Source organism: Perissodus microlepis, chromosome 13 (genome assembly GCF_051167445.1).
Source record: "Perissodus microlepis isolate ML-2025 ecotype Zambia chromosome 13, ASM5116744v1, whole genome shotgun sequence".
Lineage (NCBI taxonomy): Eukaryota > Metazoa > Chordata > Actinopteri > Cichliformes > Cichlidae > Perissodus > Perissodus microlepis.
The window spans coordinates 21,412,185-21,484,273 of record NC_140473.1 but is presented as its reverse complement, the minus strand read 5'-3'; the positions used below and the strand labels follow the sequence as shown (position 1 = coordinate 21,484,273).

Sequence of the window (72,089 nt, the reverse complement as noted above, 5' to 3'; positions counted from 1 at the left end):
CAAGCAGTTTACTGAAGTATAATGCAGCTCTATAAAATGGGTACATTTAAAGTGGTGATTATAGTACAAATGGATCTGTATTGATTTTTTGTAGAATATTACATTACTCTGTTTGTTAAATGATGCAGTGGCTAAAGAAAGTACACTTCACTTCAACTGTGTGGTACAAAAACATCAGCTTTTAAGATTTTTAGCTGTAACATTTATTTTTGTGTCAAGATGAAATTTCCAGTTAGAAAGTCTCGAATCTGACAGTGAGATGTGCTTTTAAAGAAGGTAACAAAGTATAATATCAAAATCGCCCCCCCCTCCCGCCCCCAAAAAACCCCAAACAAGAAAACAAACAAACAAAAAATACAAATGAATCAAAACAAAAAAAAAGCACAAAAATAATATTACACTTAAACCAAGCAGGCTCCAAACAGGTAAATGATACATAACACAGTTTACAGCTATCTACTGGGCAGCACAGTGGTGCAATGATTGGCAGGAAGCTCCACCAGCTGCCACCAGTCTTTCTCCACGGATTTGCGTGTTCTCCTTGTGTATGGGTTTTCCCTGAATATTCCAATTTCCCCTCACAGTCACAGCCTAACCCTAGGCTGGTGTTGGAGAGGGTTAAGTTGAGAGCAACACTAGTGTTTCAAACTGAAAACATTTCTTTCTGGACTTGTGCACACTGATATAGTTTCCCTAAATTGTTTCCTCAAAGCTGATGAATCATATTTGCCACTGTCTGCTGCAAAAGGATACATATGCATTTTGAGGAATTTATAACAACTATTTGCTGAAAGCATAAAGACATTAGCATCATCATACCATTCTTTAAATAAACAAATACTTAAATAAGGATTTTTAAAATTTCCTTTTAATGATGGAACAGCCCTTTCTTGGCCATAAAACTGTTTACCAGTCAGCTATTAAATAACTTTTTAGCCTCTGAAAATGTGCAAAAATGGCTTTAAATAAAAAACAGGTAATACAATACTTTTGTTTAACTTGTTGCAATGATGCAATACTTCCATCATCGTTTGCTGGAAATCCAAAATGTTCATGTCGTCATGGGCTAGATCTGTCACCCAGCATTCTGTGCTTATATTGTATTGCTGATTTCCTATGTTAAAATAATATCAAATTTATGTGTTATTCTTAATTTAAGAGTGTAGTTGAGTTATTTCGTATTTTTTATTACTTATGAGATAATTTTATGTTCTAGTATTAGGCCTGTGCAACCAAAATCTCATATCCCAATATAAGACATTTATCGCCCCAAAAACAATATGTACCACAAAAATTGTTCATTTTCTGCTAATTCTGTGAATCTCGGGCAGCTCGACTTGCGTGAAGTGTTTTCAGCTGGGCGTCGTGTACCTGGAGTCGAGTGTTTTGACCGATGCATGAAACGATACACTTTTAGACATAAGTTGTAACGGCTGCCATTTTCTTTGTATTTATTACACGACATGCTGCTGGAAAAGCCTGTTCTAACATAATAAGGTTTATTTTTTAGCACCTGACGGCTCTTTTTTGCTTCTCATCCATAAACTCTCTCCATACTCTTTCACATGATTCTTGCATAGGTGGTACAAGGGCCGTATTTGAGTCTGAGGTGGGGACCGGTTTCCTGCATAATTTGCATAGTACAGTTTTCTGGTCCATGCCAGACTTTTCATAATGAAACCATTTCCATGCTACAGATGTGGCCCCTCGTTTAGGAATAAGGTCCTCGATTTGTTGTGACTGGTCTTTCTGTTTGGAGCTTCCTCGTTCTGCCTCATCCTCGCTGGCCGTGCTGGTATTCCCTGTGTCTGCATCCACGTGGTGACTGTAAGTGCCCATTTATAGTTACTTCATGTTTTTATTTGATGTAACTTGTTTGTTACATATTCTGAAATTTGATGCTTGAGAATAATGTGTTTTGTCATCATTTCAGTTTATTTTGAAAAATCTCAACATGATCTTCAGCTTTATTGTGAAAGGTTTATGTGGAAATAAGCAGACGGCGGAGCCACACGCTGGGTTTACAACAACGTGTAAAAATAGTCACTTGTCCATCCGTAGTGTAGTTATTTTAAATATAAGAGAAAGAGAGAAGTTTAAGAAATTAATATAGCCACTACAGTGACCATCAAAATGATGAAAAAATATTGCCGTAAGCAGTTTATTTTGCGACACCACGAAACAAATGATAGCTTAATATGAAACGATAGATGTTTTCATATCGTCATCCGATATATAATCTAGTAATAATACAAATCTAGTATTATTATTAGTTTGTCTGGTTGACGTTTCTTCTATGCCTCCTTGTCTATGTGGGTTCTCCTTGTTCCGTGTCACCCCAGTACGCCATGTGTTTCACGTCTGTGTGTTCCATGTTGTCAAGCTCATATTGTCATGTCTACGTGCCATTATGTTTCCTGTTTTATTTTGGAAAGTCTCGCGGTCCATGTTCAGTGTGTTTACTTTTGCTTCCCCTGTGTCTTTCAGGTTCATTTGTGTCAGCTGTGTTTCCAGGTGTTTCTACCTCCTTCATTACCCTTCTGTGTATTTAAGTCCTCTGTTCAGTGTCTGTGCATCTGTTTTCCAACTTTCAGGTACTTCATGATTCTGTTCATGCTCATGTTTCATGTTCATGTTTTTCTCATAGTTTCTCGCACTCCTGAACGTCATTCGGGGCTCCTGCCCTGAATGACGTTCAGGAGGAGTTCATGTCCTTTCGTCATAGTCATCACAGTCTAGTTTTCCCATTTATGTTTTTTGGCCAAAAAACGACACGCCTTTTGTTAAAGTGCAGCTCCATCTCTTATGTACGTCTGTACTTGAGTTCGCATCATAAACACAAAGGCTTCGCAGCTGTGACACATGTGCAGAAGTTAAATTGCAAAAACTAAATTCTAAACATTTCTTAGTCACTGCCCTACTTTTGAAAGAGGGAAATTAGTTAGTTTTTATTAGCTATAACATGGCTCCCCAGCCATGTCTTTATTTTTCCAAATCACAATCTTTCCCTAACAATTAAAATAGTCTTGCTGGCAGGCACAAATGATGAAAAGTAAGATGGTTAAAAACTTAAAATATTGTAACTGAACTTAATAAATAGTTGTAAAATCACGACATTGTTTGGTGACCGACACTTCTGTTGATTGCAAAAGCTGCCTGCTTAGGATTCACGAGGAAAGCTTATTATTTAAAAGTCACCACCAGACACTTGATTTTTGTTAAAGATAATCCGATTAGTGTCTCTGTGGAATTGGCTGCTAAGCTGCTTGTCTCCTTTATGTTACTGGGATAGATAAAATATATCAGTAGGTAGTTGTAGTGGTAGTACAATAAATGGACAGAAACATAGTTTTCTTTCCTTACCTCAAACTTTGGAATTATGTTTTGGTATTTCGAAATTGCTATTTCTGCTTTATTAAGTGAACTGTTAAAGTATGCATTTTTTCACATCTGGAATACAACCGATTATAGAAATATACAATTACTTTGAAAAAGATGGTGCATATCTAAGAATATAAACAGCCTGCTCAGGCCAGCTCCTCTGTGACTCTCTACCTTATCGTGGTGGAGAGGTTTGTGTATCCCAGGGATCACAGGGCTATGTTGTCGGGGGGGCTTTTTTCCCTTCTAATAGGGTCTCCCATTGCAAATTGGTCCTGGGTGACAAAGAGCAATTCAAAAACCCCTATAAGTGAAAGATCTAGGGAACAGTTCACACTGCGTGGGATACCTGTGGTCATGAGCTTTGGGTAGTAACCGAAGAACAAGATCACAGATACAAGCTCATCTTATCTCTCCCCAAAGGGTGAGGAGTTTGGACTTCTCTGCTGAGGCTGTTGCACCCACGATCCTGCCCCGGATAAGCGGAAGAAGATGGAGGGATGGTTGGATGCTCAGACCAGGTGTTGGCTAAAGAAGTTATTATGAATTTAAAAAGTATTTTTCATCTATAAGCCTATTTGGCTTTGTCTGACTAGTGCTAGCGCTAAATCATAAAATCCCCCTGGTGTCTCTGTAATGTGCAGTTGCTATCCACCAGTGACTGATGACAACACAAACATTAAAGTGAATTAATGAAAAGATTAGAGTTGATATTAAGCTGATTTTAATTAGCGGTGTCCTTCCTTTTCTGCTAACAATGAGCGTCACGTCTGGGAAGAAAAGACAAACTCTCTTAAAGGTTATTAATTAAACTCATTAGGCTGTAAAAACTGATAAGTCACAGGAAGCACCCGGAGCTGAGTTTCTAGAAGGATGTGGGCGTGCCTGGAATTGAGGAAAAGTTATAAAGGTAATAAGGAAGGTCAAGTTTCAAGTGCCACAAAATAAGTATGTCAGTAATTCTGAAACAACAATTAAATGGCAGTATTCATAATAATAATAATAATAATAATAATAATAACAATAATAGCATGCCTGTACAAACAGTAATTAAACACACACACTGGATGGAGGTCTGTATATTTGTATATATGTGTGCATGTGTGTGGGTGTGTGCATTTGTCCACCATTTCAGCAAGGACCTCTTTCACTTTTTTACTATTAAAGTGAGGACATTGTTTAAAAGTGAGGACATTTTGGTTTCTTCCTCATTTCTCATACCTATTTATAAGTTGCTTAAATTCCTGTTTCAGCACTAGGACTTTGAGAAAGGGCTTACTTGGGATCTGTAAGGGTAGGGTAAATCAATTATATCACTAATGTCCTCAAAAATATGTTACGTAATACTAATATATATGCAGGGAGCTTGTGTGCGACCGCAGTAAAGCTGGATCGGCCATTTGAAGCTCACTCACCGGCGTCATTGTTGCAAGAAAATTCCAGAGCAGCATCAAAGACATGACACAGCCATGGTGAATGATGAGAGACCGAGAGAATGAGGGGAGAAGAGCTCAAGGTTGAAATGCAGACAGTAAATGCTTGAGAGATGAGAGATGACAAAATGCCATATTTTAAACTTTGTCTTTTGAACCCCAAATTAATCATTGCACTGACTTCAGCCAAAGCAATTTCCATTGTTAAACATTTGCACAATATAGTAAATTAGAAAATAATGAATGCCTCTTTGAACTTTATTACACTGAATAAACATTTAAAAGCAAACTGATCTGGTGTTCTCTTTGTTGACACGACTATAATTATCATGCGTTATAGTTCAGAGGAGGAGAGCGTTCAAATGCACTGCAGACAGATCAAGTCCAATATCCAAATCATTAATTGGTAGGCTATTAGTCAATAGCAGCAGGGCAACGAGTTTGGTAAACAAACCTCTCAGGCAGGCGCACAAGAGGCAAAAATCCATAAAAAGAATTAAAAATCAAACTGTGGGTATATTTTAAAGTAAAAGAAACCAAAAAACAAACAAACAAATGGGGAAAGTGGAGAATCGTGACGAGTACTCTGAATGAAAAAACACAAGGTACAGAAGTAATAGCTACTGCAGAAAATGTGACTGCGGTCAGTACCGAACACTTGAACGAGTCTATCACTGAATCACTCACTTACTTACAAAAGAACAGATGGTCAACAGCTTCTGCAGTGAGGAGTAAACAGACGTTGCTTCCAAATTTCACATTAATAAAATGTGATAGTTTTATGACATTGTTCAAATAATAGACATTCGTCTCTGAAGAATAACAAAACCATAATCTGTATATATTGACGATAGCAAGCAATACAATACTTAATAAGAGTGACACAACAGTTGTTCAGCATGACACATGAATATACAGTTGCCCTAATAGTGCAGCAGATAACTGAGACAATATTTCAGTGGTAGATACGAGTGCCAAAGGTTGCACGTTTGTCACCCTGAAACTAATAATGTGAGAAAAAACAGGAAGAAGAGGTTTTTAGTCATAAATTTATAATGTAAGCGTCTTCAATTGCACAATTTCAGATCACACAGCACTATGCTTTCCTTTCATAGCACTATACATGTTTGATTTGTTTTCCCACTAAATTACCAGGAATATACACACTACTTAATTTACTTTTTACTTAATTTACTTCATTTAATTACCTCCTTATGTTATTGTACTAGCTTTATTTTAATGTAAATATAATTATATTATACTTTCAAATAAAATACACTGAAGTTCCTTTTAATTACAGGGGAATTATGCCCTTACACGTGGAGTATATTTTGATGCGTAGTTGTACTTAAATGATAGCTTACAGACTGCTTTATTTTAAGCAGCAGAATAGTACAAGGCTTGTCACTGTATTTCACAGCTGCGGAGTCAGATTGGGTGTCCTCTAAGTGATCTTCACACACAATTACCATTAAATAGAGAATTTACTCACCTTCATCCTTTACCTGCTCCGCTTCCATACAGAACCATTCAGAACGATAAGGCAGAGGGTTGAAGTGATGGAATGGATGGACAAAACAGTGATGACATAAATACAGAGAAGTATGGATGAGGTAGAAGAGATAAGCCAGCTGACATATGGCTAAATGGATGGGAGGACAAAAGATAGGTGTAACACTGTGAAACTAGCCTTGCTTGTTCATAATTATTAGCAGATTGCTGCACGTTATCGCTTTCTGTCTCTCTTCATCTATCTATGTTTGCCTCTGTTGTTTTTCTGAACAGATGTGATCTATAGTCCCAGGGGTGATTGTTGTTGTTTTTGTGAAAAAGAGTGGAGCTCAAGGACTTAGATTTAGGGGATGAATATAAATGAGCTATTTTCCAAAAATAACTCAAATTTAATTATATGAAGCAATACAGACATATGCCTAACTCCTACCAAATGTCTTTATACAACTACAAGTACTTTGAGCTATCTGTCAGGTTGTGCTGCAGTCTGTTTTTAAATCAATGCAAACACTAAAATAGTTCAACCATGCAACCATCAATTTTCTTCTCATTATCCAGTTCAGGGTTGGGGGGTGCTGGAACCTGTACCAGCAGTCATAAGCATAGAGACAGGGTTCAACCCAGGACAGGTTGACAATATGTTGCACAGCTAACACATAGAGACAAACAAACATTAACACTCACATTTGCACTTAATTTGAGCATCATCAGTTAACCTAACCCCATGCATGTCTTTGGGGGGTGGGAGGAAACCAGAATAAGCAGAGAGAACCCACACAGATACGGGGAGAACACACAAACTTCCACAGAAGGCATCAGGTGAGATTTTAACCCAGGGCCTCTCTTGCTGTGAGGCAACAGTGGTAACTACCATGCTGCTCCCACTTTTTTCTACATTCACACAATCACTGATGGATCGAGGGGATTTATATCTTCCCCAAGGGTACCTCGACACATGGACAGGAGGAACCAGAGATTGAGACCTTGTAGTTGGTAGACAATCCACTTTACCATTTGAGCCACAGCCAATTCAAATATTTCAACCATCTTCAGTTATTTTCCATTGATAAAACACGCCGAATATCCGCATTTCACTTTTATTTCTTTCTTTCAGTATTTTGCAAGTAACACAAATGATTGTCAAAGTCACTGTGTGTCTGACCCTAAAATATCCATTTAGCTAACTATTAAAAAAAACTATTTAAAAAAAACTCTACTGTTTGTTATATAGATATATGTGTGTAACAAACTCTGCAGGAGCCTTTTAATAGTGGCAGACATTTGATGAATAAAACATGCTTTAGCTGCCTTGAGCTAAAGAGGTAAAATACAAAAAGCAAACAGTCTGAAGAGAAGCTTGGCAGTGTGTTCATTTGATTTTTAAAGTTTATTTGCATATGCAGATTGGTTACACATAACCCAAAAAGTAGACATGCCCAGCTTTTGATTATTTTGTATGTCTGGACTTCATTAATATGTTTATAATTATTCAAAATTGATAATAATGATCCAATATGCCCACTCCTGTATTGTATAGTGGAAGGAATGTTTTTTCTTCTGGACACATGGGAGCAGGTGTAGTTAGAAGTGAACAAAGAATTGTTTGCCAGATTGTGATTGCAGAGGATGATTCATTTGAAAGTACACAAACTACCAGCCAACAGCACGGCTGGTGATGCTCATCCTTTACTCAAAACTCAGCCAATGAAGTAGCTCAAGGCTGCAATGATATCTGAAATAATTAAAACTGAACAGTTCCCTAGAGCTACTGTCAAAATTGTCACTTCCATCAAATGTTGCAGTATCAGTGGGCGCAAGGTCATAGGGTACCTGTGCCAAAGGCGATTCACAAGCTGAGTTCTTCTGATCCTGTGATTATGTTATACCTCAAGGCAGCTGTACAGACATTATTTCAAACTCATTTTTCTAATAATACAATGTGCGCAAACTGCTCATTTATGCTTTTAATATTCCACGTTTCACCATGTCCCTGAACCTCACTCAAAACCATGGCAGAAAATAAATGTCAGTGTTTTTATCTAGTGATTTACTTAATTTACCTTCTTTAGAAGTAGTAGAGTGAAAAGGCTGGTAAAACGGTTATAAATCTTCACTTCCACCTTTAAATGCTTGATTGTTCTCCTATTTTTGATGATCACTACTTCCAGTTTGTCAAAGCTGCCTTCCCCTTCATCTCGCACCTAATGGGATAAAAACACTGAACAAACAACTAACAGTCTGGAGCGAGTTCAGTGAGTGTTTATATATACTTCAAATTTGGTCACATTTGGTTTTTTTATCATTTGTGTTTCATCACCTTTAGAGGCCTATTATAATAAATGTCAACAGTGCTTTCACAAGTAGCAATCCCTCCAGCTCCTCTACTCGTGTTTTTAGAGAGAACAAATAACAGATACCACAAAATGCTCTCACTTCTCTGGAGAGTCATCCAAGCTACAGCAGCAGCAGCAAAAAGACAGACAGATATCGCTGCCACTCATTTAAGTGCTACCAATATAGAATCAAAAACAACAGTGGTTTCAGATAATTTAATGCAATATACCCTCCTTTACCAGGAGGGTAATTTCCTAAAAAATAGAGAGTCACTATATAACGACTCTTACGCCACTTTCACATGTATTCCGAAACCCTAAACCTTTTTTACCAAACAGAGGTGCCTGTGAGAATATAAATGCTCATTGCTGTTAGTTCAGACATTATCCGGTTTTTAATCTGCCAACTCTCTCGTGAAAACTCTGCGTGATGCACTGATGTGCCAATAGCGCAATTAATAGCCTGGTGCATTTACAGCCAGGAATTGGGTGTCTTCTGCTTCCTCCCACAGAATCAAACTGAATATTTCCAGTAGCGTAAACGCCTCTGAAGCCGATTATTTCCTGCTGTCTGCTACATGCGAGAAAGAACAACTATAGAAAACATCCTGACATGATTGTCTCAAAATTGTCTGAAGTTAAAGTAATGTGTAACTTCAAAGTGACTGTGTTTTTAATTTTGATTTGAATTTCACACTTTTTTCAGTCATACGTCATGTCACTCGTTTAAAGGAATTGCAATTTGTTCTGTCTTGCTTCTTGTCTAGCTGCTGTTGTAGGGCTAAACACTTGAACTACTCGCCATTCAATCACAGTCTAACACAGAGAGGTAGATAACCCTACAGATTACCCTCACCCTACAAGAAATTTGGAAGGATCAATTTACTGAACATGCATGCTTTGGGACTGTGAGCTCCACACAGAAACGCCTTCTTGCTGTGGACAATACTGCTAGCGACTGCACCAAATCACTGCCCTTGTCCTCAGACCGTAGATTCAATCAAATAAGAGGAAAAACACTCAAGAAAACACTGAAATAAGAAAGACAGAAAATTAACACAAGAAAATTAAAGCGAACTAAACTGCATTCGAATGAGGTCCACTGAAATTAACTGAAGTGAAATGCAAATATGTGGAAGTTTATTAAAGTGAATGAGATTAAATGAATTAAGTTAGTGAACCAAGCTCAGTAGAAGAAAAGGCAAAAGAAGACGGTTGAATTTAATGCAAGAAGTTTAATGAAGGAAGCTGAAGTAACATGTAATGCTCTGGTCGTTCTTCTGGCAGTCCTAGCTGTGTTTGACAATATTTACACCACAGAAAGACAAAGGCTGTGTGCAGATTGATGCAGCAGTTTCCTGTAGGGAACTAGTGCTTACACTTGTTAGAAGCACGACAGATGGTGTGTCCATATGAGGGACATTAACATAATGAGAGATTCAGGTAATAATGAAAGGAAGATTATGAGAAGTGTCGGTGCACAGTCTGAATAGTGCTTGTACCTCTTGTGGAAACATATATTTTAGGTTTACTTTTTATCTATGTTGGATGCTTTGAGGATGGCAAACACAGCATCACAGTCAGTCCACTTTGGCACTGCTTGAAATTGTTCATCAACTGTCTGATAGTTGATGGTTGTAGAAAATGTATCTCGGTCCTTTGAGGTCATCTAGTACCACCACCAAAGTGTTCAACAAGTTATTAGCTAATATAAGAAGCTTGGCAGCAATCTGCATGCATTAACAATGTGGGTGCAATGCATAAACATTCCTGCTTGTTAGTACCAAGTAACGAACTAACATGAGAATTTCAAAAATATGAGAATTACATGTTGTGCCACATAGCAAGCCATTTTATTCGTCAGATCATTTCAAATATGCCGAACAGCACCAATATCACAAACATGGTGGCGAAGTCCAGTCAGTGTCTTTTATTAGCAGGGATGAATATAGCAGTGGCTTCATTTTTAGGAAACTCAAGTGCCAAAAAGAGCAATCGAGAAAGCAGCATTTGTTGCTGCAAGTTAAGTTCAAGGTTAACCCTACATTAGAAAGGTGGCTGACTGGGGTTGGCTCACTTGGTACTGGGTTACTGTTAACGTAACCTGTATGAAGTTATTATCATCAATAACTGCTAACCATTTACTTTTTTTTAAAATAATAACATCACCCTTCCTGAAAGATCCCTTGGCCCAGTGGGAGGATCCAAGGATTTTTTTAAACAGTCTAAATGCGTTCTCTTCCTATTAGAAGCAATTTTATTTCTTCTTTTATTTCTGTTGGATTTTTTTTAACTATATGAATATATGATTCTAAAACAGTGCACATACAGCTGGGCCCTTATATTTTTTGAACAATGCACCAAAATATCTTTTTGTAATTTTGCCTCTGTATACCACCATAGTGGATTTTAAGTGAAAGTGCAAACTTTCAGCTTTAATTCAAGAAGTTTACTTACTGTTTTAGAATAACAGCAATTTTTATTGGCTTTTATAGTCTTGCAATTTGTCCTCCATTTCCAAAAGCAACCAAAGAATTGGACAACTGACTGAGAAACAGGTAAGGCAGCTTCCTTCATGATTTCATCACAAGTAGGCAAAAGATCAGGAGTTGATTACAAGTATTAAACTTGCAGCTTCAGATATTTAGGTCCGAAACGATCCCAAAAATCCCATAAAGTAGGGATGTACCATCCAGTAAGGCCTGGAAAACCCAGAAAACAGTTGAAGTGGATGATTGCACAATTCCTGGTAAAGGACACTTTGGTTTGTTCCTCTTACTGGCCAAAGTATTCATATACATTCTTACAACACTTTAAAATATTCTCTATACTCTAAGAGTAAACTCCAGCTTTCACACAAGCACCGCTGCTGCTTTGTCCACAGCTGCTGTGGTGCTTTCGGCCTGCATGTAAGTGTTTAACCTTTTCATGATTTTCTCATATCATCGTTTGATCTATCTTTTCTAACATCACACACTCCTCTGCCACTCTGTGTTTGTGGTGTTTGCAGTGTGACCCCTTTCCTGTGAATACTTGGAACTAGACTGATAAATCCATAGCTGATGCACTGAGCTGATAACCACCTTTATATGTCCACTTAGGCTGACTGCTAATGTCAGGGTAAGTGAAGCTAAATAACGGAAAGATATCCTGAGCATATTTAACTTGCTCCCATAGTACCAGGCTCAACTAAAAAAACTAAGTGTAAACAACCACAAAAACAAAGCAAACAGCAAAACCAAGATGTAAAGCTGTCCACCCCCGTGGATGAATTATGTCAATTGCTTTTGGTCTCTTATTAGAAATTCCAGACAATGTAATATTTGTTTTTTACCGCATTGCTTTCTCTTTCATTGACTTTCTTTTATCAAAGGTTTGCTCATAATGCTTGCTGCATCATCAGTGGCTATCACTGTCAAAAGGTTTAATTGTCTTCTCTTTGAAGACAATAATATATTCATCATAGTGACAATCGCTAAAGGTGTTAAATGAGTTGACGTAGAGGGAGTGTTAGCCAGAGCTGCCTGTGACAGAGACAGAAAGACCTTCCCAAAAGGACTTTAGCTTCAGGATAATTACTTTTTAATACATTTCTGCATAGTCACTCCTAGGATACTGTGGCATGACTGATTAACAAAAATGTATACTCGATGTGACCTAAAACAAATAATTCAGAGGAAATCCATCTAATTTCAAGTCGGTTTTAGAGAGCGTATTTAACTCAGTTTATTCATCCATCGTGAATGGGGCTAAGAGATTAAGTCAAGATGGAATTGCCTACAAAGTTAAAACAGTGGGCATCTCTTTCAGAGCATTTAATTGAAATAGCATAACTGTCTATAAATGCTAATGTTAATGATGAGGTAATGGGTGCACATTTAGTCCAGTCTTTTGTAACTTTATTTAGAAAAACCTGTGAGATGGAAAAGATTGTCCACTGGCTATTATGTAAAGTACAGATAAGTGTGAAATTATATTCATTGTCCTTTCCTTCCCTTTGTTATGATGTTTTTTCTTTGATACCTTTTCTTTATATTCTGTGTGAGCATAATAAATAAAAACACTTCATAACAAGGGAGTTTTTGCAAGGCTCGAGAACTTTTCAAACTTTAAGATTACACTTCAGATAGCACCACAAAAATCTCATACAGTTGCCTTTCATTATCAGTGTTCATTATCCAGATTAGAAAAGAGAGGAAGGGAATTAAATTACTAAAACTCATCATGGATTGTCTTCAGTTCTTACCGTACACTTGGAGCAATAATCTTTATTAGCAGCTGCCAGCGTTTTGTGGCTCTTCTTGCCTCAGGTTTTACTGTCTGACTAATTGGACTAGCTGGATGCAGCCTGAGAGGAAAAACCTGCAGACTGCTCAGTACAGGAAAAGCATATTATCTCCTCTTCCAGCCCAATTATTATATATGCAATAAACAAGACCTCTAACCCAGTGGTAATTGTCATATATAGATATTTTTGAAAGGGAGAATACAAAAGAAGAAAGAACACTGCATTGTGTTGGATTGTGTCAATCTGACATTCTGGTCTTAATAGTAATTCTTCCTAATTTAAAGTGAACGCTCTTATTTTTATGAATCTATTTGTCATTTTTAACTCATGATCACAAAGCCAGTAAAGACCATGCTCTCACATGCAAGGTATGACATCTCTGTGTATCAAGCTGAATGTGAATTTATGGACTTCCATCAGTATAAAAGCATTTTCACCCTCATATGTTATTTTTCCAAATATATATTGTGACAACCCCAGGGCATTAGGTGTCTCTTTTGGATTTTGTGTTGTGGTTTGTGCTGTGCTTTGTTCTGCAGGAGCTGATTGAGGTAACTGGCTGCACGACCTACACCTGGGCCCAGTGAGCCTGGCTGTTAAAGCTTTCTTCTTTCTGCAGCGGGTCTCTCACTTGCTCTCTGATTCTTTTTGCTTACCGGCCTGATTTGGACACCAGCTTCATAGGCTGGATCAGCTCAGCTACAGCAGGTGTTTTTGAGTTGTTTGTGTTTCCCACAGACTCTGCCACACACCCATACACGCTTTACACAGATGAATTGCTGACACACACATTCACTTTAATTATGTTCTACAAATACATCAACCTTTACTATTTACTACCTCATTCAGTCTCTGTCTCTTCTGTTGCAGCCCGTGAGCCAGGTTGCAAAACAATATTAATGTGCAGTGCAGGCAAACATTCACATGATTCTCCGCTGCTCATTAGACAACTTACAATCTTTGCACTCTCTGAGTTTGTAAGATGCAGTCATGATTCTGTTCCTCTTGACCCACTGAACAAGTCAGTATTTTGATCTGTCTTTAAAGCTTTGACTGAAGTGACATACAGACTGGGAACAGCTTAGAGCTCAGTTACTTCAGGTATTAGATGCTGTTTAAATTGCAGACTTTGTCCCTGACAAAGATTGCTAATCAGCATCTAGAGTTCATTTTTGTATTTAATGTGTTTTTTATTCATTTGCTTCTAAAAATCCTCTCCCTGCTTTGCAATATGATTTATGAAAAAAGAAAAAATTCCACAGTTAAAACACCCATTTTAGTTGGAAGAAACTTTACTTTAATTCAAGTGTTTGTTCTGAATACATAACAGCATTCACTTGAGATTACATCACAATAGCCATGTGCTGTGCAGACTCAAACGCCTCATGCCTTTAGGTGGTTACATAAACCTGCAAAGATGAAGCCTATTTCTTCAAATTCAAGATGACAAATAGGTGTAGCCAGCTAGAATGAATAAACATTTGTCTGGTATAAACAGATCTGAGTCTGAGTATGGTAAGAAGATATCTGAGAAAATACTGGAGGTCGTAAGAGGAATGCGTCTGCCCGGTGATGCATGTGTCCCCTTCTGCGCTTGGTAACAGATACCAATCACAGGATGACTGCGTCCTTCTAAAGATTTTATAGGAGGCAGTTTAAGGTATTTGAAGCTTGCTGAAAAAGCATTGCATTTATACTTTGCAGTAAAAGTTGTTGGAGTTGTGTATAACTTCGATTTCTCCAGATCAAAAAGGACTAAAGCATTTCAAACTGAATGACAGAAGTGTCAAATATCTCTCTCTCTCTCTCATATACATATATATATATATATATATATATATATATATATATATATATATATATATATACAATGAAGTCAGTTAGAGTTCTGCTCTATACACTGGGTTGAACGATGCATTCAAGTGGAGTAAGAAAAAAACCCCTGAAAAAAACATGCACCATACAAATTTGTTTTTGAGCTGAGATTTGATCTGTAAGGTACAAGAAAGAAATGCAGCTGGTCTGTTTGACTGTGTTTGATGCCTGTGGTCAAATTTCCATTCAGATTTTGGCCAAATTTAAACAGAAAATCTGCACAAAGATGATGAATGCATCCATCACCCACTCCGGGCATTAGCATCTTGTTTGATTGGGATAAACAGATGGTGGTGCTAATTCTCCAGCCTTTAAACGACTCCAGAAAAGGGGAAACCGTGAAATGACGCAATTAAAAGAACAACTAATCTTAAGGAATTATGATCTCTATGTTCATTTAAAATGTCAGTTTCATACAGCTGAAGTCTCATCACTCCACAAAAATCTGATATTTTGCACTCTGTTAAGTGGCATTTTACATTTTTTTTTTTTAAACAATTTGTATAAAAATGGTAGGCTGAAACATTTCCATTGTCGGTCAGTCTCAGGTTTACTTTGTGTGTTTTCTTTTCTGTTTAACATAATTACAAACCTGTATTTTGATTTGTCATAAGTTTTTTATTCAGGATTCAATGATTTTTAAACATACCATTCTTTCTTTTGTTTCCCCACAAACCTCATCTTTGCCGTCCTGTCTTCAATCTTCATTCATATTATTTCAATAGAGATGGAGATGACAAGTACGGAATAAAAAGTGTCACAGGGACAGCGGTCAAACTTCGTGTACCCTCTTGAGGTACTGAGGATGTCACATTTTTAGTGTTTTTGCCTTTATTGGATAGGACAGACAGACAGATAGACAGCACCAACTATACTGGTGTCTAAGCATGACTTTTATTAGTTGGCTGAAACATATTATGTGTTTTAACATCCGTATTGTCAGTATATACTTCTGCTAAATGTCTTTTTTAAGAAAAATAAACTTGTGAAAAGAACCTGGGATTTGAGGGATTTAATGAGGCTGGGAGGAGTCGTAAAAATAAAAATAAAATAAAATAGTTTCGATTGCTTGACACTGCACCATGTGGTTATATCCTGTTTAAACAAGCAGGTGATGTGCTGTGAATTTGATGTACTTGCACTACAGGATCAACAACCACCTGTGTAGCATATGAGGGTATTTTCTCTGTGAGATGCAATGTAATTCTCACCATGGCAACAGGACAGAGCCCCTACCACCAACCACTTCACCCAAGATGCATAAATGAGGCAGCACTGCTTCAGAGGAATTACAATATTACACAGCGTAACAATTTCTAAAAGCATTCAACATCAGAAACTTAATTCTTCAAACCATTTATTCAAGTGGCTCTGCCACAGAAGCCAAGTGCATACAACTGCATTTCACAAAAAACAAACAAACAACAGCAACAAAAACTGATGTTGTGTGAAATGTGAATAAAAACAGAATCCAATGATTTGCAAATCTCGGAAACCCATATTTTAGAGCATAGAAAACATATCAGATGTTTAAACTGAGAACATATGCTACTTTAAGAAAGATATTAGGTCATATTGAATTTGATGGTAGTAATATATCAAAAGTTTTGAAGGGCACAAAGAAAGGATGGAAAAGTGAGACTACAAAGAAACAGCTGCAGGAACATTTTTCAAATTATGAAGACTATGTCATCATCTACATCAAAATATTTAGTGAATCTGGAGAAATCTCTGTGTGCAAGGGAAAAGAACACATTTCATTATTGTATTCCCATGATCTTCAGGCTTTAGGCACCACTGCATTAAAAAAGGCTTTATTTTGTCATAGAAATCACTGCACTGCCCTTCCAGAAATGTACTACTCACAAATGCAGGCTAAAGCTTGATCATCCAAAGAAGCAGCCATGTGTGAACACTATCCAGAAATGTCACCATCTCTTAAAAAAGCTCATTAAAAATGGATTGAAGGAAAATGGAAAACTCTGGTCAGACAAATCAAAAGTCAAAATTCTTTTTGAAAAACACGGATGCTCCATCCTCTGTACTAAAAAGGTGGGGGACCATCCAGCTTGTTTTCTTGTTACTTGTAATCACCTGCTCATTCTTACTCAGTCTCTTTTCACTTCTCCTTGTCACCTGCTCTGTGCAGCCACAGAAAACACACTCACCTGGAAACTAGCTCAACTGTCGTCTGTGGAAACCTCCAGCTCTACCTGCTTGCATCTGCCATCTCCGCCAATTCTTAGATAGCCACCAGCTGCCCACAAACTACCTCCATTCACTCCTAACTCAAGTGAAACTGTTAATAACCACCTGGATTTCTCACATGAATCATATTCCTGTTTAAGACTCCAGTTAAGTTCTTTGTCTCGTCTCTGATGGAACTCCCATGTTCAAGCATGTAGTGCTGTTGAATCTCCAAGCCAAATGCCCTCTATCCATAAACCAATCACTCCTTAACAATAAACACTCCAAACCTGCCAGCTGCTGTCTGAGTTTGTTCTCGGGGACTGCTTTTTGCCAAAAAGAAAAATCCCCCACAGCTTCCAAGTAGAAGAGTCCGGGTGCTCAGCTGGCCTTCCTGCAGTCCAGACCTCTCAGCAATTGCAAACATTTAGAGCATCACAAAATGAAAAATGCAATAAAGAGCACCCAGGACTACTGAGTAGCTGCGGGACAAGATTCCTCTTACAAACGTCCAGCAAATTCTGTTTATGGACTGTTGTTTAAAGAAGGAGTAGTACAAACTGGTAAACATGGCCCCATCCCAACTTTTTGACACACGTTGTTGCCAGCAAATTCAAAATGAGCTAAGAAGTTTTTATAACACATTGTGGAAACAATACTGGGATCCATATTACAAGAGTTAATAGTTTCTGTAGTACCTGCACCTTTTACAGTTTTCTGACAGGCAGCCTATCCAGGGTATCAGTCTATCACAGAGCTGACAGCTGGGATAGGCTCCTCTAACTCTTTTCTCAGTGCCTGCAGAAATCCCTCTAAAACCAGAAAATCGGCTGATCCGACTTATGATCAGATAATTGTAATCTGTGAAGGACAGAAAGAAAGTGATACGGTTTCTCATCACTGGTTGGCTGCACTGCCCAAACTAATAAGAATTAAAATCTAACGAGAAGTCAGAGAAGCTCATAAAGTCATAAACAGGACAAATTAATTTGGTTTTTTTTAAAAACGATATTAGGCAGCCATGAGCAGAGATGGGCAGTAACGCGTAATGCGTTACTGTAATCTGATTACTTTTTTAAAGTAACGAGTAAAGTAAGGGATTACTGTCGCAAAAACGGTAATTAGATTACTGTTACTTTCCTGTAGGAACGCTGCGTTACTGCGTTACTAAAACCGTGATTTTTTTGCAAGAATGTCTCATGACAATGACGTAAGCGAGTGTGACGTTCCTGACAACAGCTGTGTGCAGATCAACAATGGATAATATATCGAGTGCCGGAGAGAGTGTGAGCATGCAGCGTTTAAAGCGTGGAAGTACTGACCTTATTTTGAGTTTGATTCCATAAAAAGTGACAAAAACATTAGTGTCCGTTGTGCGTGGGAAGAAAACTTCTTTTTACAGCGAAAAAAAAAAACCCCTAAACAAGCACCGAGTGCACTACGAGGTAATGGGAAATTCACAGAGAAACTGGCGGATTCTTCAACTCACCGCTGCGGCACACCTGCACCAGGGTAAACCTCCGCCTGCCCCACTCCTGCTTTACAGGTGAAAATAGAGCAACAGGACCGCTAGTCTTTGACTTTATTTATTTTTTGCTGTGTTTTACTTGCATCTATTTGAAAGACTGAGTGTAAACACAAAAAATATTTTATTTTATGTGCTGGAATGTGCAGAAAATAGGTTTAAATGTTAAACTAATTCAAGTCAGAGAATGGTGCATATAATTTAATTTTTACTTGATGCATAAAGTTAAAAGATTAAAACTGATAAAACAAGTTTAAAAAAAAGAGACTTTTCCATTTGATTACATTTTGTATGATGGATTATGCAGAAAAAGTAGAATTGGGCTGAAATATCTATCGCTTTATTACCTATTCAGGTTGTAAATCGTGTTTTTAAAAAGTAACTAAGTAACTAAGTAATTAATTACTTTTGAAAATAAGTAATCAGTAAAGTAACGGGATTACTTTTTTGGGGAAGTAATCAGTAATTAGTTACTAATTACTTTTTTCAAGTAACTTGACCAACACTGGCCATGAGTTTTATTTATTATCAGAGTAGGCTCCTTTATCTAGATTCATCACAAACACAGGTGGGATTAAGAAGGATTTAGCTTCTTGAAGTGAGTGTTGTTGTGATTTGGTGCTATATAAATAAAATTAAACTGAATCAGCAGTGGTTGACATAGCTTGACATCAACTTTGTTTTAAAATAGGTTTAAACGTGTTAATATACTTTTTCCTCCACTTCGGAACTGTTTTGTAAGAAAGTAAACAATCATAAATAGCCTACTGCATGGCAGCCACATGTAGTTACCTATTAGTAATGTTGATTGGCTCATTGCTCTTATGGCTGGTTAATAAATAGAACTAAATAAATTTTATTTTAATCTTAATATTATTTTATTTGTTGTTTTACATAAAACCCTCAATATTTCTTTATTCTAAGCTTTCTGCTGGATGATGGTGGAAAAATACTGGGTTTAAAAAGCTGAAGGTTTCCTTAAAAGTTGACTTTGTATTTATGACCTGAACTCTAGTCAGGTTGCTGAAACCCCTAAATCCCCAGAAACATTACTCAATACATGAAGTCGTGTTCTTTCAGAAGTACAGCTCTGGAATTAAGTGAGCCATTCCTAAATTGATTCCCACATGAATATCAGGGAACAAAATCTGAAGACCAAAAAAAAAAAAGAGTCCTGAATTAGACATATGAATAGGCTAACAGTCGCTTTCTTTATCCTTTTCTTTAAATGAATTACTATCAGTAAGATTGACATAACAAGTCTGTCCATGAAATTTAGCTGCCATCTGTGCTCTGTCATAGCAATGAGTGTAGCATCTCTTGGTGCAACACTTCTTAGTCTTGCGCCGCTGAATCATGAACATATCACTGCAAAACACATTTAGAAAGGAAGCTGACCTTTTTGAAAAGGGCACTCAGCCATAAGCTCACAAAAGCCTTGTGGCCACATAAGTAAACCTGTTTCTACTATTAAAGTCAGAGCTAAAAGGAAACAGTTTTTATAATGTCACAACCAAACAGTGTGGAAACAAAGAAATGTAACATCATCTCCTAAGAGTCTTCATTGATAACTATAACATTTGTAGCATCATAAATGATTTTCAAATATGTAAATAGGACTTGATGTTAGTTAACTTATTTAAACTTGCAAATGTGCTAATGCACCAAACATATCTGCCCATGCATAAAAAAAATAATACTGCAGAATTATTCAGTGCATTAATGATTATGTTTAAACACTTACAAACCAAAGCAGTCTTTAACTAGTCTTAGTTAGAGTGCTTTTGCTGTCTAAACATAAACATATATATATATATGAACAGGATTCAGCATCTGAATCATGGACTATGGTGATTACGTCCACCATTCACCCTAAACATCACTGCGGCACTTTATTCTATCAAAACTGCGGAAATACTTGTATTATAAAAAACCATGTTCTTCTCCAAGTTTTCCAAGAAATTCCCACTGTTCAGCCATCAATGGAATTTTTAATCACAATCAACAAAACACTTTAGCAGGATAACTGAAGGATACTGGGTTGAGCTTGTCAGACTTAGCTGAAGTGATAAAACTGTTCTTTCACACAAATAGCATTAATGCTCCCTTTTTTAATCACTTAACACACAGATGAATTAAGCTTTCAAGTTCTTCTTACTGTGCAATTTGTGTTGATTAAAGTGTTTGCAAGTAACAATTTTGCAGCAGTGACTTTGAGTACCAGTAATGATCATGTTGAAAAGCTTTACTCTGGAGCCTTTGGCACATTTGTTCAATGATCTTTTGTCATTTTTGAAGCTATGTGAAACTGTAATGAGACAATTGGGGACATTATCTCGATTAAAATCAATTCCTATTGGATTATGCCATGCTACATTCCCCTGCTCGGCTCACATAATTAGAATAAAGCACAGAAACAGAAATCAGAAGTGAGAAGCCTCATCAAAGCGGTACATGTGCAGGCATGGGTGACTTGACAGATAATCACGAGTGTTCTCTTTGTGTCCTCAGACAATGCTGTGAGCATTGTATTATCCTGCAGGTACTACAGAAGCAAAGACTATCACTGTAATGCTTCACTTTAAAACAAATGTGGTGATAGACACAGTAAATGTCCTGCAAACTGCTGCTCATAGAAACTGATACCACAGCTGAAGCATTTTCTGGTGGTAACAATAGCCTGTTTCTTAGCTGGTTTTTAAAAATGTCCAGTCAGAATGAAGAAAGAAAGAACCAAGAAGAGCTGAAAAAAGGAAGGAAGAAGAGAAATAAGGGAAGAGGGATGGGAATGAAGAAGGAAAGTAAATAAAAATTATGGAAAGAAAAATGTAATGTGTAAAATGCAGAGAAAACAGAAAGAAAGGAACGTAAAGAAAAAATACTGAAGTACTGAAGGATGAGCAACAAAAAAATCCCAATGACAGAAAACTAAAAGAAGAGGGGGGAAAGTGAGGTAAGAGAAAGGAGATGTTAACGTGTAGAATGAAAAAATAAAGGAGCAGGAAAGTTAAAAGGAAGGGGAAGTGATCAAAAAGTATATAAGAAATGAAAGATAATATATAAAATATTTTAAAAAAATATAAAAAATGTGTTTTAAACCCAAAATGGTCAAAAGAGTGAGCAGGGGAAAAGAAGGAAGAACGGATGGAGCAAGGGAAGAAGAGAAAACAAAACTGGGGAGTTAAAGGTGGAAAATGAGAAAAAAGAAAGAAAGAAAGAAGGAAGGAACGAAAGTAAGGAGACTAAAAGGAAAGAAGGACGGAGCAAGGGGGGACTGAAGGAAGCACAACAAGGCATGCGAAAAGGGGTGGGAAGGAACGAATGAGTAGACTTGTGCGAACAAAAAGGGGGAATGAAAGGATAGGAAAGAGGCAGTAAGAAAAAAAAGAGAGGAAAGACCTTAGAGTGAAAGAAGAAAGGGAGCGAACTAATTCATTTTCACGTCGTCGCTTCTGTCCCGTGCAGGCTCGCTGTGCTGCGCGAAGATCGTCAGAAAACTCGTTCAGGCTGCTGTTAACCCTCAAACCGTCAATACGCACGGCACATTCTTCAACACGCTGAGGTTAAACGCCACCTGCCTTACAGGCAGAGCTGCCCCGAGCACACGACAGAGAAGCACCCAGCGGGGCATCACAGACACCGAGTGCGCTCGACAGGCACCTGAGGGGAGGTGAAAAACGCGCCTGCGGTACGTACCGGTCGAGAACCATGGACAGCGCCGGCAACTGCTCAGAAGCGGATCAAAGGAGCCAGCTGTGCTCGTTTTATAACGGCAGCAGCTTGTGTGAGAACTTCACCGACAACACAAGCTTCGCCGAGGGGAGTAGAGGGAACAACATGGAAATCGACGCCAATCCGGTTATCATAGCGATTGCCATCACCGCTCTTTACTCCATAGTGTGCGTCGTGGGGCTGGTTGGAAACGTGCTGGTCATGTATATCATTGTCAGGTAAGGCGATTAAAAAACAAGAATGAAAAGAAAAAACTCTTACACTGATATGAGTGGATGTTTGTTCTCAGACTTGTTGCACACAATCAGAAATGACTTCCAACATTAATTCACGGGTTTGTGTTTTCGTCGTGTGTTTTTATGAGGCCGTGGGAAACCATGTGCTTGCGGTGTTGACAGCGCTGCGAGCACAGCTGCCGTTCGTGCGTAAAAATGCCTCCAACAACGCAGCAAATTGCTACAGCACCAAAACCCGAGCTGAGCGAAAGAAAAGGAGGGAAAGAGAAAGAGTGAAGGGAAGAGGAGGTGTGCACAAAACACACACTACTTTTCACTTTAAAACAGTGGCAGCTGACATCTCTTCATCTGTCGCTTTTAACCACGAGCAAAAATGATGTGATGCTGTGACGTGATGACAGCACGCGCCATGTAAGTCTCGTGCGAACGCACACTCCCCGTTCAATGCTGCTACCTTCTTGTGCGCAAAGGCGTCGGTGTCTTGTGTTCGAGCAAATTCAACGAAAGTCTAGAAATAGTTGGGAATGGTGTTAAAACAAACACCTGCTAATATAAAGCCTGCAAGTGCTAAAAGTTAAACAGGTTGCCCAGCTCTGAATCCACACATTAGATGAGCAGATTTGTGGATATTTGCTTTCTGAAAACAGACATAAGCTATATGTTCAAGCATGTTCTCTGTTGCTTCTTATGTATAGATAACCAACCTTCTTGCCAAATTTCATATATCATGTTCACATCTCACTGATACATCTATCTAAAATGCCTTCCCTTCACGGGGTCAGCTTTTATCATTTCAATCACTTGGTACAAGAAGCACAGGGTGATCATACATGTTTAGTCCTACAGACTTAAAATCCGAGGCCACTTGCCTTTTTATTGTCAGTGTAGACCAACTGGAATAATAGAAATAGTCTTAGTTTCGTTGTGTTCATTGGTTCACCACTGATTAAAAAAAACTTCCACCTACTTCAGTGGACCTCACTGTCAGAAGCAGGATTTCACTGGTCTTTAATTACACATGAACCCCTGACATTTATGTCAGTTAAATGCTCCCTGGTGTTGTGGATTTGTTTATGATATACCTGTATAGACCAGACATATACTCACATATATATCAAAATATATACTTGTATGCACTTTATATATATACCTGCACTGGAGTTTTTATATAATGGAATCACTGTGATAAGCATTTAACCTACATGTTTAAAATCACAAGACCCACACATCTGGGTCAAATATTATCCACAATTATATTAATGAAGTTTGTGCCACTTGTTGTATGAGCATATGTGATCAATACTGTCTGAAATGAAGTAATTAGAATCAACAAGTAACCTTTCATTGTGTTATGGCCAACGGTGACAAGTCCAAACAGGGTTAAATAAACTTGGCCCTGCTAAGATGCACCTGGGAGCCTCTCTGCCTGCCTTCGTTGCCAGAAGGTGGTGAACCGCCCATCTTTAACCAATATGGTAAACAAACTTGGCCCAGCTGAGAGTGCACCTGGGACACTTTTTGCCCATCTCCGTTGCTCAAAGTTGTGAAAAACCTTTCCTTAACGGATATAGTGGCATACCCCTGGCAGCAAACCTGACAAAGTTGTCAGGAGGATTCATTGTTTTGTCTCTGCAATCGGTTTGATATCTGTAGTTTTGCTGACTTTTGGACTCGATCTGGCCATAAAACTGTCAAAGGGACCCAATTAAAAATGATAGATGCTGGGAACAGTGCTCAGAAAGTTATGGAGTAGTGCCAGAAAGTTGTGTAACGCAAGTGTCGGAGATTAAAGAAGGGACAGAGTGCAAATTGACAACTGATTGGGGAAAAGTATTGACAAATATATTACATCAATAATTGGGGGTGTTGTGTAGAGTTAGAAAATACTTATTAGTTTAAATTTAATTCGGTCACTGACCCTATGAAATGATGGGTCAGATGCCATCTTTTAAAATTTGTAACTCAACACTAGCCACTGGAATGCTATCTTATTCCAAACGAGGCTCGTTTAGGTAATAAAAAGAAGCTGGACTGGTACCTTAAGGGCTGAGGGAACAAAAACTGCTTGGCAGCCAGTGGTGAAAGTTAGGAGTGATTGCCTGCTTAATTGGTCCAGTAGAGTCATTGAAGTGTGACAGTGCAGAGAATTTGCCTTCATGCAAGTGATTGCCGAGGTGACTTCTCCGGCTATGTTGACTCCCTTCACCGCTAATAGAATATATAACACTTATAATTCTCCTCACTTGTCCACTAATTCAAGGGCAGGTGAATGCTCATGCACACATCATCCCCACACTAATTGCAGTCTGAGTGCTTCCTGAAATACATCTGTTTTCCTAAAGAATGCGTACATCTACGCCGGATGGTTTTTCCTCTCTCCCTTTTTTTTCCACATCTGTGCCGGATGTTTCCTGCACCAAATCACTTGCAGCGAATCTTCTCCCTTCTGCCTCCATAGCAACAAACCTGAGTGAAAAACAAAGTAAGAACAATGCAAAACTGTAAAATGTCTTCTGATGTCTGGCATTTATCAGTTGGTGTGTTAAAGCCATCAACACAGACTGTATATGGTAAAGGGCATCACTTTCTCATGCTTGGCTGTTTTACCAAAGCATAATAAAAAGGAACCCACCCAATGATCCCTGGCTTCTCTCCATAGTAATCAGAAGGCTGTAAGTCCTAATCCTGACAGGCAGCCTGGAGCCTGCGCAGGCACTTCTGTGACCAAAAAAGTTTTAAGGATTTGTGCAACTTTTTGAGCAAATGAGACTTTGTGGGAATTGCAAGGACGCTAGAAAATATGTTTAATTTTCACAAAAACCACAGTCCACCAGGGTCATTAGCATTCATTATTCTCTTTGTCTTTCTCCCCTTCTCTGCATGTCTTATGCTCTTTTCTTTCTGTCAGCAGATTGAGAGTGAACTGCCATTTAGCTAATGATACACTGTGGATATTTACTTGCAAACAGAAATGTAGTCTTGAATTCTCTGTCCCCATCGAGCCGTATATGAAAGTAGTTTGTTGAAATTAAAAAAGAGACATCAGCTGCTGAGGGATTTTTCTCCTGCTTGCAGTCTGAATAGTGATAACCTTAACGCTATAAAACATTTATCTCTCTTTCACTCTTTATCTCTCTGTCCTTTTGCTGACTCTTATGGCCCTTCACAAAACTCTGCAAACATCTGCAAACATCCACAAACTTCTCGCAAGCAAACAGACATTAACAGAGATCCGCACGCTCAATCGGGAAAATCGATTGTGGATGAACAGAAACTGCTGGGCTCCACAAGGAGTGTGCTGCCGGCGCTGAGTGCTTCCTGTTACCATGGAAACGCAAGGAGGTGTTTTGAGCGTGATGAGTGCAAAGTGACTCCATCACCACCAAACCGAACCCCATCTATCCTCATGAGGAGCTAGACCTAGTTGGACACATTTATCAGCTTTCAGTTTTTCCTAAACTGTAATCGATTGAACATCTGCAGGCTGACAGGCTGACCTGCATGCATCCAACCACTGCTGCTTCCTCTGTACTGCATATAGCTCCACAACAGATGGCAGAATTCTGATGGTACTCTAACACTCTAAGTTCTGCATATCCCCGTTCATACAAGAGCTTCTCTCCAGTGACATGAAACATGAAGAATCTATAAAAAATGAATTGCTTGGGTCCCTGCTAATGGGTTTTTCATAGCTACCTGAAAAGCTAAAACAAGATAAGAAACACACACCTTGGTATGTGCTTTATTGCTGAGCAAGCAACAGTCAAAAAGATATGCTTAACAAGCATATTTTCAAAATCTAAATGGTATTACCTTTTAAATTCAGTCTGTAAAATGCATTTTGGCCTCGCAGGCCTTATGTAAGATTTCACTTTGGTTATTCCAGAGAGATTAAATGTCTGTTTCAGAATGAGTTAGACAAGTAAGTCTAATAAAAATCCCCTTTGTGTTAATCTTCTCTCAGCAAGAAGCACTGTAGGGAAGGGCCAAGAGGGTAATGGTCCCAAAACAACTACAGCTTCAAAAGAACTACTTGATGTGTATAACCAAGACAGAGTGCACTAGCTTCATATTGACTTTATCTGAACTAAACAGATCCTGGGGGCCTTTACTTCAAGTCTACTGTAGTATGGAGAGGTGGAATAGTTAGATACATTAAGCTTTAAATGTACAGTGCTTAACAAATTTGTTAGACCATCTGTCATAAAACTGGAAAACAAATATTTTAGAAATCTAGGAAAAGCATGTTTAAAACGAATCATTTAATTCTTATTTATTATATAAATAACAAACTGAGTTTACATTTTTATCATCAAATTTCAGCTTCTTAGAAGTCAGAAGTTAGTCAAGCAATGCATTCAACCACTACAACTCATTTTTCTGTTCAGGAATGCAAATAAATAACTGAAATTTATTTATTATGTGTTCTTTTTTGTGAAACTATGAGTTTGAAAATTCAGAGATTATTATTATAATAATGATATTTTAGATTTTTAAAAATCCTTTCTGTTAACGAGCTTGTTCATACTGGTAGAGCTACCATTGCACCTGATGGTGGCCAAATAAATGTGTTATGCACTATGTTTGTGGACACAGCAGCTCCTTTAAAACAGCTGCATTTTGTGCAGAATAAAAATCTGACATTGTGTTACAGATAGTAACCAACAATTAGCAGGAAGTGGATTGTGTGGGAGGAGAATGACCTGTACCTCATTAATACAAAGTTGGTTGCTGGGTATGCATACTGAAAAAGGCGAAAAACTGCAGGAGCCCTCAAGATTGACTTGTTTTTCTCTAGATCTTAAATGTTCTCTCTGATGAGTGTCGGTAGGTTGTGGTGGCTTGGGAAGCAGACACCTTTCATGTGAATTTTTGAGCATCCTCATGCATGATAGATGTGACTTCTAAGGCCTCTTTATAAAACAGATTTGTGAGAACGTTTGATCTTTCTGTAACTTAAGCACAAAAACCACATATAAAACTTTAAGCACTGAAAATCTCCGTAGGGGTATTGCATATGCGTCCCAGCCTGTGGTGAACTGTACTCAGGGACACTCTAATCAGCTTGATATTTAGCTTCCTTTATCTAACCAAATATTTTTTCTCCCACTAAATGGTATGTGTTGCCTGGCTTTTTCTTCTTCTCGTTTTAGTTTATGGCTATATTTGGGCTGATGTTATATAAGAACAAATCATAATTCAGATGCTGTCAGTTGAGGTGGATTTAAGATTTACAGATTAGAACTGCACAACTTACAATATTTATAGACTTGGTTTTTGTTTCGCTAATCTTTTTGGAATCAAATGGGAGCCATTCTAAATCTATAAACAACCCCTTCTAGAGTTGCTCTGCAGTGCATGGATTTTTCCAGGTACAGCCATGAGATCGTAAACTGACTAAATCAACAGCAGACACTCGTAACTCCCAAAGCTAACAGCACATTTGTATTCCTCCGTGATTGTACTTGGCACATACTTTTCTTCTTCAGCCAGCATCTGAGAAATGGTGTTTCAACCTCTTTTTTGTAACAGCTGGACATGCAGCAATCATGTTATATGGCTTTGATTGCTGATAACCAATGACAACGGAACATCTTGATAATTGCCTCTTGCATGCAATTACCTTGTTTGCCTTTGAGTACAAACTCACCTAGAACAAAATGAGTGAAGACAAATTTATTTATGGAGTAACATTCATCCTTGGCAACAATAAAACTATCAGCTGCAAATGAAGAGTGATTGTTTGACTCGTGCATTTACGAGACGCCGTCTGAACCTCAGTGATCATTGCTATAATCGGTGAGCAGGAGACTGACAGCACAGCATGAACCTCAGAGAGACACAAATTCAGCTTGCTGCGTCATGCTAAATTTGTGTATGTGCGCACAACAGGGTGGTACGGAGTCTAATATCTTGCTAAGGAGACAATTGTGGGTAGAACATGCAGAGAAGTAATTAGCCTGTCCTTCCTGTGTGTGTGTCTGTGAGTGATGAGTTCCCAAACACCACTGGACACTGCTGGAGAATTAGAGCTCTGTCAGTCTGCTTCCAGGAGCAGGTGTTCTGTTGAATTTAAAGACCGAACGAAACGAAGAAGTTAGACGACAACGGCGAGCACTTCACCAGACTGTGGAGAAAGCAAAATGGGGTTTTGTTGAGTAACGTAATGACAGGCTCTTACTGTAAACACTGAGAGGATGAAGGAATGATGATTAATTAAGAGGAAACAAAAGACTGATTTTGCGTCTTTCTGTACTCGATGATTGATGGGAGCTCTTGGCTCTTTTGTCCATCTGTCATTTCTAAAGTGACTCACTCTCTTACCCTAACTCTACTCTTTATACTCTATGACAGGTGCTGTAAAACATGTCTCTTTTCATCAAGGCTGACTTTTTAATGAGATTGGAAGGATCTGTTCTTCTTTTTATTTTTTAAAAAGTATGACGTGCCTTTAAATTCATTTATTGCCACAACTCACAAAAAGATAAGCAAGTAAACAAAGCAAAGAGGGCATGCGATGACCTCATCTGAAGTGAAATTCATCACAGGTTGACAAATATTTTCACAGCTCTGTCGCACTTCCTGATAGAGGTCAAGTACTTCACATAAAGCAGAAGGTCTGCTTTACATTTAAAAGGTTGTTTCTAAAGGACAGACTTGGGATTTTATTTTATCTATTTCCATATTTGTTATTTCTCAGGATGGAAACTCATTACCAGAGTGAATCACATTGAAGTGCATAGAAATTGTAAAAACCATGAGCAGGGCACAATACAGACATTTTTGAATACACGCAGTTTGTGTGATTTATGTCATTGTGGTCCAGATAACCATATTTGGAGATTGTCTGAAGTGTTTTGCAAACTAAATGCAAGCATACCCAACTAGGCCAAGTTCTCATTGTGGTTTTCATCACAAGATGGACAATATTTTCCTAACACATGAATTTAATGTCTGCAAATACCTGTCAGAGCTGCCAAATTTCAGCTCAGCTATAATTTGATAACAGCTTTAACTGTTTTAATAAACTACTTTCGTTTTCTGTTGCACCCATATTGGATAGTTTTCATTCCTGATGCCATATTTTACAGGCTAATTAAGTGCTTGCATTAAATTAGTTTCATTAAATTCTTGGCTTCAATGCTTTAAAAAAACAAACTAATTTAATAAAAGTAGTTTTAATGACATGCTAGTGACACATTATTTAAAATGTTAACATTATATTTTGCTGACAGGACAAAGACTGAAGTGCTTACAGATTTCAAGCTAATGATACAAAGTATAACATTAATTACATTATTTTAGCCAGAGTGTTGCACATGTTCATGATTTTACAATAGTTTTCGTTTACTTATCTTTTCAGTGAGTCATTGACCTAAGAGTTATTAGGTTGGACAGTGAATTATCATTAATATGAATTGATGTCTACACCAGCATAACATCATATTTCAGCAGCAGAAAAACTTGCCTCCTGTTATGTCAGAAAACCTTCCAAGAAGACAGAGTAAAGATACATGTTTTATGACTTAAGATATATGTGCAATCTAAACTATTTTATTTTACCTTGAGATTAATTATATATTTTTGCATTGCATTTTATTACATTTCAATATGGCACGTACATACAATCAAAGGGCTTAGTTGTTTGTTTTTTGACAGCTGTTGCATGAAGTTAAACTTAAAAACACCGCAAGTTCTAAAATGGAAACCAGTGAGTGGTTTTCCTCTTTTGAATATTTGTTATTACTCATTAAGAAAGCAAAACTATCTCTTATTCAGTTATTGATTGATGGAACAATCAATAGATTACTCGATTATTAAAATAGCTGCAGCCCTAATATACATTGCCAAAAGTATTCACTCATCTTCCTTCGCAGGCATGTGAACTCGAGTGGCATCCCATTCTTAATCCATAGGTTTTAACATGATGTTTGCCCACCCTTTGCAGCTATAGGAGCTTTAGCTCTTCTGGGATGGAATGGCTTTCCACAACGTTTAGGATTGTGTATCTGGGAATTTTTGACCATTCTTCCAGAAGTTCATTTGTGAGGTCAGACAGTAATGTTGTATATGAAGGCCTGGCACACAGTTTCTGCACTCATTCATCCCAAAGGTGTTCTCTCAGGTTGAGGTCAGGACTCTGTGCAGGCTGCTCAAGTTCTTCCACACCAATACCCCTCTTCTATATCCTTATCGAACTTGCTTTTTGTTCTGGCGTGCAGTCATGTTGAAACAAGAAAGAGCAATCCCCAAACTGTTCCCAGAAAGCTGCAAGCACAAAATTGTCCAAAATGTATTGATATGCTCCTGTCACTGGAAATGAGGGGCAAGCCTGACTCCTGAAAAGCAAACCCACACCATAATCTCCCCTCCACCAAACTTTACACTTGGAACACAGCAGTCAGACAAGTGCTAGTAGCTCTTCTTCTTGTTCAACATGTAAGCATAGACTAGAACACTTGTAGGTGTATACAGCCCCCTCAGATCTGGACGAATTGTAGACTCAGTACCAGAGATGGGCAGTAACGCGTTACAAGTAATGCGTTTCCCAAATAACGAGTAAAGTAAGGGATTACTATTGCAAAAACGGTAATTAGATTACTGTTACTTTCCCGTAAGCACGCTGCGTTACTAAAACCGTGATTTTTTTGCGAGAGTGTCTCATGACAATGACGTAAGCGAGTGCGACGTTCATGACAACAGCTGTGTGCAGATCAACAAAGGATAATATATCGAGTGCAGAGAGAGTATGAGCGTGCAGCATTTAAAGCGTGGAAGTACTGACCTTACTTTGAGTTTGATTCCATAAAAAGTGACAAAAACATTAGCGTCCGCTGTTCACTGCGTGGGAAGAAAACTTCTTTTTACAGCAAAAAACCCCTTAACTTTCGAGCAAGCACAGAGTGCACTACGACGTAATGGGAAATTCACAGAGAAACTCGCGGATTCTTCCACTGACCGCTGCGGCACACCTGCACCAGGGCAAACCTCCGCCAAACACTCCTGCTTTTACAGGTGAAACTAGAGCAACAGGACCGCTGAGTCTTTGATTTTATTTATTTTCTGCTGTGTTTCACTTGCATTTGAAAGACTGAGTGTAAACACAAAAAATATTTTATTTTATGTGCTGGAATGTGCAGAAAATAGGTTTAAATGTTAAACTAATTTCTTCGGGTGAGTGAATGTTGCATATAATTTAATGTTTGCTTGATGCATAAAGTTAAAAGATTAAAACTAATAAAACAAGTTTTAAAAAGAGACTTTTCCATTTGATTACATTTTGTATGATGGATTATGCAGAAAACGTAGAATTGGGCTGAAAGATCTATCGCTTTATCACATATTCAGGTTGAAAATCGTGTTTTTAAAAAGTAACTAAGTAACTAAGTAATTAATTACTTTTGAAAATAAGTAATCAGTAAAGTAACGGGATTAACACAAGTACCTTTGTGTTTCAGGATTTCACTATCAAACGGTATTAGAAAGGTGTCCTTCAGTATGATGTCTAGTGATGTGTCTAGTGAGGGAGATAGTCATTGTTTGCTAATCTTTGCTGTTAGCTTTCTTTTTGTGCAAAACACTTGCTGTGAATAACCATATAATTAAACTTATTGATCTTAATCACCGTTATTACTAAGAGCAAAATCCCTGTGTGTGTGTGTGAGTGTGTGCATGTGATACCATTTCCCTTTGCACACTGGCTTCAAGAAAGACTGCTGTATAATGGGAACAGTAACAATGGAGTATAGATGGATGTCTTAATCTTTATGCAAATTAGTTGTGGGGTTGAGGTGATAAAATGCTATAATGTATCTCTTATTACTGTTCAAAGCAGTCGCCCAAACAATCATATTTTTTTATTGAACCGAACAACTGGCAGGAGGGACATGCCCAGTTGAAACTGTACTTAAGGTGACATAAAAAAAGGGACCAGGGTGCTTATTCAGACATGAAGCCTACACATGTTCACATGCCGTCACATTAATGGAAAGGAGTGCATGTCTAAAAGAAGATAAAAGGCACAGCAGTTCTGTCCCCGTCACCATTTTTCTCTGATTGTTCATGGATATCGATCTCCTCATATCACACTGCAGTCAGGTCAGAAGCATTCTGTTGATAGGTGCTTTTATTAAATGTTTCCATAACTGAGCATGTGTACAGAAGAGAAACTGTTGCCATCAGTGTGGTAAGATAAAAATATGTGCCAGAACATTAAAATATGAAAATACAGAATTATACTTTTTGAAGGAAAAAAAATCTCTAGGGACGTTTAACACCTACAGTGGTGTGTTTGATGTAGAAAAGCCTGAAACTCCAGCTTGGTACTGAGTTCATTCATTTAGTTGAATATTATTTAAAATGCTGATTTTGTAGTCTTTTTTAGTCTTGACTTTCAGGCTGCGCAGTATTATAACAAAATAAAAACCTTCCTCTCGACACTCTTGAGAGGAAGGTTTTAGCTGCGAGACAGTTTAGCAATATTTACAAAATAACTATGAAAAGCAAAAGACTTCTCAAATGGCTTGTGTGGGGTGGAATTGGAAAAGCAGAAAATACACAGAAATGGAATACTTCTATTATTTCAGTCATTAAAAAATAAATCACACATAACTCCTGCAGCTTGTAAAATCATAAGTCCTTAAGTGGAGCAGCAGTTATCATTTTAGAATATAGGAAAGATGTTTTGTGTGAGTTGTCATGTGTATGTGTCACTGGCAGCCTGTGAGCATTGACCCTCAGCTTGAGCAGAGGCACATCTGTCACAACAATGTCCATCTGTCACAGTGTGACCACCGCGGCACACTTGCTGAGCTGTTTACTCCCTCAGTAAATGTGTAATTATTCATCTTTTCTATTTGTCTGCCACTTTTGTGTATGTGTGTGTGTATGTTTGTGTTTACACATCTGTTTCCCTGTGTACACGTGAGTACCTGCATATGTTGTTTGACAGCTCAGGAAATCTTCATGCTAAATCATGGCTTCTTCAGTCCATTTCAGGGAGAACTGTGCCTCTATTTTGTATAACAATCTACACACATACACAAAGTTTATGAGCGTTAACAGTAGTTTCAAAGTTTACATGTCACTGGTAAGTTTAATGCAGTGGGAATAGGAAAGTTTTAGCTGAAGAACAGGATTAAGTGGCATTAATTCATTTAAGCTCCATTTGTGTACTTTACTGATACTAAAACATACTTTACCTGTTGTCTTGGTATTTTTGGCTGTGAGAGCAGCACCCTCCTATTTTACTCTTGTCACCCTGTCCTTTTGTGCATATCACTGCTACTTGGCACCGTCACCGAATTTCAGACACGACCTCTTACTTTGTGCTTGTCTTTGTGATGACTCTGGTAAAATAGAGCCCTGTGTAATAAACCTATTAATGATTAAATGCCATTTTTCTTTCTTATAAACACACACAAAAAACCCCAGTAAAATCATTTCAGATAGTCGCTTCAGTATTATCATCAATTTATCACCCATTGGGAGTTTCTATGACGACTAATGGTGAAAGGTGAAAGTGTTTAATTAAGCGGCAGGCTCAGACACAAAAGAGCTGTTTGATGGCAGAAAATTCATGAATCTCTCACTGCATGTTTGTGTTGAATCCCACTGTTTCAGGCTGCGACGAGAATGTGTTATCAGCTATTCAAAGTGGTTCCTTGGGAGTGCTTCATATTTCTTTATGTGCTTTCATTCCATGCTTTTCTTATTCTCCTTTTTAGTCAAGGTTACACTGTTGTCAGGATTTGTTGATGCATATTTATTCTATTTATCAAGACTCATATTTAGTATCATCAAGTGTCATATTTGGGCTATGAATTAAATCTGTATTGATGGAAAGGATCAATGAGAAGGTCCATCCATCCATCTTCATCCGCTTTATCTGAGGCCGGGTCGCGGGGGCAGCAGCCTAAGCAGAAGGTGAGAAGGTGCTTTGGGTATTTAGGGTTTTTTTAACACCTTCATTTTCAGTTACCTCTGTGTTTCTACCGCCTACTGTACAACTGCTGCGTCCTTCCTTATTACTAACCCTCAGTATATACAACCAAACATATTACATTTGTCAAAGATCATTGTTCTCCTGCTAGTTTTACAAGGTCATGCACGCTGAACATTTAATAACATATTTCACCATTTTCTCATTTTGAGGCTGTTAGCTGTTCTGTATTTGATTTCTTTGTGTAATTTCTAAAACAGAAATGACTGTTTGTCAACATGCAATCGCCAACCAATGCAGAAGTTCCAAAAACTCACAGTTCCTCTGGAGGCAATTATTAAAAGTCACAGAACAGCTGTGTTTGTGTTGTTGGTGCCTTTTGGAACATGTTTAATACAATTATGTGATGAATATTATCAGTATTTTGGCTTAGGGTGTCTAAGAAGTTTCTCCTTCAGTTTTGGTGAGTGAAATTATAGTATTTTATTTGTGTATTATTAAGCACTAATGAGTAGATTTGTGCATCTTTGAATGGCAGCCATAGAATTTATAGAGACCGCTTGCCAATTAACTTCTGCTGGGGTTCTGTGTGGTATCTGCACAGAGACCTCAGATGCTGTGTCTGCAATCTGCTGGAGCAACTATTCTAGTTTCTAGCTTCCAATGTTCCTGTTACCACTGGGAATACTTTGGATTATACTTTCCACCTCTGCTCCAGTTGTTTCTTTGGCCCCTGGTACCTCTCTATTTTCTCATGCGCCTTCCTCTTGATGTTGCTGATCACTGAAATCGCTACATCTATCATAGTGCGGTCTTCTGGGGGGTTTTCAGCTGCCACTTTGTCTGGTTAGTTGGCCAACAGCTGCTTGTCTGTCTGGAACTAGAAAACCTACAAAGACTTAGGTCAGTTGTTCTTAACCATCAGGACCCGGAGACTTCTGGTCCATATGCAGCACAAACGTTCCTATACACTATCCCAGCCACTTGGTTGTGCTTCTCAGTGTACACTGTCCCAGCTTGCATCTTACATCTCTCTACTTGGATGGTCTTTGGGACATCTTTGCACAGTTTGCAACTTGGGTCCTGCCTGTATGGATCTGGTGCTTTAGGCCTGTTCTTGTGCTTCAATGATCAAGGTATTTTCTAGACACTTTCTTGACATCAGACACTTCCTCTGGCAGGTTCCTGATATATTTATGGATGCGTTTCATCCTGGATTGTGGCTCTGACACCCACTTTACGTGGAGACCTCTGTCCATTGTGAGATTCTGTGTTTTTACATCACTGGCATCTGTCTCATCCTGTGGCCATCTTATTTTTCCAGCTTGTTTTCTGATAACCAGTACAATTTATGTATTGATGGCTTGGATCATATTCCATCCGGTTGGCTTCTCACAACCTATCTTGCACATCTTTATCATGGTTCCCTCTGACTTGTGGGATTACCGGCTGTCCTATACATCTACTACTCTACCTTCTGGTAGCTCCACAACTTTAGTCTGGATCACCTTGGCTTTATTTGCAACCATTCATTCACACTTATCCAGTCTGAATAAGACAAATTTTCTCTTTTTTGTGCAGTCATCTCAATGCACACAAAAGGCATTTGAAAGTGAAATGTGAAAAGGGAGCAGCTGCTACAGCCAGTGTTCATTAAAGGGACACAGGAAAAATACATTTCTGTAATTTTTTCCTTTTTCAATGCCATGTTCCTGCTTTTATGTATACACATCTTATAGCTGTTACTGTTGGGATCTTCCAGGCAACTCACGCATAAAAAAATTTATATGGCTAACACTGAGGTGATCTTTAACACTTCCTTGGGCTTTGTGACTCTGAAGATGAATTATTGCATAGTGAAACTCTGTGCAAGCTGTGGATTCAGCAGTTTTAATACATTTTTCATCAAGGTTACTACATCAGGTGTTTCATAGATCATGACTAACTTCATCTTTAATGATACACCTTACATGACACTGGTTTCTTTTTATAGTCACATTAAATAAAACATGCATGATTCTCCTGCAAGCCAAATTAAAAAGAACACTTAAACGCTTGATCCCCGAAGAAATGTTAGCTCTGGAGAATTTATATGGCAAAAACTCTGCCCATTATGTCAAACAGGCACATTTTAAATGTTTGTATTGTATTAAAGAGGGGAAGAACAGTACTAACCAGTGTGCTAATGTAATTACTTGAGCTATTTCAGAAGCTTATTTGAGCTGACGTGTAATTGATGAATGCTGTGATGAAGTGCTGTGAGTAATTTAAAGGATAATTCCAATTTATTTCCCATTAATGTGGTTATTAGGCCATTATATCCAGCCGTCACTGCATTCTCTGCCCCTGCTATAGAAACAAAGAGTCAACATGGCATATATCAGAGCAGCTAATGCAAGTTCCCTGCAGCTTTCAGTAAAAAGCTTCAGGGAAAATTCCCTCTCGTGCAGGCAGCTGGCAACTATATTAAACTGGATGCAGTTTCACTCTGCATATGCACTCACTCGCTGCTACATTAGGTACTTTTTCAACTCTTTGTTCACATAAATGTCTGATCAGTAAATCATACAGCAGTAACTCAATAGCCAGAGGTCATAGCAGAATGGCCAGACAGCTTGAAGCTGATAGAAAGGCAACAGTAACTCAAACAACCACTTGTTACAACCAAGGTATGCATATGGGCATTTCTGAATCTTGAAGGAGATGTGCCACAGTAGCAGAAGATCATACTGGATGCCAGTCCTATAAGTTAAGATCAGGAAACTGAGGCTACAATTTAAACACAGTCACCAAAATCTAAGGAGCTTGCAAAGAAAAGCGTCTGGACTTCTTTGAGTTGCTTGAAGACGTTTCACCTCTCATCCAAGAAGCTTCTTCAGTTCTAAGGGTCAAATGGTGGAGAGTCCCAGATTTAAACCCAGTGGGAGTTTCCCCCCAAAGAGGGACAAAGGACCCCCTGATGATCCTCTACCTAATCACATGAGCCAAGGTGTGAAAGCGGGTGTGGGTCACAATCAGCCAGGGTTTCGGGTGAGCTCATTGTGAAACCTGAACAGAGGCGGACGTAAATGGCTTCTTTCACTCCTCTTTCAAACCATCTGTCCTCTCTGTCCAAAATGTGAACGTTGGCATCCTCGAAAGAGTGACCTTTGTCCTTTAGATGCAGATGAACTGCTGAGTCTTGTCCCGTGGAGGTGGCTCTTCTATGTTGTGCCATACGCTTGTGAAGTGGCTGTTTGGTCTCTCCGATGTAGAGGTCTGAGCATTCCTCGCTGCACTGTACAGCATACACCACATTGTTAAGTTTGTGTTTAGGAGTTTTGTCTTTCGGGTGAACCAGTTTCTGTCCGAGTGTGTTGCTGGGTCTGAAGTACACTGGGATGTCGTGCTTGGAGAAAACTCTCCTGAGTTTCTCTGATACACCGGCTACATAGGGGATGACAATGTTGTTGCGTCTGTCTTTCTTATCCTCCCTTGCTGGTGTCTGATCTTCTTTTCTGTGCATCTTTGCTGACTTTATAAACGCCCAATTAGGATAACCGCATGTTTTAAGTGCTTCCTTTACATGTGTGTGTTCCTTCTTTTTCCCTTCAGGCTTAGAGGGAACATGTTCTGCCCGGTGGTGTAGGGTCCTGATTACCCCAAGTTTGTGTTCCAGAGGGTAATGGGAGTCAAAGAAGCTTCTCGGATGAGAGGTGAAACGTCTTCAAGCAACTCAAAGAAGTCCAGACGCTTTTCTTTTCAAGCTCCTCAGACTACGATGACCTGGATGACTGAGAACCTTCACAGACACAGTCACCAAAGTTGGACAATATAAGCCTGGAAAAATGCTGCATTTTTGGATGAGTCTCGATTTGTGCTGCAACATCAGTGGTCTTGGTGGTGTAATAATGTTGGGGAAGTGGGGTATGTTATTGGTACACTTTGATTCCCTTAGTGTGAAAGATGGATTTGATAGTTCCCTGGTGTAGTGGTTTATACAACTGCTTAACAAGTAAGAGCTCCCTGGTTCCGCCCTGGAAGGAAACACAAATCCCTTTGGGGTTGTGTCAAGAAGGGCATCAAACGTAAAAAGCTGCCAAATCAAATATGCAGAGTGAAATGTCCAAAGGGAGAAGCTCAAAGTAGCTTTTTAGTATAAAAGATTCATGCACATACTGTAATGTCACCCATTAATTTTGGATATTTTGAATCCTCAATGTTGGTTTAAGTCAGGAGTTACCTCATATGAATGAGACATTGGAATGCTGAGTTACCCCTTAATGCTAGCAAGCTTTGTTAGCATGTTGCATCCACAAACTGTACTATGTAATCTACATGCGAAGGGACTCATGAAACACAAGAATTTAAGTCACCAAAGCTAAAGCAGAAACCTCTCGTATGGGCTTTACTACAGAGTAAGCCATTACATGTCAGATACATCCATTAAATTGCCCCGAATGCATCAAAAAAAAAAAAAAACAGACATGATCGGGAGCTCCAGTTCAGTGAATCCAGGTAGTAAATGGTAAATGGACTGATTCTTATATAGCACTTTTCTACTCTTCCAGAGTACTCAAAGCACTGTATACAACATACCTCATTCACACCCACTCATACAAGCACTTCTTTCTATACTTAAGTGCAATCTAACCAACATTCACACTCCAATGAATACATCGAAGAGCTACGTGTGGTTAGTATCTTGCCCAAGGATATTTTGCATGCAGACTGGGGAAGCCAAGGATCGAATCATCAATCTTCCAATCAGTAGCTGATCGGCTCTACTACCTGAGCCACAGCCACCCCGTTAGCGAAGGTGAAGCCATGCAGACATCAGCTTCAGGTCTATGTGTAGGACACCTGTCAATCAGAGCAGTCACGTCCACTATAAAAATAGCAAAACCATTTCTTTTTTCTTTTTTTTTTAAAGAACGCAACAACAAATAAACAAAACACAGTAACCAAAGGTAAATTTCATACATTCGGTGGACATCACAGTGTCATTAATGCAAGTCCTTGTGGCTGTAGTAGTTGTGTAACTTATAGTGAAAACCTGATATTGTAACAGTCCTGGTATATACTAAATAGAAAAAAAACCCATCAATTTCTTCTAACTTCCAGTTTCAACATCCTATTACTGCTCACCACATTAACACATGCCTGTGAGTCAGACATGCACACAGTCACACCCTGTGCACCCATATCCATCATATTCCTCACACTGTGCATGGACTGTGTTACTGGTCAGAGCCAGAGGCATCCAGATGTCTGTTCACATGAGCAGCCTCTGTTTCAGCAACCAGGACTTAATGGTTTATCTGTAGCCATGAGCAGCTAATGAATCTTACACAGGGCTGCAAACATGCATTCGAGCTTCATCGGCTAATGATGGATTATGTTTAGGTTGCTGTGTAACAAAAGCCATAAAAAGTAATCGGAATCTGTTCCAAACAGTTGAGTGTGTGGCTTTTTACTTTGACGTTTACTGAAATACGATGACAAGACAGTTGATTCACTACAGCCAAATCAAAGCTTATAGTTGTGCCCAAATTATTTAATATCTGCTTAGCTATTAGTCTCCTAATATCTGTTATCTTTCCAAGATTATCCATTTTACACATCAAAGATAACAGGCAACCAAAACATTGAGGAAATGTTTACTTTGTGTCAATATAGCCTGTTAGTCATCCAGGTCATGGTAGTCTTGAGTGCTTGCCTTGAAAAGAAGGCAACTGGACTCCTTTAGGTTCATGTGCATGTTGTGTCTCTCTTCCAAGAGGTTTGTTCAGTTTCAAAACAACTGTCGGAAAATCCAGAGTATTTAACCCCCAGTTCTGGTTGTCCCGTTGGAGATTTCACACCTGGTCCAAGGTGTGAAATCTCTCTCCCCGCTATCATGTGAGCTATTAAGATCTCTTGAAGAAAGGTGTGAGTCGAGGTTGAGATGCTTGGGAAGGGAATCTGATAGCTGTAAGTCATAACCTCTGTTAAACAAGGGTCATTCACAGCAGATGTAGATGCCCTCCTCTACTGTTTTCTCAAGCCGTCTCTCCTCCAAAATGTGAACCCTGGCATCCTCAAAAGACTGTCTTTTCTCCTTTAAAGCAAGTGTACAGCTGAGTCTTGTTCTGTTGAGGTAGCTCTCCTTGTCCCATGCATTTGTGGAATGGATGTTTTGTTTCTTGTATATAAATATCCGAGGACACATTAGTGCACTGCACTGCATAGCACACATGATGTTCTTTTGCTTTTGTTTGGCTACTTTGTTCTTGGAATGAGCCCTTCTTATATTTTCAAAACATAAATTTTATGATAATATTGAATAATTATTATTGTTTTATGGGGTATTTTTGTATCTTAACAAGGTAATCTCCACAGCTTTTTTCAGTGTCTGTTTTTCTGTTGTTACTGCGGTATTAAATGAATGAAGCTAAAGTGAATTATTTTCAATCATTCCTACTTCCTGTGAATTATACAAGAGTGATAATGTTCTGGTGCCGAACCCATTACATATCTTCAGCTAATGGCAATGAGAAGAAAAATATACATGCTGCGTTAGTTTTCTAGTTTCTAGATAACGCCATTTTTGGCAAGTAAATTGTTTCTCTTTTCAGTCTATTTTTCAACCCACACAGAAACGTTAAAGCAAATGAATGTTACAGCATGTTACGTTAAATTTAATCGTGCCTGATATAATAGTCTCTTATCCCTGGTCACAGTTGTTGCCATGGTGAAGAGCGACCCTCACATGTGAAAATGCACAGTTATTGACTAATTAACATTCAGGGACATTTTAATGGCTCCATGCCGTTTACTTTCATAGGGACATGCTGTGAGGGCAGAATGTTTTTTCTCTCCTGCCTGTTCAGCTCATATGTGTTCACGTCTGTTACAGTTTCAGTGTTTAGTTTTCTGTTGAACCAGAGGGAAAAGAAGGCTTGTAGATTATTGGTAGCCTGAAATAATGGTCCGATTTTCATCCTTTGTTATTGAACACCTGGGGTTAGCCTGCTTCAGCGCAATCACGCAGGCAGCACATGCAAAAAAATTACTCGCAACAATGGAGAGTTTTTGTATTTGTGCATATGCCGTTAGTTTTCAGGCCCATTTTATCCACAGTGGTGCAGGGGTCAGTATTCTTTCCTCCCTGCAAGAAAGATCAGGGTTTGAGCTTCCTGGCCAGCTGGGGCGTGGAGGGTGTGGAGTCTGCTGTTCTCCCTGTGCCTTTTTGGGAATTTCCTCCCACAGTCCAGAAGCATGCATGTTAGGTTCATGGGTACTTCTGAATATACAGTAGGCGTGGGTATAAATGGTGTTCAGTCTCTCTGTCCTAGACAAAGATTTGCAAACAAAAAATTGATGGATAGATTAAATAATTTAATATGAGAGAACTTTTACTTCACTGATGCTGGGGCAGCTTTTAACATTCACATTAAACACCCTGACTTTGTAGATTTTCAATTTCATTCTTTTTGTCACTTTAGCATCTAGTGTCAGAGACAGCATCATCAATTGTTTAGTTCATGGCTTTTCTCAGCACCTAACCTGGGACATCATTGGCTGGTCTGCTAATGAGGCAGTTTGGTAAGGAAAAGGTTGACCAGCGGACAGACTCTCGTTTAATATTTGGATAATACTAACTCAGTGAATCTGCAGCATCATGGCCATGACCGAGGAAGAATTTGTAATGTATGGGTCTACCCAGACACTTTGGAACTAAAAAGATGTCAATCATCAGCTCATCGATAATCACATAATCACAGTAGAAAATTACAAAAACACATTGAAATGTGTTGTAGATGTTCTGGATTCACACTTGGTTACCGCAGCTATCTCGGAGTGTGGAGAGTTCGTCAATCTGTATAGAAACAATGTTGCTCCTGCTTTGTACACTTTATGCCATCAGAGACACGTATGTTCTCACTTTTATTACTGTGGCTACTTTTTGCGGTGAGTGTGCTCTCAGTGCATGGTTGTTATTATTACTAATAATAATTATGACTCATGATGTGATTTAAAGCAGGTTTGTTTATGATGATTTTTGTTCTTTTTGGTAAGGAAAAATGATCCCACAGTCATGCATATTGTATCGATATAGCATATATATGCTATATATATGGGGCTCCATGGATTAGACTTCTCGAGCATATCCCACCAGTGCTCAATTGGAATGAGATCCGGGAAAGGTCGCTAAATTCATTGGTGATCTCCTTAAACCATTCCTGAACCCATTCTGCTTTGTGGCAAGGCGCATTATCCTGCAGAAAGAGTCCACAGACATCAGGGAATACCGTTTGATTGAAAGGTCTGCAGCAATGCTTAGGTAGTTGGTACGTGTCACATAGCGCATCCTGGTGCCGGGTGTTCCCCAGTTAAGCGACACACACACTCTGCCATCCACATGATGTAAAAGAAAACATGATTCATCAGACCACCGTGATCCAGGTCTGATGCTCATGCGCTGGTGCTTTCAGCTGACCTTCATACCGGGCTCCATACGCCACAAACTACAAAGGACTGTATGTTCTGACTTCTTTCTATCAGAACTAGCATTAACCTCCTAGGACCTGCCGTCCACATATGTGGACATCACATTTTGGGTTATTTAGACCAAAATACTCAATGTTGCTGTACAACGGCCTGATATCCACTTACGAGGACATTATACTGCTACTGTTCTATCAAAATTTTAAACGAATATCCTCATATGTGGCTCTCATTTTTCTTAAAAACAAAAATAAGGTAAAAAACATTCATCGGGCCCCAATATGCCCAAATATCAAAGAGAAATTAAAAATGCATGTCATGGAAGAGTTCGGGTCTTAGGAGGTTAAGTTAATTAAATAAGTGTTTACTTCTTCCCACTACCTTTCAACATGTAAATGAATCAGAACGGTAGCAATATTGAAATGTATTGACTTTTGAATAGTATTTTTCTCTCTCTTATTTTCTTTTCTAAATGTACCTGTATATTGTTTACATGTTTGAAATAAATTAACAATCAATCAATCAATAAGTTTTCAGCAATTAGAGCTACTGTATCTCGTCCTTGTTGGACCACATGGGCCAGCCTTGGCTTGTCTACTCATGATCCTGTTCATCACTGTTGCTAACCCCAAAAAGAGTTAGAAGATGCTATGACCCAGTCATATACCAATCATAATTTAGCCCATGTAAAATTCACTCAAATCCTTACATTTATTTTTCCTGGGTACGACACATCAACTTTGATGACAAAATTTATATACAATATATACCATCCACTAACAGGTGCCATGGTGAAGGGATAGGCAGTGCTATTATGCCTGATGTATACTCTACCACCAATTTCCTCTAATCCATTCAATGTTGTGCCATGAAACTTGAATGTCTAAATGTATAACCAGATTAACTTTACCGTATCACAAAAGCCCAAAACAAACAATAAATAATTGCCCTACATTGCAACAACAAATGGGACTAATTAGGAAGCCAAGCTTGAAGTTAGTCTAATTTTCTTTTTATTAATCTGTCAACCAACATAATTTATGTTATATTAGGCTGTCACAGAGCGCATGAATAAAAAAAAGAGAGCTTTATCATAATAAAATTTTTTCAAATGTTGGCATATTAAAATGACTTGCTGAATTAGTGTATATTAAACCAACCAATCCTCAGCTGCCACCCGTTTAAGAACCCTTTCTGGAAAACTATTCAAACGAATGGCACAGTAAGACATCTACATATTTGTCAAACGATCTGAATGTTTAAATAATGAATCCTCAAGGACAGCTTGTTCCTTTGCTTTGACTATATCAGGTGTGATGAGTTTGTAGAATGTATTTTATGTCAAAATTGTTTCAGGGATAATCTGCTATCATTACACAATCTATTTTTCTCATTTAAGGAGAGGTGAAGATGGATGAGAAACAAGAATGACAGAGTCTCTTCCCCGTAGGAGGGAACCACAGCTATTGAGTTGATGGAAGGCTATGAATTATACATTTTTCACAGATAGAACTGCTGTGGATGGGTTTAAGACCCATTACTGTACATCTATCTTTCTATCTGATGTCCGTGTGGTTTAGTGGTCCAGGAGAATTCCATTTAAATGTTTTTTTACAGTTAGATGAAGCAGTTTCTGTTAGTTTTTTTTTTATTATTATTATTTTTGAGTGCTGTTTATTCACACAAGAAGCATAATAAAGGTTTTTACTTTTCCGATGATTACTTCTGCCTTGTCTCTCTGTGACTCTAATGTCACTTTCTGTCAATAACGGACTGATTATTTATTCCATTATCTGCAGTCTGTTTACTGGCATACAACAAGATGATGTTCTTATCTTCTGTTTATGCGAGTTGTCAAATTTTACTTCCAAAATGAGAACTCTGTGGGAGATCTGTATCCTCTTTATGAAAGATATTTATCAAATAATTGCTGCTGGCATGAAAATGAATTCTAAACTTTAGAAAGTAACAGTGTGTAATTTTCTCCTAGATACCCATTTTGTAGCTCTGTGTTGCCAATTATTAATAACACAAAAGTCATTCAAGCATTGCACAAATTTGGCCTACACTCATTCAAGGTGAGAAGCTTGACAGTTTGATAGGATAGTGGTAAAGATTAGAAAACTTGGAACACGTTCTGCGAAACGTTCTCATTCCCAAAGCATAACATTTTACGCTAGGTGACAAATTGTCAATATATTACGCTTCCAGGCACCCAACATGTCCCTAGATCACGAGATTGGAAAAATGAGGAAACATAAAGAACCGTTTGGAATGAATCTACACATGTACGTTTGTTTTACTTAAATCACTTTGGAAAACACTATCTAACATCATTAAAGTGCTGGTTAGGGTTAGGGATAAGGTTAGGGTTAGGGCTGTATTACCGCGGGAGCATCGTTCTACTGGATTTCATCCATAACCCGGTGCGTAGCATAAGAACGTGGAAGGTCACCTTTCGCGTTCCTCAGCAACACCGCGGGAGTTGACAAATCATTATTATATTACACCTCGGGAGTGAGAACGGGATGAAAATTTGGGAGGATTGACGTAAAATCCACACAATTGTTATTGTCCATTGGGATTGAGTAATGGGCAAATTAGACTTGAGTCTTTTGTTATTCGTTAAGTGCCACACCAGAATATTTGGAAATCCTGGTCAACAAGCGTCATGCCAGGAGAAAACAGCAGCAGCTTGGCATCAGTTGAGTTAGGAGGCTTGTTTATAAGCCCAGTGGCCTTCTTAAACTGACCTTTGGCAGGGCACAAGGGATTTATTTTAATTTATTTTTACAAAAGCAACCAAGTTAGCTAGTGTATCTTATTATCCTATGGTTCCCATTACTCATTTTAGCAACTAATTAAAAAAAAAAAAAAAGGTTCAAAAAAGTTGTTTAAACAAGTTACAAAAGGGATACAGGAAAACACTAAGACTTAATATTGTTTTATTTACTCAAGAAATGCATTTATGCTGTTACTTGATTATTAGGTTATTAATGGCTAGCTCACACTAGAGCAAAAATAGTAATCCTTTTTCAACTAGGAAAAAACAGTGGTTGCCCAGTGATTGCATTGATTTGTTTATTTATTGATGGGCGTTGTCCTCCCAAAAGCTGAGCATGCAGCACTATCAACTTCTTGACCACAAGACAATTACACAGGTTGCCTGGTGGAGTGATGGATTGTAGATAATTGCCATCTAATTTATAAATGCAGACAGACTACCGAGAGCAATAGGTCAGTCATTCTGACCACAACTTGTCTACAAGGCATCTCTTTGCAATAAGGGACTTATTTCAAAAGTGGTTGCCAGCTTTTTTCTGTATCCTGTCATATTCCTGTATGAGCATCTGTATCATTTGCAGTTACATTGCTGTGATTGTGCAGCAACTACATCATTATTTGTTGAGGAATTTCAGAATTTCTGCTTCAGATCTATAAAGTTTTAGTCAGACTCTGAATGTAAGTCGTTAATGTGAATTTCTATTTATGCTCATGCAGATTTGCAGATAGCAACAGATTTGTGATTTTCACTAATTTACCAAATTAATCACCGTATCACCACAAACAAATATATGTAATCACCTCATTTAATTGCAAGTTGATGCAGAACTGATAAGAATGATAGAATGACTCTGGCTCATTCCCCTTTTGTCACCGTCTCGATGCAAGTCACTTGAAGATTGACTGATTGCGTGTAGTTGCAGCCCTGGTTCTTTTCTTTGAAGCCACCATTTCAAAAGGTAACAAGCTCAATGCACATAATCACAATAATTTTGTTTGTGGTACCTTTGCTTTTGCTTGTGTGTGCAGTAGCTTAAAGTAGGGTAAATCAGTCATTGCTGTATGTGAACAAGCCTAAATATGATTTGGTGCTCTCCAGCTACACATTACCTTTTCTTCATGGCTGAAATGGGATGTAATAAACTCCCAGATGTCTCTCTCTGGCTCCCTCTTGTTTTATCATGGACAGTATGATTTATACTAAATAACTTCAGGGCACTACTGCCATGGAAGGATCTTACAGTGACCACATTATGCTGTGCCTAGGGCAGGAAAAATTAAAGCACAAAGCTAAAGTCAACCAGAGATTGTTCGCAAACTTAAGTGATAGTACTGTGGAGGTAAGCATCAACGACACAGAGCTCTCAGTTCTCACTCCTTCTTTATTCGTCTCCAACATCAACTGAGCATATCGCGCCACAAAACACAGGAACACACTTCCTATACACTGGGTGTGAGTGGAGCCCTCTAGTGGTCCACCACACATGCCCCCCCCCCCGAACACCCAGCAGAACTAGTCCAGGACCCGGGGCTTAAGCAAACGGCCGGAACGGCTGAACCGGGGGGGTGGGGAACTGACAGAGGGCAACCCAGCCCGGGAGCGAGGCTGGCACTGGCGGTCAGAAAAAGCTGCAGACGACTCGGACTCCGTTGATTTTGGGTCGCTCCTGGGGGAAAAAACAGAATCCATCAGCCCGGTGGCAGGTGGGCGGCCGCGGCGAGGGGCCTGGGCCGGGACCACCTGATCCTCCTGCATAACATGTGCAGGCTTAAGTCTGTCAACAGAGACAACCTCCTGCCGACCGCCAAAGTCCAAAATGAAATGTTTGTCGCCTGGTTTAAGAACCCTGTATGGCCCGTCATATGGTGGACGCAGCGGAGTCCTATGGGCATCGTGCCTGACGAAAGCGAAACGAGCAGAGTCCAACGAACTCTGAACAAAAGTGTCAGGCAGGCAGTGGTGCACAGGACCAGGAACAGGAAATGAGTCTCTTGGGGGGCGAAAAGGCAACAAAGAGGTATCGAAACATGGGGGAGGGCTCTCAGGTAAGAATTCCCCGGGGACCTGAAGAGGTCGACCCAGTCGCCACTTGTTAAGGAAGCCCGGAGCACGGCCTTAAGTGACCGGTGAAACCGTTCGAACATCCCATTAGCTTGCGGGTGGTATGCTGTGGTGCGGTGGACTTTGACCCCCAGGCCGTCAGCCATAGCAGACCAAAGCTCAGAAACAAACTGGGGGCCCCTGTCCGAGGTAATGTCAGCAGGGGGACCGAAACGTGAAACCCATGTTGACAAAAATGCCCTGGCCACCGTCACCGCTGTCGTGGACGCCAGGGGTACCGCCTCCGGCCACCTGGTCGTGGGGTCCACCACAGTCAAAAGGTGCGTGAAACCCTGTGACTGCGGCAAGGGACCAACCAGGTCCACATGAACGTGATCGAAACACCTACCCGGGACACGGAAAGGTTCAAGGGGTGCCTGTGTGTGCCGGTGGATTTTCGAGCGTTGGCATGGGATACAAACCGCCGCCCATTCTTTCACCGCCTTGCGAATGCCCAGCCAAACAAACCTGGCGCTGACCAGCTTGACCGAGGCCCGGACGCCGGGATGAGAGAGGGCATGCACCGAGTCAAAAACACGACGACGCCATGAAAGGGGAACCACCGGGCGGGGGCGGCCGGTGGAAACGTCGCAAAGAAGGTGCGGACCGCCGTCCCACACCGGGGTGTCCTCCAGCACGAGGCCCGTTTTTGTTGACCGAAGGGCAAGGACATCCGGGTCAGCACGTTGCTCGGCGGCCATGGCAGCGTAGTCGACGCCGACATACACCGGAGAAACCAACACACGTGAGAGACAGTCAGCGACGTGATTGGACTTACCAGCCACATGCTGAATGTCTGTGGTAAACTCTGAAACGGCCGCCAACTGGCGCTGCTGGCGTGCGCTCCATGGGTCAGAGACCTTGGACATCGCAAACGTCAAAGGTTTGTGGTCAATGTACGCAGTAAAGTTGCGACCCTCGAGGAAAAAACGAAAATGTCGTGCCGCGAGGTGCAGGGCCAGCAACTCCCTGTCAAAAACACTGTACTTGCGTTCAGCATCCCGGAGCGTACGACTGAAAAAGGCGAGCGGTTGCCAGAGACCTGAAACCCGCTGTTCCAACACCCCACCCACTGCCACGTCGGACGCGTCGGTGGTCAACGCGATCTCTGCCGACGGAAGCGGGTGGGCCAGCAGGGCGGCGTCAGCCAGCGCAGACTTGGCTGCGGAAAACGCATGGACGCGTTCCGGCAGCCAGTCAACCGGATCTTTGGCCGTTTTACCTTTTAAGGCAGCATAGAGTGGCTGTAGCAGGTGGGCAGCTCTGGGGAGAAAGCGGTTGTAAAAATTTATCATCCCCAAGAACTCCTGCAACGCTTTAACCGACGTGGGACGCGGAAAAGCCGAAACGGCCTGGACTCTGTCGGGCAACGGAACCACACCTTCAGCGGAAATGCGGTGCCCGAGGAAATCCAGAACAGGCAACCCAAACTGGCACTTGGAAGGGTTGATGATCAGGCCGTGCGCTGCCAAACGCTGGAAAACCTGGCGCAGATGGGACTCGTGCTGGCTCGCTGAGCAGCTGGCCACCAATATATCGTCCAGATAAACAAAAACGAACGGCAGCCCACGCAAAACGGAGTCCATCAGCCGCTGAAAGGTCTGGGCGGCACCTTTCAGGCCAAACGGCATGCGCAAAAACTCGAACAAGCCGAAGGGGGTAATGACAGCGGTTTTAGGAACGTCTTCGGCGTGCACGGGAACTTGGTGATACCCCCGCACCAAGTCAATTTTAGAAAAAAAATCGACGTTCCGGCGAGATTGGCAGAAAAATCCTGAATGTGGGGGATGGGGTAACGGTCATTCTCCGTGGCATTATTTAAACGGCGGAAATCTCCGCATGGCCGCCACCGACCGTCCGATTTGGGCACCATGTGAAGCGGAGAGGCCCATGCACTGTTCGAACGCTGTACAATGCCAAGGCGCTCCATGGCTGCAAACTCTTCCCGAGCGACAGACAGTTTCGCGGGGTCGCGAAACACCAGGGGCCCGACCGTGGGAATATAATGCTCAACCCCATGCTTCGTTACCGTGCTAGAGAAATTAGGGACAGACAGCGATGGAAACTCTAAAAGCAAACGCTGAAAAGCATCCCCGGAGGTCACTACATTAGCCCGAATCAGGGGCTCGGCGGCCCGAGTAAAACAGGATAGCGAAGAAAACGAGAGAGCATCGATTAAACGTCTGTTAGCAACATCGACAAGCAGTCCATGAGCACACAGGAAATCAGCACCTAAAATAGGTACAGAGCTAGCGGCAACAACAAAGTTCCACTGGAAATCCCGGCCATGAAAACAAACAGTCACCAACCTTTCCCCAAACGTTTTGATGGGAGAGCCATTAGCTGCAATGAGCTGCGGCCCACAGTTCGCTGCTAGTCCGTCGGCAGCGGTAGGGGGAAGGAGGCTCTTCTGGGAGCCGGAGTCCACGAGAAAATGTCTCCCGGAGCGCGAGTCCTCTATGAAGAGCAGCCTTTCTGTATTGCCAGCGGTCACGGCTGCTACGGCGCGCTGGCGGGTCCGTTTCCCTGGGCCGTGAAAGCGCAAGGCGACAGGCAGCGACGCGCTCTGTCGCCAAAACGCTGATGGTAGAAACAGATGCTCTTTCCGCGGTGCCGGCGTGTAGCAATCCCTGCCGTCAGCAAGGGGGCGGATGCTCCGGGGAGGCAGGTGGAGGCGTGGAAGGTGCCGCCGGCGAGTCTGTAGCCAGGGCGTGAACGTCGAAAGTGCGGCTAGCCAGGAGAATGCGATCCGCTTCTTCAGCCAGGGAGCGATAATCCTGCGCAGGCAGAAGCGGGGAGTTTGCGAGGACAGCTCTCATGGCGGCCGGTAGTTGGCGGAGGAAGAGGTGGGCGAAGAGGAAACCACCGTCATCCGGCCCGAGCAACGATAGCATGTTCTCCATGAGCTCGAGCACGGTACCGCCACCCAAGCCTGACAAGTTGAGGAGCTTTTCGGCTCGTTCAGTGTCGGAGAGGGCATAACGCCGAAGAAGCAGCTCCTTGAGGGCGGCGTATTTCCCTTGGGCGGGTGGGTCCCGGAGGAGCGTCATCGCGCGACGGGTGGCCAGCGGGTCGAGCGAGGCCACCACATGGTGATACTTCGTGTCGTCAGCCGAGATGCTGCGAAGGGTGAACTGAGCCTCCAGGTGTACAAACCATGACGGGGGGTCATGGAGCCAAAAGTCCGGCAGTTTCAGCGCCACAGCGAACGTAGCTGCAACAGGAGGCGGAGGTCCGGCGGCCGCTGATGCATCCATAGCGGAGTCTGCGTTATCCGTGGCCCGTTGCATGCTCGAGTCAGGGGTCACCAATGTGGAGGTAAGCATCAACGACACAGAGCTCTCAGTTCTCACTCCTCCTTTATTCGTCTCCAACATCAACTGAGCATATCGCGACACAAAACACAGGAACACACTTCCTATACACTGGGTGTGAGTGGAGCCCTCTAGTGGTCCACCACAGTACAATGGAATTTCAAACAAAAGCGATGTATAACATATTGCTTCCAACCCCTTAAAAGAGCATGGTCTGAGATGCAAACATTAAGTTATATCTGCCCGTGGCAATGTAAATCCCTAACCTTGTCATAAGAATATACATGCTTTCTTTTAGTATTTTAATATTACAATAAATCTGACAAGTTGACAAAAACCAGAGAAAAAGGAGCAGTTTACAGGCTGAAGTCTGCTCTAGAAACCTAGAACATTTTTATTGATATGTAACTCACAAGCCCGTCCATCTCTGTGTTTGTAACCTGTTGAACATCAAGCTCTGGCTCCTTGGGTGTATCAGCATGCACTCTGGCTGCACAGGTCTTTTGCTTCTAGCTTTGTGTTAATAATTTACTGCCATTGCAGGTGCTTGGAAAGATTTAGTGTTGTTATTGGACCACTGGGTAGCTGTTGCCGGCCTGGACACAGATTACACTTTACTGTTACATTCTTGTCCTACCAATAATTTCAAAGTTATGGGCAAGTTTTGACCCTTCAAAAGATGTAGACTACTCTATCATTTTTGTCCCTTTCTTATACAAGAACTGTGGTCAGGTGGATTAATAATAATAATAATAATAATAATAATAATAATAATAATAATAATAATAATGTATACTTTATTGATCCCCGTGGGGAAATTACTTTTTTTCCTCTGCATTTGACCCATTCACTCAGTGAAGCAGTGGGCAGCCACTAAGCAGGCGCCCGGGGAGCAGTGAGTAGGGACAGTACCTTCCTCAGGGGTACCTCAGGGTAGCTGTTCAGTGGATTCGAACTCCCGACCTTCCAATCATGGGGTGACCACTCTACCTACTAAAAAACCTAAATGTAGGTTTGACTAAAATAAGATCAATTGTCTGCTTTTTTTTGGACACTGAAGAAACTATAGATCAGTTATTTTGTTGCTGTGAGAAGGGACCACATACTTCAGCTTTACTGAGATTTCAGTCTGTGATATATGTCAGTGCCAGTTTACTGAATCAATCACACATGGCAAAACCTTAAGCAGTTTTATTGACAGACATAATTTACAGATTTCATTTAACCTTTTTACAAACTGTAAACACAGTTTCACTCACTAAAACATATTCTGCAATCTAATTTGTGCCCTCCATAATCAGCATCTCATCATGGTGGAGGGGTTTGTGTGTCCCATGGATCCCAGAGCTTTGTTGTCAGGGGCTTTTACCCCTATTAGGATCTCTCAAACTGATAGACAAACTGGTCCTAGTTGAGGGGCCAGATGAAGAATGATTCAGGTAACTCATAAGAAGAATAAATGAACAGAGGACCACTCTACCCTCCTGGGGATACTGTTACCCAGCCCTCATCCTGGAGCCAGGCCTTGGGAGGGAGCTTAATTTAGAAAGCATTTAGTGGCGAGGCTTTCACCCATGTGACCCTGTTGGATGCAGCCTGAAGAGGTAACATAGGCCTGGACCCATGTTTTCTAACCACCCACAGTCTATTGGAGAGGCCCTGGACTCTGTTATAATCTAGAATTGTCCTTGATGATAGGTGACAGGCTGGAGGGAGTATCATGGTATCCCCAACAGTTCAATGTTGTATATTGGGGTTTTCCCCGGTGGACAAAAGGTGTTTGTTTCGGTGCCAACTTCTTGGAGTGACTGGGTGATGGAGGGTGCCCCATGTGACGACTCCATTGTTTTACTCTGACTTACATGGGCAATTACTCTGAGATCCAGAGGGGTACAACTGGGAGGAAATCCCTGCCTGATCAGAACCCCAGTGGGTTTCTGTCACCTCAGTTCGTCCATACTAAACACCATGTTCAAGCATAAAGATGTTCATAGATGCGCAGCACCGAGATACCCTAGCATAGTGGTCCCCAACTTTTTTTGTGCCACGGACTGGTAAATGTCCGACAATATTTTCACGGACCAGCCTTTAAGGTGTCGCAGATAAATACAACAAAATAAAACCAGTACCGGTACCAAAAAAAGAGAAAATGTATTCATAACACACAGGAAAAGACCCAGGGAAACCAAGTTAACTATAAAAACAATAAAACATAATGATAAAAACCGATAAAAACCCTGAAAACTGTAAATTTCACACCCGAGCCTCAACTCTCGCGTCCTGGTACCAAACGACTCATGGACCGGTCTGTGGTGGGGACCAATGCCCTAGCGCACAGATCGATAATCAATCATCAGATCTGCAGACCAGCTGTAAAGAGCTGTGTCTGCACGGTGGTTGGCACCTGTTGTGGCTGTAATCACTGAACCAGATGGTGGAAGCCAGCAGTGACAGGAGCCATCAAGGTAAGGAGTCCTATCAGACTTGGTTAGCCTATAAAACTCCAGAGCAGCCAAGTGCTCTGTAGCTCTGCCAGTAGTGGACGTAAAAATTCAAATGTGTGAGGATTTGTGGAGGCCATCTGTGGTCAATTTCAAAGTGACTGTGGCAAACGGTCAGGTCGCTCAGGAAGAGAACGCTATTAGCTGGAGGAGTCTCCAATTCAATAAAAGGATGCTGACATTACCTCGAGCTCTATCGAGCTACTATGACAGCTTTTACTGCATCACAAGGTGTCTCGTCGGTCCCAGTGCAAATAAAGTCTGAAATAACAAACACACTAAGCTGTCTGAGTTACAGTTAATCAGAATTTAATGAACTAACTGTCATCTCTGGTTGTTAAGAGGATTTGGGATTACTGAGGACAGTGCTAGAACAAAAACGATGCAAATTACCTTGGCTTAATGTGACAGTTGAGATTTAATACAGCTAAGACCAGTGGGTGCAATGTATCATTGTCACTTTGTGTATTCATTTATTAATTTAATAACCTCCCAGCAGGGATGTGTCTTTACATGGAATAGTGTCAGAACAGCACAATTCCTCTTGTGCTTTGGATATTAAGACATTTTTTAGAGATGTGCTTGCTCCCTTTATGGCAAGAGAATTAGGCATGAAAGATTGATTTCTCCTTCATGTCTGGCTGATACAGCTGGCAGTGCATCTAATGCATCTGTTGAGCCTAAGAAACACAAGCCTCATATCTAACTCACAACTATTGTTGTCATTTTTTACTTGTTTTGGTATAATTTAGGTTAAAGCCTTACCAATACATCAAGGGGACTGGTATATTGGCCAATATTAGCGGGAGAAGCAACGTATAGCTTCAGCCAACATTACGCTCCATAGTTTGTCCGCCAGAGGAAACTATGCAGCTTCCCTGGGCGCAAAAACCACCAGCTGATCTAAGAAGAGTCGGGAGATTCGTAATCTTGTTGTGACAATAAAACAAGACTATTCTTTTAAACAGCACCAATATCAGTTGAGCTCTAGTTTTATTCTTTTGTTGAACAGATTACATGAACGGGTAAGCTGTTTCCCCCTGTGTCTAGCCTTTACGGTAATGCTGCTGGTTTATCTAATAAGAATAATAATGAACAATTAAAAATAGATTAAACCACCATTAGGAGTCATCTGAATCATCTGTTATCTAAATGAAGATGATAATAATAATAATAATAATAATAATAATAATAATAATAATAATAATAAGCTGGAATAGTAAAATTGAGGAGTGACAAGAACTAAAGTGTATTTCACAGGGAAAATCTAACTCCTAGACAGCTTCATTATAGCGTCATTATTTGAGTCAATTACCTCTTTACTGTCTAATACCACTCTATTGAACTCTGTAATACCTCGCAGGCATAGCGACATGGGAACCCTCTAACGTTTAACATTATGAGAGACTAAAGCAGCGTGATTAAATATGCCAGGCTTCACTCTTTAAAGCCTTAAACATGGTCTGAAGTTGCAGGTTGGAGCTGAATTTTTCACAGTATTTTCACCCATGAATTTTATATAATTTCATTATAATTTTACCATGAAAACCAGATGTCATCTAGAAAGGATGACAAATATAACAGGGTTTTTAATAATTCATTTGGGTCTTGCGTGCTGAGGTTATGAGATAAAAGATATGTGATTTTAGATCTTTTTGATGGGATCCAGCCTTAACCTCGGCTCATCGCAACGATAGGAAGCGATAAACACAGAATATGTCTTTGCTGACAAGAGCTGTAAACAGTGGAGCCATTTCAGTCAGTTGTTTTCAGGCCTCTTCATTCTGTGGAAATGGATCCACACTTTCTTCTGTTTTCTATAAACACTCCACCATTTTCCATTCTCTTTGAACTACCCCTCTCTGCTCGATTTTCCACCATACTGGCTGAAGGGACATTTTTGTGAAATACTATTACAAGGACCATCCTTGAAATGCTTTGATCACTCTTCATTCAGATCACAGAAAAGCTACTGCTGCCTACGGGAAAGGTTTATTTCAGCAATGTCTTTTTAGTCAATATTGTTCACTTGACCTTTCTACTGAGTAGAACGGCCCTCTGTTATCATTATTTCTACACTCTATGAATATAATATGGAACATACAAGAAACTATTTTTCCTATCTGCCTGTAAGAAACTGGAATTTTTTAATTATACATTTCTTTAAATATTTTTGGATTACATTTTATGGCTAATTTGTATTCTGTAATATCTGGTAATCTTTTCAATAAATGGAGCTGAATGTTTTCTATCACAAAATGGGCTAGTAGCTCACAAAAGAGGCCTGAATTATTCAGAAATCATTTCAAGATACTTTGCCTAGATCATATAGTATTCTTGCATCACAAGGAAACAATGCAAGCTGGGTATATTTAGCAAATGGTCACGCCTGTGTGGTTCCATCTGTAAATTTTGCATTTTATTTATGTGTATCCTTCTGATGCTTTCTTTCTTTATTCTTACACTAATTGAAGTAGTGTTCTTTCTAAGTAAAGACTGAAAAAAAAAATCTTGTCCTAAGGGCCTTTGTCAGTTTTGGGAATTTCACATATGTTTTTGTTTTCATTTCACAAAATGAGAAAAATTCTGTTTGTGTTTAAAATGTCAAGTTGTAATTACTGAACAGACTTGCTGAGCCCAAAGGCTCACCGAGCTAATGGTTTAGAGCCACTGTTTGAAGTGACTGTTGCTGCAGAGTCAAACCTCAGTAGTGGATCAGAGGTTCTTGGTCATGTTCTCTACTGCAAATGAAAAGACAAGAAACCTATAAAGACACTCAGAACAGCTAAAAAGGGATCAAATAAATACAAAAAACCCCCATAAGAATGCAACATGTGTGACCTTTTACATATCCAGTATGTGTCTTCTGTGCAGATACACCAAAATGAAGACAGCCACCAACATCTACATCTTCAACCTTGCTCTGGCTGACGCCTTGGTGACGAGCACACTACCGTTCCAGAGTGTTAACTACCTAATGGGGACCTGGCCTTTTGGGGACGTCTTGTGCAAGATGGTGATGTCCATCGACTACTACAACATGTTCACCTCTATCTTCACACTCACCACCATGAGCATTGACCGCTACGTCGCTGTGTGCCACCCCGTCAAAGCACTGGACTTCAGGACGCCACGCAATGCCAAGATTGTCAATGTCTGCAACTGGATTCTTTCCTCTGCAATTGGGTTGCCTGTCATGTTCATGGCCTCCACTACCGTCACTTTAAGTATGAACACATGTACCACTAATGCTGATCCTGATTTGCAGCGCTTCAATTTTAGCATGAATGGGGAAATTGTAACGGAAGTAAATACACAACATATTGTTTTAGCAGCCTGACCTCATCACAATAATCTTGATGATTAAAGTTTTGCTGCATAGACAGTGAGTAAAACATTATCCCAAGAAATGCTAGCATCTAGTGAGTAAATTTTAAAACAGCTAGTTCTCTCTGCAGACAATTATGTCATTTTTGGATTCATTTGCAATCAGCTTGTTCTGCCCCTTAGGTATGATGATGTGCTGCTTTTTGGACAACTTTAAAGCTAAATGAAAAAGCTCCGCTAAAAGCATCCTTGACCCTAAAACCGTTTTTGTGATCCCTCGTGCAAATAGCAAAGGTCATTTAATTTCTTGAAGAAGTAGTCTGTTTTCATCCATGTTTATAAATAAGATGTGGCAAAATAAACGGTAGAGATTCAGTTTTACAAATTACTTAGATTATTGCATTAGCTTTACTTTCAGCTGCTCCCTTATTTCCCAAGCGGTTGCCACAGCAGATGAATCTGCATATTTGATTTAGCAAAGTTGATGGTACAAACCTCCCATTTATCCATGTTTGGAACTGGCAAAAGGGGGGGGAAAAAAAGCTCTAGAATCCACCAATAAAAAAAACAACACACTTAAACAACTTACTTATTTTAGAAGAAGAACATTAAATTACAAATTTAAAAATGAATTTTCGACAATAAAGTGATGTTGGGTGCGCCAAAATAAAGAACAGATTGCTGGCCAGCGCGTACTGATCCAGCCTTTGTCTAAATTCCAAAATTCACCACACAGTTGGCCACAGTGACAACAAAATAAGGAACACTTTGCAGCAAATTTCATATTCTAAAAGTAGAAGAGTGGAAGTTTGTCACACCACCCACTTCTACTCCACCTGCAGCCGCCTTCATCCCTTCAAACTCCATCCTATCTGCAGCCCTTCACTTCCTCAGCTCTGCTGAAACCTGTCCAATTTACATTCTCTGCTCCCTTGCTCTCTCTAGTTACTTGCTCAGCTCAGTTTGCCACAATCTGGATTCTTTGCTCGGTTCAATTAAGGTTCCTTCACTGATCTGCACAGCTATCAACTTGTCCACTTCTGCACACATCTACTTTGCCTCACTCTATCTTGGCTCAATACTCTACCCCTACCCCATTCTTCTGTCTAATAATTATTCACCACTTATCTAACTCCAGCCCCCCATATGTTTGCCTGTTAGCTCACTCTTGCTCATGATACGGAAGTCCTCACATCAAGAAGTGTGTAAACAACATGTGTCGCGAGGCAATCAAGTGTACTGTTATTGTCAAGTATGCTATCTCATTAATTTCCATAAGTGTATTGTAGTGGTTTACACATTTCCCTAATAAGCAAACGATCTCTGGCTTGATCCTGAGAGGAGACACAAACCCCTTGAGTGTTGTGTCAGGAAAGGCACCCAGCATAAAAATCTTCCAAAGCCAAAACGCTGTGGTGATCCCTTGTAAGTAAGCTGTTAGTTTTTCAATGGGAAGTCAAAATGAACCCTTGCAAGTATATGTGGCCATTTTTTTTCCTTTCGCTGTATTTTACACCTCAAAATTCATCATACGTTTAGTAAACTAGTCAAGTTGTTAGGAGTTACCCAAATTTGGAATTAAATATTAAATAATGTTATGTGGTAAAATGTACACACACCCTATGCAATTTTTCTTTTTACAAACAGCATTTTAACAATGGCACAAAAACTACAAAACAATAATGAACTCATTCAGTTCAGTCTCTTCATTTTTGATTGAAAAAGCAGTTACACACTCCAGCACATGTAAATGAAGAGAAGTTACAATATTTATTGTGTAACTGCACAAATAACTAGTTCTGGCTGCTGTCAAATACAGCTGTCTTCACAGCCAAAAAGCTGCTTGCAAGGAAAAAAGGAAGCATATCCAGGAGCAAATGCAGTGGTAAAGACGGTAACTGAATAGAAATGAAACTCAAGCATTCTTTCAATCTGTTTAAGAAGAGAGAGTAAAAGGAGATTTACTGCAAAGCTGTGGGGGCAAGGCAAGGCAAGGTGTGATTGCTTTACCTTGACATAACAGTTTTCAGTGGAAAGGTTTTTCTCGAGCAGCTTCAGGGAGACATTGCTGTCTTTGTGTACACACACACACACACACACACACACACACACACACACACACACACACACACACACACACACACACACACACAACTAAATGAGCCACAGCATTCTCTAATGTGGGATATTGCTTCTTCTTTGGTTGTGGATCTGTTTATATCCTATCTTATGTATGTGTATGCTGAGACTATAGAGCTCATAGTATACATACCCAAAGTTTCAAATACTGAGGTCAGGTTATATACGTAAGCCCTACAAGCCCAAAAGTTCAGGCTGCTCTTGGCTCTGTATGATGTCAGTGAAAGTGGAGATTCTTTATATGGTCGTTTCGAGCATGCTGCTCTGTCTGCGAGCACACCTTCTGTTCAACGTTTCTGTTTACAAGAGAAAGCCAATTAGAAGAAAGCTACCTTAATGTGAGGGGGGTGGGGGTCGTAAAACACCATATTTTAGGCAGCTGATTAACTGTGGAGCTGCACCAAGACCCAGCCTGGGTTTATTTAGTATAATAGGTGTTATTTTGAACTGCAATCTAACCATTAGAGTCCAATAATAAAATATTGCAACTGAAAGTGATTATAATCAACCCCTTTTCATAAAGTGAATAATGGAAAATTTGGACTCTTATGAAAGTAATTTCCACAGTTCATTTTCTAATCAGTAATTTTTAAAATAGTTTTCAATGATGATTAAAAAAAAAAAAAAAAAAAAAAATAGGCAGTAAGCAAAAATAGAGTTTGTTAAATACATACACATGCATATGATGAATGTTTATGATGACTCTATCCTGTGTCTTCTCAACCTGCACAGACACAGGCATAGTGGACTGCAAGCTGAATTTCCCCCACCCTGCCTGGTACTGGGACACCCTGCTCAAGATCTGTGTGTTCATCTTTGCCTTCATCATGCCCGTCCTCATCATCACTGTCTGCTATGGCCTCATGATCCTGCGGCTAAAGAGCGTGCGAATGCTGTCGGGCTCCCAGGTTGGAAAAATGCATTTTCTTTCAAAAGCCCCAAAATTGCATATATAATTACTTTTTTTTTTTTTGCATTTTGTCAAGGGGATTTAATTAGATGCAAATTGTGCATTTTCTAAAATTATTAAACCTTGGGTATAAACCTAATTGATTTTATTTTTCAGAATAATGAGGCACAATAGCAACCTGCCCAGAGCATGCTTGGAAATATGGTGCTCTCATCGCTCTCAAGTCCAAGTAATTAGGGAAAATCAACTTAAGCCTGAGGTTGCGGCTTAGTTTTAATTAACCTCTTAGTGCTCACTAGCATGAATATGGGTAGGATGAAAATTCTGCTGCCATGTTTTAAAAAGCATCAGCTTACTGTGAATGAATAACGATTTAATGAAAAACATAAACATACAAAGGCAAATCACAATTTTTTCAGCACAAGAGTCTAATGACCAAAATGCCTCAAAGCTAGTTGTCTTTTTTTAGTCAAAGGGGGGAGATAAATGGTAAGGTAACACCACACTGGAATGCACGACAGTAACCTTTCACTAAGTATTTGAGTTGTTGCATAATGAAAACATCCTAAAGCAGAAATAAAAGGAAGAGTAAACATTCTTGTACACAGGATTTGTTACTGCCTATAGCTCTTAATTCTCTCCTCTTACTCTCTCATCCTCCCTTTCAGGATTACATTCTCTAATCTCCATCCTTTTCACACACTAGCCTCTCTGCTCTGTCATTCTTTCGTTATTATTTATCTTTCCCTGCCATCCTGCCTTCTCCAGTTTTTTTTTTTCTTCATCTTTTCACCAGTCTTATACCCATCACTAATCTGCCTAACTTTTTCACACACAGGAGAAGGACAGGAATCTGCGTCGAATCACCCGCATGGTCCTCGTAGTGGTTGCCGTCTTCATTGTCTGCTGGACTCCTATCCACATCTTTGTCATCATCTCAGCTCTGATCACCATCCCCAACTCCACTTTCCAGACTATCACCTGGCATTTCTGCATCGCTCTCGGCTACACAAACAGGTGCCTAGCAGAGAAAAATATGCACCGTTTTTGTTTTTCGTCAAAATTCTGGATAATTGTTTTTAGAATTATTCATTTAAAAGGAAAATGGTGTAGGACGGGATAATAGGAGAATGTTATCAGGAAACCACATTATATAGTAAAGTTGAATTTAGCTTTAGGCTGATTTTTGTGCTTGTTATAAGCTTTGATCCTGTTTTTTGTCTCCTGCAGTAGTCTGAACCCCATCCTTTATGGCTACCTGGATGAGAACTTCAAGCGTTGTTTCCGTGAGTTCTGCACCCCAAGTCCTTCAGTGTTGGAGATACAGAATTCATCCAGGACTGGAGCCAGTAGCCGCAAGATCCCACAGCGTGAACACATCAGCGCAAACACAGGAGAAAGGTCCAATCAACAGGTCACCAGTGTCTGTATTACTTGAATGTTTTTAAAGGAGTAGTTAGGTAGGAGCATTTAGTGGAAGAGTCTTTCGCTCTGTGTTTCAATGTTAGAGGAGAACATCAACAGCTTCCAAATATCTGTACAGTTGGTGGCACAGTTGGTAAGCTTGGCTTGCATAATTTTTGTTGCCAGAAGCAGAGATAATGAAAGTCACTGTGCCCCCTCAAAAGTATGTGCAATCTAAACTGACATGCAGTACTGTGCAGAAGTCTTGAGCCTGCCTTCATTTTTTCATATCTTGCTCATAGACTTTCTTGACATTTTTATTAACAACAGTTCTCCTGTTTGTTTTTAAGGTCTTTCTTAGATTTTCTCTGGATATGCTGCTTTTCAGTCCAGCTCTTATGCCTGACAATTTCCAAGGCGGTTTATTTGTTAGTGTTGGTGGGGTTTTTTTTGGTAAGCTTGTTAACACTGACCTATGAACCACTTGAGCATTAGAAAGACACCTAACTCAAAGGACAAACTAGTGCCATGAATACAAGTCATAGACAACCTTTTAAATAGTATCTTTAGGCACTTTGTCATTAGCAGCGAGTTTCAAAAGGAAGATGGCACAGTTTGATAGTCAGAAAATAGCTCTGGTTTTTCACCAAGAAGGTGATTCTCAAAATGCTATTGCATGTATGGTGTGTCCTTAAAAAATTGAGGAAACTGGACAAAAGGAGATGAACATGTTAAAGTCATGTTCTTCGGAAACAAAAAAAAAAAAAAATCTAGCAAAGACGTGACACAGGACCTGAGAAATGCATCTGCCCATTCACTGTAGCCTCATCAGTAAAGGTCTCTATAGAAGGGTGGCAATAGAGAAGCCTTTCTTAAGAGAGGGAAAGAGTCATTTCTCACTGGCTGCAGTGTGAAAATCAAAGCATAAACATGGTGAAGGCTCTGCCATGGTTTGAGGCTTATTTCACCCAGTGGGGGATTTTGTCAAACTGATGGTTTTATGAATGTATAAAAGTACTGTCAGATTTTGTAAAACCACAAAGCATCTAACTGGTGATAGCTTCATTTTCTTTTCCTAAACACACTGTTTTGCCTTAAATACTGTGTTTCCGCGTATGTTAAACCTTTTTTCAATAAATTTGCTTCACCCAGTTCTCTTTTCCGTAAAAAATGAGGGGAGGCTCAAGTCTTAATTTTGAACAGAACCAAGTTAAAAACGTCTATTCCTGCTTGTAGCATTAGGCTAACTTAAGCTAAGGCTGTAGCATCATTTCATACTGTGAACTATGTCTACTGCATAACAGGGCGAATTTCAACAGCACAGTGTTGTCTCAAATTGAACACAGCATTATGTAGTTAGAGGAAATGACATTTGAAAATACCTGGTTTCTATTGCAGCTCCTTGTTTTATGTCTTCCCTTCCTTTATTCCTGTGCCTTTTGCGTTCCCCCTCTCAGTGTTTTCTGTTCATTTCGTGTGAGACATTTTGAAGAATACGTTCTCATGTGGCGTTTGGTGCTTTTATTTCCCCCCATTGTTCTCTCACTATCTTCATTAACGTCTGATTGAGTTCACCTGTTTTTTATTATGCTCCTCTCACTGGTGGGCTTTTAAACCCAGTTCCAGCCCAGCCCTCTATGCTCCCACTCTGACGTGTATAACTGCTACTAATATGACTACTGAAGGGTCTCGAAATTACAATGGTAGGGTACACTTTGTTAAGATTCTTCATCTATCTCAGTTTATCCTCCTATCAGATGGACCTATTAGGATCAAGTCCTTACTCAAAAATATGCCATTTTCGGTTCAAATGTATTTGTTATAATTCTTATAATTCTTTTTTTTTTTTGGTTCTTTATTAAACACATTAATAACAACAAAGTACAATGCACTTTTTGAAAGCATGTACAACATTTCCACAAAAGTAAATTTGTTTCCATAATATTTAGCTAGCTGAGCTCTGACTGCACTTCTTGCACTTCACTGCAGTGCTTCTTGTTTACATTTAATTTGTGTCTATGTCCGGACCTACCATTAAATGAAACAGTCATGTTTGCTTTACAAAGATGAAAGCAGTATCAAACTCTCAGCAACAAAGCAATAATGAATTTATCGCCAAACCTCAAAGTTATCCAAGAATTTCTAGTGAACTCATGGCCATGGGTTCACAAAGTGTGTAATAAGATAAACATCCTTTCCTTCTCTGCAGGTATGACTAGCCTTGGAGGGGTCGTCAGTGGACTCTCGCTGTTGTGGCAGTGTTCCCAATGACGATCTCAACTCAGAAGTCACCCAGGTCACCACGGGGCTGTGATTATCCACGTACACATAAGCCACATTCACACAACCATTCAGGACACGGCTAAGACACAACAGCACAGAACATTTTAGCCAGAATGCGTAACTGCATCAGGCCACTACTCTGCCAGCTAGTGTACCTACCTACATGGCTGTGCAAGCTTTTATACACATTGGTGACATTGATTGGGTAGCACATCCGGACTGTTTGTGAAGTGGATTTGTGGCATGTTTTTTTTACTGGATGCACATGCTTCAAATGTAGCTCTGTGTGAGTCTAAGCCAAAACAATCCCTAAATTCAATCTGTTAACAGCTCCACACCTGCAGGGCCAAAAAATGATAGACCTCAGGATCTATGATTAGGAGACACATGGGAGAATAAGCCGTCTTTAGCCTATCACTGTGCCAAAAGGAGATTTGCAAAATATTCAACTAAGATGCAACAAAATTTGTCAAAGGAGATAACAATGCTATAATGCTGAATCCCCTTTTTACAGCCCAGGTGGCCTCGAGGTAGCTGGAAACCTAAAATGGCAGCAGGTTTTGTTTTAACGTGGACTGTTGACAGTACAGGAGCCTTCACTGTGTTATTTTAAAACAAAACAACCCCCCCACCACCACATCTGATTAAAAGGAATGCACATACCTCACATACAAATGTATATAGAAGAACGGTCCTGTTTTTAACATTTGCAGGGGGGACCTCCACCGTGTAGTCATACTCAACTCATACAAGTTATACTCAAAGAAAACCAGTCATTACCACATCAGGGTGTCTGAATTGAAGTTTCTGCACTAAGTTGAGAGGTAAAACTATTTGTGTTACATTAGTATTGTATGGACTACGCAGATTCAATATGTGTGGTAAACATAAAAATATACTGACAGAACTATAAAAGCCACTTTCACAAGCCACCGATACGTATATGTGTCTTGTTTTGTTCTTTCTGCTTTGTACAGAGCTGCCCCATTCATCAAAGTCTCTCGTATTAACTAATTCATTATAGTGTAAAAAATAAATGAGTTAATTGTATTTGTCAAGCTCATATGGCTTCACACCAGTCTGCCACTTTTTTTCCAGATGTCTAAAAAGAACAGATCACGTGTTGCTGCGCGGCACAGGATCTGCTTATCGTTGGTTCTTTTCCTCTGTCACTGCATGAAGACATGATCGTAGAGAAAATGTCTTTCATAGCTAATTACAGCGCCTCACACTGCTTCTATATCAGATCAGCATCTTTTCACTTTTACACCTGATTAGCAGAATTTTCCGTTGAGTGATCTACGTAGTGCCGTTCAAACTTTGGCCACTTCAAGAAGATGAGTTGTGAGTTGCACTGCACTCAGTAACGATTTCACCATGAAGCACAGATGTAGTACAGTATTGTACTTTCTCTGCAAAATCTGACATATGTACGAATGTCTATTTGTTTACCACAGTGCATCCTTGTGGATGCTCTAAACCAGCAAAAAACTTTCATCAGCCTGTCCTGCACAACCTTCAGTGTGTGCTGTTGCAGCAAATAGTGCAGACGTATGCTTTTACCAGTGTATAGTTAAGCAGCTATTACAACAGGTATGGGTTGAAGTGGAGTCACTTCTCTGAAAAGGTTTAGCCAAGCGGGACTGTAACACCTGTTGTAATCACTAGAATTGCTTGTGCCTACGTGTTGTGCCATATGCCAAACTTGAGCGCCTTTTTTCATAGTAGCTCTACGCGATATTCAATGTACTGGTATTTTTTTCTAAGGATCTGTAAAAGTAAATGATTGTATTAATCTGCCATGTAAAATACTGTAAGTATTCTGTCGCTTTTTTTAATGAATGTGAAATCATTAAAATCAGTGTGGTCCTACACTATATATATATATATATATATATATATATATATATATATATATATATATATATATATATATATATATATATATCTTATTAAATCTGCTTTTAATCGGGATGTGTGCAAATCAGAATACTGTGTATGTAAATTGTTGTACACAGAGAGTTTAACTTTGCAAATTGTTTTTGATGAAAAGTGCTATACGAGGATGGCACAGTGTGCATACTGCTTCAGTGTGAAAGACTAAACTGTAGATGATTCTTCGCAGCCCATCAAGCTTCAAAATAGCAGCAAAATTTGCTCTGTGGTGCATGAGCTGTCAAATGTTGTATCTCATGCGCAATGTGTTCTTCATTTGGCAACGAGAACATTATGTTTCATTTCACAAAACACATCATGTAAACAAAGGAGTCAAATGTCACCTTTTGTGCAGCGTTTCAGGCCAGGAATGAAGAGAAGGAATGAACAGTTGTAGCAGCAAACAAAGGGAGGAAGGGTTTTAATCGGACTATGTTTCCACCTGAAGTCTAGAGAAATTCCTGTTTAGATAACTTGAAGAGTGGCTGTAGCTGAGTGTGAGAGCTGAGAGTTTGCCACATTTGTTAACTGTGTCGTAGATTAATGACCTCCTCAGGGTGAATGATGTCCTTCTGCACATTGTATAAAAACAAAAATTTGTTATGCCGAAAAAGCATACATGCTAGAAAAGTTTAGGTTTGCTCTAGTGTTACAAATAATTAAATATCAGCGAGCCAGGCAATCTGTTTAAATGTCTCCAATGCTGAAGCTGTATGCATGGCATTGTTGTATTTGAAAGTTGTCTTTCATACATTTGTTTGTGTTTGTATGAAGTAATTGTTGCAATGATTTTACAGGAGCAATCAGAGGAAGACAAACAGGCTTGGAAAAAAGAAACATAAGAGGAAGCAAACCAAACTAATATTACCTAAAATAGCACAACATTTGTAATCTGCTACCAACTTAAAAGCCTCAACCCACTTATAGAGCTAAAAAGACTCAGGCTGGTCTCAGAATTCAAGCACTAGAAGCTCAGTAGATATTTGATCATATATGTAGCAGTAAAGTTCATATTTAAGACCCTGTTTTCAATATTCTTTAGCTTACTTTAACCAGCTAACTGTAGGTGAAATGGTTTCAGTCCACAAAACTAAAGGTTGCTGCTACAAACAAGAAGCCTGCTTTGATCTACTTCTGCTAAAAAATCAAGGATCCATTGATTCAGTAATAACTAGAGAGCCTCTCTGGAGAGCACACCATTCGCCAAGACCAATAACCTATCCTGCAATTTTAAATTGACTCTTGCCTGAACAACTCGAAAAAAAAATAGCGAGGTGAAACATCTTTCACCTTTACGTTTTCTAACTGCATGTGTGCAGCAACAATAAGATGATGATACTCTAATTCCATTCAAATGAAGAAAAACATTACACTATCCATCCTGAAGCTCAGCAAGGTACATTTAACATGTGCAAGATGCAACATCTGGCTCCGAGTGCACCTAGAACTGAGTCATTACCGTCCTTGAGCTGTACATGTGCTGCCATGAAACTCTCTCTTCTTTATTTTGTTATTTATGAGAATTATAAAAAATGTATTCTGGTCTTAAAGTGACATTTCTTGTGATTTAATGTTAAAAACAAGAATTTATGATTTATGGATGGCTCTCTGTAACACTGTACATGTAATATTGCAGTTATCTGGTTGTTGTCTATGGAATAAAGTGTCATTATAAATCTAACTGAACTACCTTTATTCTTGCATTTAAATAAAACATTATCTACATTCCAGTCTTCCTTGTATTCAAAAACAAGAATGTTTTCCACGCTCAAATTAAACACAGTGCAGCTGGTCTGTGAACCCAGAGACAAATACAAATACTGACAACAGAAACAGATCATGAGGAAAAATGAACTATACAAAATACATTTTGTTGCCTTCAGGCAGACTTTACTCACATTCAGCAGCTGGAGTGTTTTCTCCCATTAATCACGCATTACCTCCTACCACTATAATTTATCACCAGATAATCTATAAACATATTGCTGCAACATTTGGAAATTTCACATGTCAGCCTTTGGGTGCTGCATCACCTCGGAGTGATGTTAACTTTTAAAACTGACAAGATTTCAACATAAGGCTATACATCCACACATTCAGAAGAAATTTAAATTCACTAACATGCCTGAAAACACTTGTGCCAAGACCACTCGTGGATGCTGGGCATGCACGTGCCAGTGGAAGCAGAAGGCAGAGGATTGGCTGGTTGTAGAAAATGGGGATGAGTCAGGAAAGCACATGTAGTCAGGAAGTAAACGTGGGTGTCATCATGCGTCATCATTTTTCAAAAGTCTGGAACCGCTGCCAAATTTGTACCTGTATGTGAGGAATGGGTAATGAGTCCCCTATGAGCACCTGTGCACTGCAGCAGTGGCTAAAAACTATGTGGTGCATTTTTTTTCTTTGGTATGTTCCTTCAGTCTGCTGTAATAACACCACGAGTGCCCTGTAAGCTTGACATATTAATAACACTCAGCGAGTACGTGTTGTGGTCATGTATTTGTTCTTTTTTCCCCAATACAATAAAAAGTGCTGTTAAAGTTTTTTTAATCTTTTTTTTCTTTTTAGCAATTCTGCTTGTAATTCTTTTAAATGTTATTCAGTGTTCAAGGATTCACATGCAAATGAAAACCATCTAAAATCTATTGTGTCTCCCTTGTACATTTGAAATGATAGTTTTTGTTGGGCTTGATTATGGCCAGGTGCATTTCGTTTGCAGTGCTCTCACTCAGCAAGGGGGCACTCGCTTGACATATGGTGCAGTATGGCGTAATATGTGTTACCAAGTGTCAAGGGAAAGTAAAACAGGGAATTTTAAAAGGACTGAAAACTGTTTCAGCAGCATTTCATTTTGCTCACTCTGGGACTGATTGTCTGGATAGCTGCATAAAAAAAAGAAAAAAAAATGATTTAGAGAGGCTATTTCCAAACATATTGGAAAGATGTCCCAGATTGCCACTTCACTTTTTTTGTCTAAAATACAGCTACGCTCAAAACTTATAATGTTTATGAATATAGACTCCGTCTGTGTAATGTGCACGAGGGTTGTACACATCATCATGGTTTCAGAAGTGCATGGAAGTATTCACAGCATGTATTTGCTGCATAGATGCTTCAAACCCCATCTTGTCATGTAAGCGACTGCTCATGAGCCAGACATTGCCTTATTGGACTTGGCAGCATGATTTATCCTGTCATAGCAATTATTACGAAGTGACAGTGATTGTCCCGTCTTCCTGCAGAGACCGAGACCTCACCCAGACCCGATGTTGTGAATCTGCCCTTTTCCATATGGAAAGCCAATCAACCAAAACAAACCTAATCCCCCAAAATCCAAGTTTAATAACTTGATATTTAAAAGGTTAAACCTTTGTCTTGGGGACAAAATCAAGGGTCTGTGTTGTATAAAATAATACAAAAACACAATACTGTGACCTATTTCATGCTCCAGTCTGGAAACTTAATATGCGCTTGTGCATGCAGGGGAGAGCTGATAAGTTATATATGCAAATGTGCTCTTTCTGATAATCTTTTTTCAAAACTGGACAAATTTGATAAGATATTTGTGATGCACGCGAACATTTCAATTTAGTAAAACAAATAGAAAGCTTTCTCTTTCTCTTGAATACTAAACGTTTATGTTTGTAGAGTATCCAAAAGAAATGTGTCATGTGTGATCCACCCATGAAAATGGTTGCTTTTGTATTAATAGTGAGCAAGAAACATAAACAAGGGGACATTTTTATGAGTTGTTATTATGAGAAATAGAAGATTTATGAAAGACAAAATAAATGCAAAACAAACATTTACTCTTTAATAAGCCTTCACTGAGATATATGGTCTCATTAATAAACTTCACTTTGTTTAGACTAAAGACTTGCATCACATCATCTCCAATAGTCTTGGCTTCATTAGTGAAATAAACTATTTTTTACGTACTTCAATACGGCTTCTATTTGTTTCAGAGTCATGCAGTCTTACCTGCTTACCTGGTGGGAAAACCATGTGCTGCTTTCTAATAACAAACTCCTGCATGATTGAAGCATGTAAGAAATAGAAAGACTAATGACTTTATTTTTCATTTGTTTTATAGCAGCACAAAAAAATAAATCCGTTATGAAATCTCAAACAAGGAGGGTCAAAAAGGAGTGAGTTTGTGTGTTCGGGGCTGTGTCGAATCCAATTTAAGTCCTTCAGGCCTTGATACCCCAGCGCTCCTCTGCGCTTTCATAGAGCAGTGCTTTCCTCAGGCTATTTCACACTTAGATAAATGGCTAGCTGGCTCTCCTCATTTGATGGAGAGGAACATAGTATTTTACTGCAATGGCTCACAGCACATAGGGAGGGTGAGAGCCAGATGCCACAGTCAGAATCTCAGGTGTGGCGAAGAAATGAAAGTCATGGAGGAAAGACACAGAGCAAGCCAGCAAAAAAACAGCCAGCTGGTCGGGCTTATCTAAGCAAATCAGCGTGACAGACCACTGAGTCCCACAAAACTGCCACCACCTTATGGCTCTAGTTGCCAATAAACCAGCCATCCAGCAAAAAGTGGGCAGTTTGTCATCTGACCAATAAGTTGCCTCCGTTTGTCAGTCCTCCAACCAACCACGACTCTGAGTACCCAACAGGGTGTAGTTTTCTTGTGCTTCCCCGTCTATCTCCAGTCCACGGTGGTTGGGAATGAGCCCGGGTTTAAATCAATGGAAATATCGCTGACTCCATTTCTTACTATGCTGTTACTCAACGAGACTGTGGGCACGGGAACCATCCAGTCAGGTAATATTCCCATCAATCCACCTGATTTCATTACCCTGTTCTCTGCTAGTGCTTTGCTTTGCACTTCCCAGGTCCCAGCTCACTAAAAGATTGGCTATCAAAGTTTGATTATCACATCCCAGCAGCTATTATTTTGCCATAGGTGTAACTCTCTCAGAGTGAGATAAAAATTTACATATTTTTTGCTTCTGATTGGAAAGCCAAAAAACCCCATAAAACTACTGGAAACACATATATAATCTGTCTGTACTCATATAATTTCTTTTCATATATTTACAGCACCCATTATTTAAAACTTGCATGACATTTTCTTCCACACATTGCAAGACAGTTACACACTTTGGGACTTTTATTAAGGGTGTTAAGAAATATACTCTAAAACACTTCTTCAGTAGAGACTCAGAGAAGAGAAACACACAGAACTTCTTGCTAGCAAGGGCAGCCTCCAGCACTGAGACTCGCGCTGAGAAACTGCCCCGGTCTTTATTTATACTTCAGTGAGCGTTTGTTCCTTACATTGGAATGTGGAGGTGTGTGTGTGTGTGTGTGTGTTCATCTATATGTAAAAAAGCACTTAGACTAAAACTGACATAGCTACGTTAATCCTACCGTAAAACAATAAGACAAGGTATGACCTCTTCCCATGCTCCCAGGATGTGGGGGTGAACGCTAGAACACCTTGGAATGTTACAGACCCCCTAGGATGAGACATTCTTTCAATATGCCACCAACTATATACTTCTAAACACTAATGATTACATGCAGTATTCTACCATATGCAAACTTATATCATTAAAATATTATACTGACTACTAAGTACAATTTTCCATTGACAAAGGGCTTTTCAGCAGATGTTGTAATACCAGCAACAAAGAAACTTTCAACACTACTTGACACACTTTCTAACATCAAGGTCTTCCTAGTGCATACATAAAGATTCTGAATAAATTGAGCAGGTTTGCTCTCTAACCAGACCCTCCAACAAAAAATCATTCCAGCACTTCTGAAATTCACACATGAAGAGTTAAAAACATTGAGTGACTTGGACTGAGGCTAGAAAAAGCTTCGTTGCATTTTCTCACACATCAAGATCAGACAAGTCAAATGAATGGTTGCTTTGCTTGTCAATTCATTTTTTCAGGTTCCAGTTTATTATAATTATGGCACTGGGCTTTGAGGCTTGTTTATTATTAGTAGATTTAGCTTGTTTATTTCTCATGCTAATTGCAGTCTAGGTTTATCCTCCGGTAACACAGGTCTGTTATCCACCTATCTTCTTCCACTTCTCCAACATGCAAACTCCACACTGAAAGACCACAGAATGGATTTAAACCCAGGACCTTGTTATTGTGAGGTGACAGTGCTAACCACTACACCACTTTGCCAGCCAATCAACAAAGATTGCCAAGGAATTTCTTTAAAATAAAAAACTGAAAAAAACCCTAATTCTTAAACCTCTTTACTATTTCTATTAAATTCTGCTCTTTTTTGCAGACAAAGTTTTTTATATAAATATTATATTATATTCAGATGTATGTTGTCCACTTAAAATGCAGTGCACGTTATGAAAACTGTTGAATACTGAACAACAGAGTGCTACAAACTGGAATAATTTAACAGGCTTTATTGGCGGCACCTATTTTTCTACACCTTCTATCTCACTGTTGCACCTTCAAGTGGACACCGGAAGACTGAGCATAATA

General features: G+C 39.7%; 1 protein-coding gene across 3 annotated transcripts; it reads left to right on the top strand.

Moving 5' to 3' along the window:
• The first annotated feature begins 21,772 nt into the window (after positions 1 to 21,772).
• Positions 21,773 to 67,291, top strand: oprm1 (opioid receptor, mu 1). 3 transcript variants are annotated; one of them, XM_084948131.1, is made up of 6 exons: positions 21,773 to 22,484; positions 56,487 to 56,839; positions 59,811 to 59,986; positions 60,827 to 61,005; positions 61,219 to 61,389; positions 63,602 to 67,291. In XM_084948131.1, exons 1-6 carry the CDS (start codon positions 22,243 to 22,245, stop codon positions 63,609 to 63,611), a joined length of 1,131 nt encoding a protein of 376 aa, XP_084804257.1. In that variant the 5' UTR covers positions 21,773 to 22,242; the 3' UTR covers positions 63,612 to 67,291. The 3 variants fall into 3 exon arrangements, with proteins under 3 accessions (XP_084804257.1, XP_084804256.1, XP_084804255.1); XM_084948130.1 differs by having other exon boundaries at positions 61,219 to 61,402; XM_084948129.1 differs by having other exon boundaries at positions 61,219 to 67,291.
• Positions 67,292 to 72,089: the final 4,798 nt, after the last annotated feature.

Bases quoted from the DNA above. Each gene is read 5' to 3' on its own strand.
- oprm1 (XM_084948129.1), top strand. From the start codon at position 22,243: ATGGACAGCGCCGGCAACTGCTCAGAAGCGGATCAAAGGAGCCAGCTG. The intron at 22,485-56,486 runs GTAAGGCGATTA...TCTTCTGTGCAG, and splicing joins GTCATGTATATCATTGTCAG to ATACACCAAAATGAAGACAG. The intron at 59,987-60,826 runs GTTGGAAAAATG...TTTCACACACAG, and splicing joins GAATGCTGTCGGGCTCCCAG to GAGAAGGACAGGAATCTGCG.